We start from the raw sequence: 71644 nt of genomic DNA, 5'->3' as shown, positions 1-71644 counted from the left end.
CAATCCCCTGGGGTTTACTCCTCCTGGACTCCCCATTGCATGAACAAAATAAACCAATCAACAATAACCTTCTTCCTTCCATCCTTCCTTCTTTCCTTCATGCTTGTTTACTTACTTGTTCATTTGCTTGCTTGTTTAAGCTGGTTTGACGTGGATTTCTGTTTCTTGCAACCACAAATCTTGACTAATTCAGGACCTAGTGCATTCTGACCAGGAAGTGTGTTTGTGGCCCATCAGTTATATATTGGTGTAAGAGAGCAGGGAGGTGGAGAGAATCAAGTTAAGATAGGACAGGAGTGACCTTTTTCCATTCTTCACAATGTTATTTGTCTCCATGATTCCCAGGTCGATTCCAACTCTCTGAGGCATGAAGGAGGCATCTGCCTCTGGGAAGTTTTGAATTTTAATAGCATCATGGAGCACAGTTTTGTATCGACTGCTGCCTTTGCCTGCAGCTAGTGATGGCATTCATCAATTCAAAGTTAACCAATTTTTTTTCCCCTCCTCTTGTCACTCAAGGACATGGAGAACTCTGGTTTTAGGAGCATAAACTGGTGGTTCTATGAGTTCTAACCCTGCCTCAAGCAGTCTTTGGCTTGTGTGACCCTCCAAAGATTCAGCAGATCTAAGATCTCAGCATGCTGTTATTCCTCTGGAAGCTAGAAGACATCCTTGAAGTAATAGCTGTCCTTTATTAAGCACTTACTGTATTCTGGCCCTGTGCAGGTCATGTGCTACTCCATGTAACCCTCGCAGAATCCTGCAAAGTGAGTGTTAACCCACAAGGTCTCTGCAAGATCAATAGGGGAGCTCCAGAGCCCAGATGGCCCCTTAGAGTTCTTGTGCTGGTGGGAATAGCTGGGCCTTGTCTGCCAGCCTTGCTCAGTCATTGGCTGGGGTTGTCCTGAAAGGAATGTGCCCTTTGCTGGAAAGCTAAGGAAGACCCTAAAGAGCCTCATTCCTCCCAGCTGGGCAGCCAGTACTTTCTTGAAGGAGGTATTTGAGCAGCACTTTTCTAAGTCTACCACCTCACTCAGCCCATTGTACAAAAGGGTATTATTGCCTTAGACCATGAAAATCTCCCCTTGGACCAAACAAGGGCATACACTGAAATATTGGTTTGGCCAGTGTCAAGAAAGAGAGGTTGCTCTAGATCAGTATTTTTCAACCTTTTTAAAAAACTAAAATTGCCCATTCCCCCAACCCCAGGAGCATTTTTAGACATTTTTTCCTAATTGTTTTCCCACCATGAAAATTTAATATCAGAGTTATACTATTATCGACATAAGAAACATCCAAACCTGTAGAGAATTTTTATAAGCATTTATTTGAGCCAAACTGATGACATTGCCAGGAAGCAAGATCTCAAATGCTCTGGAGAATGACAGTTTTATGCATTTGAAATTAAGAAGGGAACGTAAGGAAGATTACATGATGGTGGGAGAGAACAAGGTGGGGATTGGATTATAGGATAGTTAAGATTATGTGCTCAAAAATATCTTGTCCCGGGGGAGAACCAAGATGGCGGCATAGGTTAACGCCGGAGTTTGCTGCTTTGAACAACTACTTCAAAAGTGAAACTAGCCGAAACCGGTTTGGCTCAGTGGATAGAGCGTCAGCCTGTGGACTGAAAGGTCCCAGGTTCGATTCCGGTCAAGGGCATGTGCCTGGGTTGCGGGCATATCCCCAGTAGGAGATGTGCAGGAGGCAGCTGATCGATGTTTCTCTCTCATCGATGTTTCTAACTCTCTATCTCTCTCCCTTCCTCTCTGTAAAAAATCAATAAAATATATTAAAAAAAAAAAAAAAAGTGAAACTAAAACACGGAACGGACATCACCCAGAACCGCAGGAACGCTGGCTGAGTGGAAGTCCTACAACTAGGAGGAAAGAGAAACGCATACGGACACTCAGAGGAGGCGCAGTGCTGAAGTCAAATTCTGAGGTGCGGAGTGCGCGGAGCGGGCTGGCGGCGGAGGGCGCGGTTGTTGTTTTCAATCGGGAGGGAGTCGCAGACTCTGAGCTCCAGATCCGGGCGAGTCTTTAGGGACCCAGACTCAAACGGGAGAAGCGGGACTGTCTGGCTTCGGTCAGAGCGAGTGCAGCTTTCTCTCCCAGCTTTGCAGCGGGTGCTGGGACTCAGAGAGGCAGAGCCCCTGGGGACAGGACTGAGAGCCACCATAACTGCTCTCTCCTGCCCACCCTGTCGATCCTGTGCGACCCGCCCTGCCCACGCCCTGCACAGAGGCATTTGCCGGATAGCCTCAGGCAAAGGCTAGATTAGCACCTCCCTAGAGGACAGAAGTTCTCTCACTGCTGACACAGCTGATTCTCATAGCCACTTGGCCTGGAGGTCAAACCCTCCCTGGAATTAGCTACAACAATCAAGATTTATCTATAAGACTGTGAACAAAGACCACTAGGGGGTGCACCAAGGAAGCATAACAAAATGCGGAGACAAAGAAACAGGACAAAATTGTCAATGGAAGATATAGAGTTCAGAACCACACTTTTAAGGTCTCTCAAGAACTGTTTAGAAGCTGCTGATAAACTTAATGAGATCTACACGAAAACTAATAAGACCCTCGATCTTATATTGGGGAACCAACTAGAAATTAAGCACACACGGACTGAAATAACGAATATTATACAGACGCCCGACAGCAGACCAGAGGAGCGCAAGAATCAAGTCAATGATTTGAAATGCGAGGAAGCAAAAAACATCCAACCGGAAAAGCAAAATGAAAAAAGAATCCAAAAATGCGAGGATAGTGTAAGGAGCCTCTGGGACAGCTTCAAGCGTACCAACATCAGAATTATAGGGGTGCCAGAAGATGAGAGAGAGCAAGATATTGAAGAAATAATGACAGAAAACTTCCCCCACCTGGTGAAAGAAATGGACTTACAGGTCCAAGAAGCGCGGAGAACCCCAAACAAAAGGAATCCAAAGAGGACCACACCAAGACACATCATAATTAAAATGCCAAGAGCAAAAGATAAAGAGAGAATCTTAAAAGCAGCAAGAGAAAGAAACTCAGTTACCTACAAGGGAATACCCATACGACTGTCAGCTGATTTCTCAACAGAAACTTTGCAGGCCAGAAGGGAGTGGCAAGAAATATTCAAAGTGATGAATACCAAGAACCTACAACCAAGATTACTTTATCCAGCAAAGCTATCATTCAGAATTGAAGGTCAGATAAAGAGCTTCACAGATAAGGAAAAGCTAAAGGAGTTCATCACCACCAAACCAGGATTATATGAAATGCTGAAAGGTATCCTTTAAGAAGAGGAAGAGGAAGAAAAAGGTAAAGATACAAATTATGAACAACAAATATGCATCTATCAACAAGTGAATCTAAGAATCAAGTGAATAAATAATCTGATGAAAAGAATGAACTGTTGATTATAATAGAATCAGGGACATAGAAAGGGAATGGACTGACTATTCTTGGGGGGGAAAGGGGTGTGGGAGATGTGGGAAGAGACTGGACAAAAATCGTGCACCTATGGATGAGGACAGTGGGTGGGGAGTGAGGGCGGAGGGTGGGGCGGGAACTGGGAGGAGGGGAGTTATGGGGGGAAAAAAAGGGAACAAATGTAATAATCTGAACAATAAAGATTTAATTAAAAAAAAAAAAAGATTATGTGCTCGCTTGAGGGTGGTTTCAGACCCAGGGGTCTGAAAAAGAGGCATTTTAAAGGTATATTAATCTAGATGCACAATAACAATGGACAGGGCTTGCTGAAGTAAAAGATAAACATTTTTCTCATCAAGTTATAGGCCTGGGCATAGCTATCTACCATGAACTGCCCAGTTAGGAATTTATGATCACATCAGCCTGTGAGGTCAATTTTGGTTAAATTTATTATAATAAATCTAACTGTGTGTATATGTTTATGTACTATATGGATATCTGTGCTTTGTGTATAAAAAAAAGTTAAATTTTTTTTCATTCCCCAAGAACCAATTTTTACTTCCTTGGAGACAATATCACCCTTCTTAAGAATGCATGTTCTAGATTCAAAGAGACTCAAAGGCTATAACAACCAAATATAATGTATGGCCCAGGGCTGGGTCCTGGGTTGGATAAACCAGCTAAAATGGGAATTTGGGGGATATGTGGGAACTTCTAATATGGACCAGATACTTTTGTTAGGTGTGACAGTAATAGTTTGGATGTGTAGGAAAACACTATTATCCTATATAATAAAAGGCTAATATGCAAATCAACGGGTCACTATGACTCACACTGACCATCAGGGGCTTCCCCCTGGTGGTCAGTGCACTCGCATAGGGAAACACCCCTCAGCCAGAAGCCAGGCTCACAGCTGGTGAGCGCAGCAGCGGTGGCAGGAGCCTCTCCTGCCTCTGCGGCAGGGCTAAGGATGTCCAACTGATGGCTTAGGCCTGCTCCCTGAGGGAAGCGGGCCTAAGCCATCAGTTGGACATCCCCCAAGTGCTCCCGGACTGCGAGAGGGTACAGGCTGGGCTGAGGGAAACCTCCTCCTAGAGTGCATAAATTTTGTGCACCAGGCCTCTAGTCTATATATATAAAAGGCTAATATGCTAATGTCCATCTGCCCAGTAGCTATGACACGCACTGACCATCGGGGCAGATGCTCAACACAGGAACTGCCAAGCTGCAGTGACTTGGCAGCGGTGGTTCTTGGATGATGCACCAGAGAGGAGGGAGCCCGATTCCTCGCGGGGCCATGTGATTCCACCTTCAGCCGTGGGTTTTATTGTTGCTAGGACACTGTTGACCCCGAATCTGGTTTACTGCACACTTGTGTTTACATTCCACACCCTGTATGACAGCAACTTTGCAAAGTGCCCTGTCACACTCAGGACCCCTCAGGAGATGTCAGAGGGCTGGTTTTGGCCCCATCCCCGCAGGCCAGGCCAAGGGACCCCACCTGCCAAAGGGACCCCGTGCACTCCACAGACACCCATTGAGCCACAGCACCATCCCAGGTGTGGTCGGCTGGGGAGGGACCGAGGGAGGTTGGCTCCAGGGCATTGTCTGGCCCATCTTTCCCAGTCCCACCCTGCCAGCCACCTTCTAATTAATTTCCTTTCAATGTGCACGAATCCGTGCACCGAGTCACTAGTTTTTTATAAATGCATATGGTAGTAAAAAACAAGAAAGAAATATTGGCTTTTTGAAGACACCTGTATTTGTTATTAATCAAGTTCCCTGACATTCATGGGACTTCCCTCCTTGCCGATCTTATACATATTTCTGTTACCGGCAAAGTTTGGCATCAGAAGTGGAATAATTGGCCGTTGTGGATTTGGAATAGCTGAGTATTGTAAGTTAGTGATGCTGGTTCTCTTAAAGTGAACTGAAATGTCTTGTAAGAAAAGCAATATTTTAGCAAAACACTGGAAAAAACTCGTTTATAAAACTTTTCCATGCTTTCTTTAAGATTTGGGTGTTTTAGGCATTAGCAAGTTAAAACCTATTTTATCAAATAGCGTCATCAAATATTTATCCCAATTATCATCCATCATCATCTTATGACGAAAACTTTTAGATGACAACATAACATATGTGAGGAGTTACAGAGGTTTAAAAAATTCTTTTGGGGGTTATGTAAGCAACATGCTTAAAGATTCCTGGGCTAAAATCATACATTTCCAGGAAAGGAGGCCCTCTCTTTTGCATCCTTCCAATCTCTTTCCTTCCCAGGAGCCAGTCGCTAGTTATAGACACACAACCCACCTGGTCAGGACTCCAGGCAAAATGGCAGCCCTTTGCTTTTGTCAGTGAGAACCATTTTTATTTCAATAACATTTCTCTTTCTTTTCTCTCAGTGGTTGATTTCCGTGGTGACACAGCTCTACTATGTAAGCACATCAGCAGAACTCAAGCAGCTCACCTAAGGCTGCGACTGCTTCCTGCAACTTTTCTCACTGTGGTTTGCAAACCTCACTCTCAGTGTTCACAGACCCCCTTCCCGTTTGCTGCTAAGAGTATGAAAAGTCATTCCAAATGGCAAAGAGATGACTCTTGTTCTTTTCAATCGGTGTTATGTTGAACAGTCAAATGTGAAGGGCTGTACATTTCCTCAGGCAGGATGAACCATGGGCATGCTGCTTTCTGAAGGGTGTCTAAATCATCTCACACGTTTAAACAAAAGCCCACCCGTGAGGCCTGAGCATCTGGTGGAATACACATTCTCCCAGATCTCCTGGGATTCAGATCTCCGTGACCCACCTTTCCGGGTTCCTCTCCTACTTAATTTGCTGGCGTGTCTCCCTGTCAGGTCTCGCATATAATTCTCCTCATTGCTGACTTTGATTGTCTAGTCTTGGCCTAAGCTTGGAAAATTCCAAAGAGGAATGCTCCACCAGTTTGCAGGCCAGAAGTAAAATTCTAACAAATTCTGTTTATTGCTCACAGAGCCTGAGATTCCTGGAAGATGATTACAATCAGCTGTTGGGGTTTAGACGGGCTACAACCCCCCCCCCCCCCCAACCCCCCAAATCTCAAGCCCTCACCCATCTCTTAACTCCAACTGTTTGCTGAGCATGGTCCTTGTGAAGACCCACTGTGATGTCAAACTCAAGCTGTCTGGGATAGAACTGCCATCCTTCCCTTTAATGCTTCCTGTCTGGTTGCCCTGTGAGACCAAGCTTCCTGTAATGCCGTTTTGATCTTGTCACCTCTTGTGCAGAAGCCTTCAGTGGTTCACACTGTCTGCAACATGAAATACAAATTCTTTTCCTCATATTCTAGGGCCTGTTACTCAGGTTAGACAGAGTCCAAACAAGCTTTCTATCTCCTGCTACAGATTTTTTGGTCAAATGTTCCCACATTCTGGAATGTTCTGTCTACTTTTTTCCATTTGTTTTTCCTACAAATATTTATATTGCGCTTCAAATTTAACCCAGATAGCTGCATGTGGCTTTCCCCTCATTTCCTGGAAGTCTGATCAAATGTCACATCTTGCCTCCACTCCCCCAACTTCCTATCCCCATTCCCTGCTTTATCACCACACATTATTTATTCATGTATTGTCCATAGGCCTCCCTGGGAGCAGGGATTTTGTTAATGTTGTTCATTGTTGTAACCTCACCAACTAGAAGGGGTCTGGCACAGAACAGGCAGACAATCAGTATTTATGAATTAAGTGAGTGGATGAAGGAACTCTGAGAATATTTAAGGGCATTTAGCATGTGGCTGGCATTCTCCTGGGTCCTATAGAGATGGATAGAAATGAAAATGGGGTTCTTCTATTTTATTTATTTGTTTGTTTATTTATTTATTTTTAAATATGTTTTTATTGATTTCAGAGAGAGCAAGGGACAGGGAGAGAGAGATAGAAACATCAGTGATGAAAGAGAATCATTGATCAGTTGCCTCTTGCACGCCCCCTACTGGGGATCAAGCCACAACCTGGACATGTGCCCTGACCGGGAATTGAACTGTGACTGCCTGGTTCATGGGTCAACTCTCAACCAATGAGCCACGCCAGTCGGGCTATTTTATTTTATTTTTAAAAAATGCTTGCCCAAGGATAGTTTTTTTTTTCCCCCCATTGACTTTTAGAGAGAGGAAGGGTAGGGGAGAGAGAGATATATGGATGTGAGAGAGAAACATTGATTGTTTGCTTCCCATATGTGCCTGCACCAGGGATCAAACCCACAACCTACATAGGTGCCCAGACGAGGAATTGAACCTACAACCTTTTTGTTGTACGGGATAACGCTCCAATCAACTGAGCCACTCAGCTGGGCCAAATGGAGTTCTTTTAGAAATCTACAATCTTGTGAGGGTAGGAAATGAGAATTGCAAAAAATGAAACTGAGGCAGGATAGTAAGAAGCCAGGAAAATTCCTTGACAAGTAGAATGGGGAAACTGAGACAGATAGCTGATTCAAACTCTGGCCTCATCCAGCTCCTTGACTCACCTGCCTCCTTCTCCCTTGTACAAACCACTCCTTTAAGCATTAAGCCCTCAGGACAACGAGGTCCTGATCAGCATCAAATAATTGTAGGAACAAAGTTTCGGGATTGTTGACCACAGAGACAGAGTTTTGGTCAAAATAGAGATAGCATCTAGGCCTCATTTGTGTTTCAGCTTCAGGCTCAGAAAAGCAGAAAAACCAGATGAAGCCACACCATCGCTGACATCAGGACCAGATGCACTGATCAGCTGCCCGGTAGCCTCATGCTGACCAATTAGTAGAGACCATGACCCTGATTCTATCCCCTTATTTTTATGAATCAACATATTAAAGAACACATACCTAGAAAGCTGATGAATATTTTATTGAGATCCTCCCTTGAGGGCTCCCCTAAAATCCCTGCCTTTAGAAAATGGATAAAAACTGTTAAGACAAAGGACCCAGTGCATCTCGGTCTCTAGAGCACACCCACAGCACCTTTGCTTTCTTTCTCCTAAGCTCAAAAGGTTCCCACAGGGTTTGCAACCAGGGGAGCAGTGGGCAGTGGCAGCTCATCCTGGGCTAACCCCCTAAACCTGTCTTCAAGCGGCCTTCTTTTGCTTCTGTAACTTGTTCCCCGAGTCCACACAACCCAGCTGGCTCACTTCTGCCTCTGTGACTTTCTTTCTAAAAGGCCAAGGCAGTTCTCTCAACAGCTCCCTCGAATCTTCTCTTTTGGTGAACTTTTGCTTTGCAAGCTAAATGAAGTTTCTTTGCGCTAGAGTTCTTGGCTCTGAATTCTTTCTTTGCCAAACTCAAGAACCAAAAGCCGAAATCACCAGTAACAAAACCAAGTTGAAGTGGAGCATGGTGTAGGAAAGAGAAAGGAATTAACATTATAGAACTCCTATGGGTAAGGTGCACGTATGTATCTGGTCTCATTTAAGCCTCACAGTGATGCAACCTGGTAGGTTTTATTATTTCCAATTCTGAAGATAAGAATACTGAAACTCAGGAGAGTTAAGTAATTTTTCCCAAAGTTTTATGCTAATAGGTGGTTAAAATATAATAAAAAGGGATTTACACCCAGGTCTTCTCATGCAAATATGAGTACACTTTGCATTATACTAGATTGCCTCTCAAGTCATTAGGGAGCAGATATATTTAGTTTAACCTGAGATGGCATCTGGAGTATCTGCTATTTGAGTGATTAATGAGAAGTGCATCAAAGCAGATAAGAGATGGCAAGATAGTCATAAACTTTCCACCTTACTACATCCCATGGGCCGTCCCCCTCTGACCTTTTATTCTCTTCTGTAATATTCATTCATTTAGTAAATATTTATTAAATACTTGCTATGTGCCAAGCAATGCTGTATACCCTGGTACTATAGTAGTGAATAAAACAAAGTCCCTATCTCCAAGGAGATTTCATTCTCTAAATATTTTATGTGACATTGGGAGAAAACAGAATATTTCAAATGTAGAGAGCTCAGATTAAAGTTATGGCTTCATCACAGTCTAGCTGAGAATTCTGGAGAAGGAGCACATTTAAACTTTCTGAACCTCAATTTCTATGTTTGGAATAGGAATAACTACCCATCTCACAAAATATGATATTGTGAGGCCCAAATAAGATGAAAATAGTTTGAACCATGAAGCACTAGATATTGTGTTTTATTAAATCTAACATGCCATTGATTTTAACACTATTATGTTCCATTGAGAAAAAATTCCACCATTATGATATGCCATTGATTATAAAGCCCATTCCAATTGCAGAATGCCAAAATGTGAAAAGAAATTATGCATCTTAGAATAGTTAAAATATGGTATAAGAGAGCTATTATTATCATTCTGTATGGTGCATGGCATATGGTACATGTTCAGAGAGGAATGGATTTAGCAAGATACATTAAAGTAGATCAATAAGACAAGTGATAGAATATTTCTTATAGATATGCAAGGGTCTATCTATCTTTGGATACAATTATTTTTTTCTAATGTTTCACTATAAGAATTTTTAAATATCTAGAAAAGGTGAAATACTTTAATAGTTAACACCCATATACCCACCATCTGGATTCCATAGTTAACCTTTTCCTGTACCTTCATTATTAGACAGTTATATCAATTATTCTTTTATATATTTCAAAGTAAATTACAAATATCTATACATTTTACCCCTATACATTTAGTATGCACATCATTAAAGTTCAATATTTTTGTTTGTTTTTTTGAGGTAAATTTTACATTCAACAAAGTGCATACAACTCACATGTACCATTCAATGGACAAATGGATACACTTGTGTAACACAAATCCTTATCAAGATACAGAATATTCCCATCAACCCAGCAAGTTCCTTCATGATTCTTATTCCTTCCCCACAACTTCAGAGGCAACTACTGTTCTGATTCTTTTTCACACCATAATTAGTTTTGCCTGTTTTAGCACTTCATATAAATGGAATCGCACATGTACTCTTATATAATCTTTTACTCAGCACAATGTTTTAAAGATTCATCCACACTCTTAGGTGTTTCAGAATTAGTTCTTTCTTGTGTCGGTAAGTATTCTATTTATGAATATACCTCAGTTTGTTGAGCAATCAGAGCTGCCATGGATGTTTTGTATAAGTTTCTTTGTGGTAATGCTCTCATAGCTCTTGGCTACATACCTAGGACTGGAATTTCTAGGCCAGAGGGTACGTGCATGTTTAGTTTTACTAGAAACTGTCAGACCTTTTCCCAAAGTGATAGTATCATCAACCACTGTGTATGAGAGTTTAGGCTGTTCTGTGTCCTCCAAACATTTAATGCCGTCAGTCTGTTTTAAAATTTAGCCACTCATGTGGGTAGCAGTATCTCATTGCTGCGTTAATTTGTAACTCTCTGATGAATGATATTGAGCATCTTTAAACAACTCTTCCTTTGTGAAATGTCTGTTCAAGTAAATCCAATTGAGGTGTTTTTCTAATTCTTGAGTTATGGGAGTTCTTTACATATTCTAGATACTAATTTCTTGTCAGATATATGTTTGTGAAATATTGTATATTGGTTTGTGGATTTCTGTATTTCATGAACATTGTCTTTTTATAAGCAAGAGATTTACATTTTGGTATAACCTAGTTATTCAATTTTGAAATGGTAATTGCTCCTTTTATCCTAAGAAGCTGTTGCTTACCCTAAATTGTGAAGATTCCCTCCCTTTTTCTTCCAGAAGATTTATGTTTTCATTTTTACATTTATGCCTGTGATCCCTCTTAAATTATCATGGGAAGTAGGGGGTCATGGTTCATAGTTTTGCCATTTGGGTACCCAGTTCTAGTACCTAATCTATTTATAAACGTATTATATACATTTTTGTAAGATCCCTCAAATGTTTTTTGGAACAAGCAGTAAATGGATTCTGCCCAACGGCCAGAGGATGGCCTCCTGAGTCCCGTTGAGCGCGGTGATGAGTAATATTCCCTCAGCATAGCCATGTCCAAATGTGCCCCCTCCCTCCCAGTAAAGAGTGCTCTGTGTTCCCTTTCGCCTTGGCCTTGCTAGTCTCAGAAGTGGGGAGAGGCTGCTGTGTACTCACTTGCCCGTGATGGTTAGCTTGTTCCTACCTGGTGTTTGGGGATGGAGATGAGGCAGGAAGAGGCATAGGATTGCCTGTGGGGTCTGGAGCAATCGCAGTGGGTGTCTATAGGCCAACAGGGCTCATCTTTTTGAAGGTAGAGATCCAGCGGTTCTCAACCTGTGGGTCGCGAACAATGAAAATACATCCTGCATATCAGATATTTACATGACGATTCATAACAGTAGCAGAATTACAGTTATGAAGTAGCAACAAAAATAATTTTATGGTTGGGGGTCACCACAACATGAGGAACTGTATTAAAGGGTCGCGGCATTAGGAAGGTTGAGAACCACAGGAAGGTTGAGAACCACTGTTAGACTCTGATGAGCTCTGGAGACAGAGCAAAGCTATGCTCGGCTCTTTTGGTAAATTTGGTTTCTCATTTCTGAATGGGTACCAGTGGCTAAGAGGAGCCTTTCCTTTATCCCCTTCTAAACTTTTTTTTTTTTCTATTTTTCTCTCCTTGCTCAGCAAAGAGCTTTGGAAATAGATGTTGTATATATGTATGTATGTATGTAGTATATATACTTACTTATATATTCTCATAAAAGTAGTATAAACTCATTGTTGAAAACCTTGCTAGTACAAATGATGTATAAAGAAGAAAGCGCAAATTAGCTATAATCTAACACCCCAAGGTAAGCCATGGTAATATTTTTTGTCAACTTGGATTTTGAATCTGCCCTCTGCCTCTTACCAGCCTGATACCTGTTTGAGTATCTTCCCCACCTGGGAAATTGGGAAGCCTCCTTCGTGGACAAGCTGAAAAAAATCAGAGAGGATAAATGTAAAAGATTTGGCAAATAATAGATCCTTAATATATATAAGTTCACTAAGTGATGCTATTCAAGGGTGTAGGAAGTGAGTGGGAGGTAGGAAAAAAATCTCAGTTCCTCCCTCTTCCCCATTTTAAGTTTTGTTATTAAATTAAATATCTTTTTTTAAAATTTCACATTGGTTTCTTGACCTTTTTATTTTATTTTAATTTATTTTTTAAATACATTTTATTGATTTTTTTACAGAGAGGAAGGGAGAGGGATAGAGAGTCAGAAACATTGATGAGAGAGAAGCATCGATCAGCTACCTCCTGCACACCCCCTACTGGTGATGTGCCCGCAGCCAAGGTACATGCCCTTGACTGGAATCGAACCCGCGACCCTTGAGTCCACAGGCCGACGCTCTGCACTGAGCCAAACCGGCCAGGGCTAAATTAAATATCTTTAAAGCAGGGAAAACTAGAGGAACAGGAAACAGAATAGTGGTTGCCAGGAGCTCAGGGTGAGGGAGAAATTGATTACCAAGGGGCCGGAGGGCACTTGGGGGATGATGACACTGTTGTATATCTTTGTTATGATAGCTACACAACTGGATGTGATGTTTGAAATGCATAGAGCTCTCCACTAAGAGGGTATGTTTTATTGTGGAAGTTATACTCCTGTAAACCAGACTTTAAAAAATACTCTTTAAAATAAAGTCTTAATTAAGATTGGTCTCTTCTCTCCTTTCAGGCTTCCTTCTCCAGTTCACCTCTTCTCTCTAGCCTCTTCCTGACGGTGGGCTGAAAGAGTGTTCAGCTCCCGTTAATTGTCATACTGGATTCTTTGTTCCTCGTCCTCCAACTCGGCTGCATATTTAATTTCCCTCTTTTGAATTGACACTCTGTTGAGCTGGGCTCAGCTGCGCTTAACAAACAAAATGTATGGCTGTTTCACTTGCTCTTTTTGTGCCAGTAGATGTGTGATCAGGGCAACGCATTAATTATACTGAGTGAGATAAGAGAAAAGCTGACCCAGGATCCTTGTGGCAGTGGTTGAACAGAAATCCTTTAAAATCCTCTAGATTGTTCTTTCTACTATGAGCAAAGGACTTGGAACAGCATTTATGCTGGAAAACCAGCATAACCCAAGGTCACAGTGGGACTTGTTATAGCTACTTGTCGTTGCTCCTTTAAAACAAGACACAGTTATTTTGAGGTATATGCTGATTATCTATCCTGAACTTTCCAGGTCGGTCTGGATTTCAAGTAGTTCATGCCGAGTCTCTCTAGGACACTCATATTCTGTAGAACAGACAACGTGTCTTGATTTTGGCTCATAAAATACAGTTGTCAGACTCAGAAGTTAGATACATTCATTCATTCTTTACTTTTCCTTTCTGTAAGTATTTAATGAGCACCTGCTGCTGAGTGCCAGGCTTTCAGGTAGGCTCTGGAGAAACAGATTGGTAAAATCATGCTTGAGAAGCTAGTGCTGTGCAGCCTGGAGGATGGACAGGCTAACAAGTGCATTCAGTTTCTCCAGAGAGCAACTCCTACAGGAAAAGACAGAGACAAGGCAGTTCACGTGCGATATAGCTTATTGAGACAAATTTTAACCTGTATTGTATATATCTTAATTGCATACGTTATATAGGCTTGTTTTCCAACACCAGTGTTAGCACGATTTCATTAGACAGCTGTCTATAAAAAATGTGTCCGCATGTATAACATTGCGCATACTTATATGTTTTTCGTAGGCGAGCTTGTGCTCCATGCCCAGTGTTTTCGCTGGTATGACTTTTGGTTAGAAATCTTCCTCTGATTGGCTCGACTACATTGCAGTTACTTCCAATAACAGCCGGTGTGTCCTGTGGTCTGCCAGGTAATTTGCACACATTCTTTCTTTTGCTCCTTCAACGCAGTGGAGGACGCATCACTCTCCCCATTTCACAGGCTGGATGGAAGTGGGTGCCAGAGAGGGTGAGTGGCCCCTGGGTGCGCCCGGCCGACAGGAGGTGGAGGGAGATGTGATCTGCCTTGCCTGACTGGGGCACAGTGTGCTCTCCTCCAAGCACACAGCCCTCCATTGTTGGAGCGCTTTTAACTGCCTATCGGGCGCATTTACTCAGATCTCCGTGGCTACCGGAAAGGAGGGTGAGAAAGGGGAAGTCATTCGGATGCAGCTCTGCAAAGCAGCCCAGGTAACCCAATATTCTCACTGCAGCCGGAGCAATCTGTGTAAAATGCCACCTGCACCATTTCTCTTCCCTCCTCAGAACCTTCTGGGGCTCCATTGGTTTCAGGTCTGCCAGCCTGTTCCTATCATTCCAGCCCCGACCTCCCCGGGAGCTGCCCCAGCCACGCCAGCCTCTTTTTATTTTTCTCCCCCTAAAGCTCTGCCTGTCCTGGGCCTTTGTCCTGCAGCTCCTTTTGCCTAGAAGAGTCCCCCTAGCCCTCCCGCTTCTCATCCACCAGTTAGTTAGCACTGCCTCTGCCTTCTCATCCACCAGTTAGCACTGCCTCTGGTCCTCAGTGCCCTGGGCCCCTTCTGACGCCTGTCCTACCTCCTGCATACGCCCTCATAGGCACCTGCACCACCCTTCCTGGAGGCCACCATCAGGTTGTCATTTACAGACCAATGCAGTCAGATTCTGTGACTCCGTCTCCCCCAGGAGACAGCTTCTGCTCATCGTTAGCTTAGTGGCAGCGCCTGTGGGCAAAGAATACCCCATAAATAACTGCTGGAAGAATGAATCCTTGCCTCTTTCCAGTCACCTCCACTAGTTTAGGACCCCTCTTCCTATACCCTTAGCAGGACCTGAGTTTTTCCTCGCTAGCCCAGTAACTCCAGACTTGGCTGATGACTGGATGATTTGTCTCTTCCCCTGAGGGCCCATGAAAGTAGGGTTGGTGCTTGTGAGCTTAGCAGCGCCCACATAGAGTATGCGCTCAATACTTGTACATTTTTGTACCGAGGACAAGCTTGGGGCCTATTTACTTAAAAAGGGGTGATTCCATGTCTGAGTGTTAAGATTGCACGAAGTGGCTCATTATCTACTAATTCAAACTTGTGTGCATTTAATAAATTACCTACTAGTGCTATGAGCAGCTCCCAAGCTGAATGAAACGTTGTGGCCCCAGGGAACCCTGCACACTGGCCCGGAGTCCCTTCCTCAGCTGGGACGGCTCTCTGGCCAGTGAAGTTCAAGTCCCTCTGTTCTAGGAAGAGGCAGATTTTCTGTGGGAGGCTTCCGCTTCAGGAGCCCTCACCTGTAACACCACCCAGGGCCCGGGAGAGGTCTAACAACTGTGCACAGGGTCATGGGTTCTAGTAAAATTAGCAATAGAGATTTAAAATCACAGTCAGTCAAGGCCCTGTCTCTCTCTCCTCTGACGTCCCTTCTGTCACCTGGTCAGGGGGACTAGAATGACCATGGTATCTTGGAGCTCTCTCTATGCGGACGTTGAGCTGGGGGCACACTGAGTTAAGCTTTAATGGGATGCATTCATGTGATTTTTCAGACACTTCTATGTCTAGTTATGGCTGGTAGTCCTCTTGTCAGAGTGGCTTCCGGGAATACCCCTCCTGCCCTCTGTGACAATTTACCCCATATAATGACACCAGGGGGTGGCTAGTATCAATGAAGCTCCTTCTGAGAATCTTTTGCTTTGGTGCTGAAGGTTGGGGGGTTACTGGCATGGTTTGCCTATACTTCCTGATTTCCTGCAAATGGCCTCTTGATCTTTGCTCTCCTGGTCTATCCATTGATTGTGTCAGCTTCGAACTCCCTGCCACAGCAACCTTTCAGGAATCCCCTGAAACACTAAGAGGGGCTCCCTTTTCCTGGCTCAACTCTGGGCAGGTTCTGCTGTGGCATCAGTGCAACCCTCTTGCAAAGCCCTCTCTTGGGCACCTTCCGTTCCTGTCTCTCTCGTCCTGATGTGCCCTGTGGAACCAAAAGCCAAGATGTACACTGCTCTCCCCAAGACTCAAGACCAACCCCCAGGACTGTGCCCTGGACAAACAGACCATTCATAAGAGTAAGGAAGGGCAGACAGAAGACTGAGCAGGAGGCAGAGAGAGAGGGAAAGGGGAAGAAGATCCAGAGCAGAGTGGTAGGAAGACATGATGACGGCTGTAGACGGATGGCTGAGAAAGTTGCAGGAAGAACTCAGCTGAGGTCTTCCCTGCCAGATCTTCCCTCTGTGTGGATTCGCTCCCAGAATTGGTTCATGTCAGGCACCACATTAAGGACATCCCATACTTCATCTCTCACCTGGCTCACTGCAATGACTTCCTAACTGGTTTCCTCCCTCGCCCTCCTAAGCCTGTCCTCAACCCAGCAGCCCAGTGATCCCATTCAAATGTGAGTCAGAGATGCCACTCCCTGGCTCTCACTCTCTGACCTCATTTCCCTCCACATGTCCCCACCCTCCCAGGCAGACGCTCTGTTCCTCAAACATACTTGATCTGCTCCTGCCTCAGGGTGTCCCTCTGTCTGGAAGGCTGCCCCCCTGCATGTCCACCTGCTGCTACATCACAATCACCTCTTCTGGTCAGTCCATCTAAAACAGAACCTGCCAACACTGCCCAGCCCCTTTCCTTTCTAACATAATATATAATCTACTTGTTCATGTTTGTTGTCTATCTTCCACTGGAATGTAGCTCTACGTAAGGACAGGAATCTTTGTTCGTTCACTGCTATATCTCTCTTTTCAATAATAGTGCCTGGCACTTGGTAGGAATATATCTGATGTTGGTTGAAAGAGTGACCTCTGTAGAATGACCACATTCTATAGAGGATAAAGCTTGGGCTTAGCAGTGTAAAGTAACTTGCCCAAGATCACGGGCCAAATGAAAGGCCACAGTCGAACCAGCCACGTCTATTTCAAAAGCCTGTCTGTGTTCCTCACCACTCCGCTGTCACATGGGCTTCCTCTTGCTGCGAGCTGCTGAAGCCAGTACAAGGAAATCGTTCCTCACGTCAGCCTTCCTTTACGGTTAACCAGACCCCCAGGCCTTCAGATGACCTTCCTGAGTTGCAAGGTGAGAGTATTGACAGAAAGAGATAAAGATCAGAATCGCAGTGCATGTGCTATGTGGGGAAGTGAAGGGATAGGTCTAAATCCACTTGGTTAAAAATAGGACCATGAACTTGTTGAGGACAGCCTCAGCTGGGTGTCTTGGTGGGGTGCAAAGGGGCTGCCCCCTCAGGGCAGGATCACCTGCAGGCCAGCCAACACATGTGTGGGGCACCCCCAATGCTAGGGGCACCCAAAGGATGAGAAAAACATTATGGGCTCTTTGATAGTTGCAAAAACATATAAAAGGAGGTGTGTGGGAAGAGACAAAACTTTGCTGGACTTCCTCAGAGGCATCTGAGGGCACAGCTTTCAACAATATACAGATGGTGTAGACTTGCACACCTGAAACCTATATGATTTTCTTAACCAATGTCATCCCAAAATATTCAATCAAAAACTACGCGTGGGGATCATCATCATCTTTTCCGTCTCTGAAGGTCAATCTGGCCCTGCTGATCCTGATGCATGGGGCCAGTGGATTCATTTTATCTGTCATTTTAAAAAATGTTAGGTATGTGTGGTTTCCATTGCACATGGAAGTAGGGTAAGTAGGGCAAGAATGGTTGCTTTGTAAATTGTTGAGGAATAACAGTGGTGTTTCAGGCAAGGTTGGTTAATGCTGCTGTTTTAAAATTGGAGTTGGAGCTCCTAGTCCTCCTCCTACACCTTCTCTAATGTCCCCCTTGTGCAGCCTTCTCTGTGCCCACATCTGAGCTGCGCTCCCCCAGCAATGACTCACTCCTCCTCCGTGCCACAGACCTCATTATATTTACCACGTTGCAGCATAATCATCTGGATTGCTCCTGATCCCCCGTGAGACTGAGATCTCCTGGAAGCCCAGGCTCATGCCTTAATGCATTATTCATCTTTGTGTCTAGCACATGCTGGAGGTTCCAGTTTTGCCAAAGGCCATTAAATCCAGACTCTGGAGGCTAGAGGAGCTCCTAAGGAAAAGGTGTCCTTTGGCGCATCCCTCTGTAAGACATGCCAGGCGCCCAAACACTACAAACCAGGTTGTGCGGAGCAGCTGCTTCTAGAGCCCCTCCGTTCTCGCCAGAGCTTCTCTGCAGGGCTGCTCAGTGCTCAACTGTCCTCCAAGCCTCCCCCGCCAGGCCCCAGGGAGCAAAAGATGTCAAGAAATGGGCTGCTGGGGCCTCCCCCATCACTTCTCTGCGTTTTGGTTCCTCATTTTGCAGAAGTCATGAGTTGAAACCTGAGTTCTGAGGTCTAAAATCTCTGACTCCTTGGCCATGACCCTGCCCCCTTCCCACTCTCCACTGAGCAGGCCTGGCCTGGCTGCCTTGGAACCAGACCTGCACCCACACCTGTCCTCTGAGCTACCACTGTGACCTGCCTTTCCTTCTGCCGGAAGTGCATTCTCCTGCACATACCTCTCTGCTGCTGCCCCCCTCTGTGCTCCGCTGCTGTACCCGATGCGGTGAATCAAGCTGCTCTCCGGGGCATTTTAGCTTGATTTCATCCCTGTAAAAATGATGTGATACATTTAGAACACTGCATACATCCTGATGCTATTTATGTATTTTATTTTAAACTGCACCTGCTGGGTTTTTGTCCGTTTGCTCTCAGATCTATTCTCTGCCACCCTCAATCTGGGCTGTGCATCCCTGGGAGCTGTTTTCCTAGATGCCCTTACAGAGCTGGCCCATGGTGGAACACTGAGATTGAGAGGAGGGGAGAAGCCAGGCTATTTCTCCCCTTCTCTGCTTCTGATGGTGTCAGGCAGCATCTTGTCTACGTCCCCAGCCCTGCTGTACAGCGTCAGCACTGGGGCTCCAGTAACACTGCCTTCTCCTTCGTCCCTTGAGCCTCAGGTTGATGGTGGGCTATCTCTGGCCTCTCACCTCGTCCATAACCCGTATTGAACTCCCTCTGCAACATCTATCTCTGCCTCTGCCTTCTGATTAGACTCTCACCAAAACACTCTGAATGTGTTACACCTTTTTAAAAATAGTTTGACTGTGGCATAATTTACATATATAAGACCATCACTTTCATATTTATGTGTATGTGTTGTTTGAATATTTTAGAGATCATGTACTCACTTATTGCTTATATAATATTAAAACAATATTTATAGCAGCCTTGCCCAGTGTTTCTCAGTGGTTTGGGCAGTGGCCTGTGCACCTAAGGGTCACGGGTTCAATTTCCAGTCAAGGGCATGTACCTGGGTTGCAGGTTCAATCGGCATGCAGGAGGCAACCAATCAATGTCCCTCTCTCACACTGATGTTTCCCTCTCTCTCTCTTCCTCCTCCTTTCCACTCTCTCTAAAAATCAGTGGAAAAAATATCCTCAGGTGAGGATTAAGAACAATAAAATATTTATTGCAGAAGTGGGACAAATGAGGTGAAACATCAAGTGCATTAGCTGAAGCCTTAGGCCATGCAGATGTCGTTAACATTCGTTCATGCAACAAATACTTTTTATTTACCACGTGCCAGGCACCAAGGGTCCACTGGTGAACAATATGGGCACGATCCTGGTCCGTATTACCTACAGTAGTTCAGTTCACAATTATTTCAATTTTAACTAATGGTACGTATGTGGAAGTAAAGAGGGCAACGAAAGGCTAGCCTAGTCAGGGAAGGCTTTCCTGAGGACGCCACTTACCAGCCGAGAGCCGGAGGATGAGAGAGAAAGCGTAGTTGCGAGAGGGAAGTGGACAAACAGTGTGGGATAGCAATGCTGTGGGATGGCAATGCTGGGCTGCCGCTGAGTGCTTCCCTGCTTCTGTTCTCAGGGAAGCTGCTCTCACAATAGAGAGTTGGCTGGAAGGTGTTTCTCATCGGAACCCACAGTGGGATGCCAGAGGGCTGGAGGGTTTTCCAGGGCTGTAGCCATGCCTTCTGACATGTGCGACCCATCGTCTGCACCCCAGGTGGCTCTTACTTGGAGGAGAGGAGCCATGTGTCCTGTGGGAGTTGACAGGACTGGCTTGGAAATGGCTCAAAAGCTAAGGACACCCTGGGCTCAGCAGTGGTGCCAAAGTACCCACGTCCATCCACCCCTCATCCTTGGACTGGTACTGACATTTTCTCAGGCTTAAGTAGAGTGGAAATGCCCAAGACAAGTCCTCCATTTATTTTCATCCATATTTCCACTCCCGAGTTCTTGGAAAAACATGCTGGGACTGTGGTAAAAAACTACCCATGAAGCAAGTTTCATTCTTCCCATGTTCTGTATTATTCTCTTTTTGCATAACTGGAGAAATCACCTACAGGTAGGCTGCACCTAGCTTTAACTACTCTAAATGTTTTCACTTGTGATGCTAATGGAAAGACACCTATGGAGCTACATTGGTGTCAGAATAAAAGGAACAGCCCAGAGACCACCTGGGGCATGGTAAAGTGAAGTATGGTAACAATTAATTCAGGTAAAAACTATAAGTTTCATATGTCTTAGAAGGCACATTTTTCCTTTACCTGGGAAGGACAGCACAGCTATCCCAAGTTCAGAGGGCTCCAGTTAGCATGTCAACTCAGTGTTCTGGAGACCCAAAACTGCCTAAGTGCCTAAGTTTAACCCAGGTCACTCAAGGGTTCTAGACCCAAAACTGTAATTTAGATAACATGCCTAAGTTTAACCTAGGTCACCAAGGACTCTAGATAATGTGTTCATCCAAAACTGTAATTTAGATAGTATACTGTCTCTGCTTCTGTAAATTTCTTCTTTTTTATTTGAAAACTAGGTTCCTCGTTCCAAACCTTGAGATAGCCAGTTTAGAAAATTAAGTTGTCTTTGACCTAGAACAAAGAATATTCTTATATGGTATTATTCTACAAGTTTCATTAATAATTTTTGATGCTTTACAACAGTATGTTGTGCATTTATCCCAAACAAACTTACAAATTAATTCTTTGACATGAAGGGATTTATTCCCTCCTGGGAAGACACTTAAGCATCCTGTATTGACCTCTCTTGACCTTTTTTTTTTTGCCAAAAGGATTCCAGTTGTCTACAGCTGTTATCTGAGCTCTCCGTTCAAGCTGAGATCATGAAAAGCTGGTACCATGGATCTGTCTCTTGCCCAATGGCGTAAGCTGGGCCCTCTCTGGAGAAGAAACCTGGGTTCCCTATGATCAATGCTGGGACCCCGCCAGCAGGCGAGGGGATCCAAAGGCAGTTGCTGGGCATGGAGGCCAGAGGGACATAGATTAACAAGGAGACAGAACTGAACCTCACATCACCCTACTTGGCCCAGAGATGGTTGGTAGTCAAAGACGAGTAAGACCCCACAGGGTGGGGCAACCTAAGACAGGCACAGCCGGGGGCCAGTAGGAGAAAACTTGGGGTTCAACAGAGGTGGGGCACAGATCCTCACCCCCCCAATGGTGCAGGGGCTTGAACACTCACCCCTTCTGAGGAAGGTCTCCTGTCCCCATGGCTGCTTCTTGCTTCCCATGCCCAGCCCAGATCAGGAACCAAATAACAGAAGAGACTTGGTTCAGCTGAAAATGGTACCCAGAAAAACAAAGGCTTAGTTTAACAGACTCTAAATTTAAATCTAGCCTAAAAACAGGAATGCTCAGGCCTCACCAAGCTTTTATTGATCTGGGATGCCCCCATAGCATAGCCCTTAGGCAGGTGACCCCCTAGTAACAAGCAGACTAGCCCATCAGCAAGGATTTACATAATAATAAATGGGGGAGTAGTTTCAGCTACCACTGTCTGGACAAACAGAGGTGGCGCCTAGCTCCGACCTTTGCTAGGGCTTCAAAGGCACCCAGCCTTCTGGGGTTCTCTGTCTATGCTTATCAGATAGTGAAGGCAATAAACAGTTTCCCACACATAACCTAATACAGATTCTTTGGCCTGTGTCTCAGTCTGGGCAATGGTAATACTCTCCTGTTTTATTGTAAGCCACCATTACTCTGTGGACTAGGTGACTTATACACTAGCCTATTAATTGCAGTTCAGCTACAGCATGTCCAGGTCTCCCGGACTCCGTGAATCAGGTCCCCTTTCCTTTGATGTCCAAATTATAGAGGTAACAACAGATCTCCGCTCGCTCGACCTCTGTGTCCTCTAGACACTTCTGGGTGTCCCCAACAGGATGTGTCACACACCCGCTGCTGTAACCTCGCAGATTTGCCTGCTTCTTTCTCCTGTTCTGGCTCCGCCAGGCCTGCTTCCTGCGGGGCCACGTGGACAACGGCAGGGCTGTTACTGCTGCGGGGGTCAGAGCAGCATGGCCAGGCAGGCGAGGGCCTCTTCCTGTGCTCTGGGCTCTGCTGTGTCCCCTGGGATCGGAAGCAGTGATGCTTAGGACTGAGAGTCAGGAAGATTTTGTGTGACGTTTCCCTACTTTCTGGGCCTCCCCCATCTAAGCACTGGGGCTTAACACCAAGTCCTAAAACCAGAGTCCTAGCACCATCCCTCATGCCTCCTTGGTTCTTAGCCATCCCAGCAACTATACTTGGGGCTACACTCCAAGTCACAAAAGGTCCCAACCGTATCCACAGAGGCAAACAGGTGTATCGTGTCTGGTCACGGTGCTGATACCTGAGGATGAGAAAGACGTGGCTGGTGGGATGTGTTTGGACTTCTTGGAATCATCCATTCTGGGGCTGGATGTTAGCTTCTTACAGGATTTCCCTGGCAGAGCGGCTGTCCAGCACCCGAGGTTCTTGGGTCCTATGGAAGGGAGACACGGGTCCCTTGCAAAGTTTGGGTGCAACACCCCTGGCGGGAGGGTGAGGAACCCGGGTCCCATCTGGGCTGTTGTCCAGAATGGTTTACCTACGTCAGTTTTGGACAGTTCTGACTGTGGGCCTATGAGTCTCCTTCACCTTTACACCACAGCACTGAGCACACAACCGGTATAGGATAAGTCTCTGAGCAGTGCTGCCAGTTTAATGAGCAAATGCACTTCTGTGCCCATTGAAACAGCTCACTTGTTCTTGCCAACAAAATGAGGGAGATTGGTAATAGATGCTGTTGTCCACATTTCTCGACCCCATGGAAGTGAGGTGCACGCTCTGCCTGGGCTCTAGAGGATCTGCCACTCCAGGACGGGGCTCAGGCTCCAGGATAGGACTCCCGGCTCCAGGACAGGGCTCCTGGCAGGACGGGGCTCAGGCTCCAGGACGGGGCTCAGGCTCCAGGATGGGGCTCAGGCTCCAGGACGGGGCTCCTGGCAGGACGGGGCTCAGGCTCCAGGATAGGACTCCCAGCTCCAGGACGGGGTTCAGGCTCCAGGACGGGGCTCAGGCTCCAGGATAGGACTCCCGGCTCCAGGATAGGACTCCCGGCTCCAGGACGGGGCTCCTGGCAGGACGGGGCTCAGGCTCCAGGATGAGGCTCAGGCTCCAGGATAGGACTCCCGGCTCCAGGATAGGACTCCCGGCTCCAGGACGGGGCTCCTGGCAGGACGGGGCTCAGGCTCCATGACAGCGCTCCCAGCTCCCAGCCCAGCAAGGTCTGCCTCTACTGGTTGCTACCATTCCCTGCAGCCCTGGCCAAGAGGCAAGGTCTCGGATCTGGGACACTCCGCAAGGAAGTCCCTGCAGACGCAGGGGCCTCGAACTTTCCAGGGCCTCTCCCGGGGCAGTCTTTTCAAGTCTCCAGTACTTCCATGAATTAGATGCGGAGTATAATGGGAGGATAGCCACTGTTTGTCAGTTTTTAATGAAAATAATTGGGAAAATTACACCCCTTAAACACTTCTCTAGCACAGTATGTTTTATTCTACTTCCCACTGAAAACCCCTTTTAAAAGGACTGTCCCCATAGAAGGTCTGTTTTGAAAGACTTTGTTTATAGGCAAACACATTTGTTCCATAATAACGAATTTATTTTCTTAAGAGGAAGCCAGAGTCAAGATTTTTTTTTTCTAACTAAGAGTCATCCTTGAGGTTTCATTTTGAGTAAACAATTACTTTTGCGCTTCCTGAAAAACTGAAAGTTGCTGCAGGAATTCTCCCAAACTGCTAGGCTTCTAGGTTGTAATCCCGGGTTCCAGAAGGCAATAGGCACACAGCACAAAATTCACAACAGCCTGCGCCTGCTGCCCCTCCTGCTGCCTGCCCACCTCCTCAGGTAATGCGTGCTCAAGTCTGGAGGAGCCCTTCCTGCCGCAAGTTCTCCCAGGCCAGGGGGCCCGCTGAGTGGCGGGGTTTGTATGTGCCAGGCCGGAGAGGCCAGACTTTAGCCCCAGCTTTTTGTTCACATGACATCGCACGGGACATGGTCAACAAGCGCGCTGGCACATTCCGCCCTCCCACCTAAGGAGCTGTCCCTTGGAGATTTAGAATAAGTCACCCGTCTTCCTAGAGGAACCTCTCTGCCATGGCTGTGCTGGACTGGTATGAAGCTGTTACTTTGGGATGGGGGAACTTTGCAAGCAAGAGCGGAACACAGCAGTAACACTTTTCTAAAAGAAAAAAAAGAGAGAGAGTTTTTATTGCCTTTGTACATCGCCATAAGCACTTTTGGGCGGAAATATCAGAATAAATCGGAGTTGGAAACCTGACCTTGGCTGTGTAAGAACAGCGAGAATCTGGTACGTTTTCATTTCCCATTCAGGTCCTCAGAATACCAGGAAGCAGTTTGCTCAAGTTTCTTTTCTGCATTTAGCTCTCCTGAATGCCCAGCCTCAGTGCCCAGGCCCTGCTGCCAAGGGTCCTGCTGGCGCATTCAGCTGCCGCTCCAGGACACAGCCCTCCAACCGCCTCGCCCCTGGAAGTCTGTCTTACAGCACAAAACAGGTGGAGGGACATTCCGCCTCTGGCGCCTGGCCCGCATGTCTTGCTACTTCTACTGCCCGGTGCCAAGAATGACAACAATCTTCTGTGTGTGCTTGGGGGTGGGAAAGCCCAGATATAACTGTGGATAGCAGTGAGCTTGCTCGTTGGACAAGATTCCCAGGGCAGCTGTTGTATCTCAGACACTTGGCTCTATTGCTAGGATGGATGAATAGAAACTTTGGACAAATCATTTATTTATTTATTTTATCATTCTTTTAAAAATTATTTTACTTTTTTAATTAGATAATTTTTTTTATTGCTTAAAGTATTACAAAGGGTATTACATATGTGTCCTTTTTTCCCCCCTGCCCTTGACAATCCCCTGGCCTCCCCTACCCCCCAGTGTCTTATGTCCATGGACAAATCATTTAAAAAATTATGCTCCCGTGATAACTGTTGAATATAACAGGGATCATTTTAAAGAGTGAATATTTGCTAATATCATAATAAGGAAGTTATTTGCTAACATCATAATGGACTTGGGTGTGTTTACACTTTCAATTCTATTCTAACTGTTGGCAAAAATTTGATCTGACACAAAATTTACAATCTATAGCTACAACTGAGACCCAGTTATCACTTTAAAAAATATGTCTTTATTAATTTCAGAGAATAGAAGGGAGAGATAGAAACACCGATGATGAGAGAGAATCATTTATTGGCTGCCTCCTGCACACCCCCTACTGAGGATCAAGCCCACCACCTAGGCATTGTGCCCTGACCAGGAATTGAACCATGACCTCCTGGTTCATAGGTTGACACTCAACCGCCAAGCCACACTGGCCTGGCAGGGTTATCTTTTTTAAAAAATTATTTATTTATGGATTTAAAGAGATAGAGGAAGGGAGAAAGAGTGAGAGAAACACTGACTTGTTGTTCCTCTTATTTATGCATTCATTGATTGATTCTTGTATGTGCCCTGACTAGGGGTGGATCCTGCAACCTTGGCATATCAGGATGATGCTCTAACCCACTGAGCTACCCGGCCAGGCTCAGGGTTATCTTTTTCATGTGCTGACATTCTTAGTTACACTAACAAGTTAGTTAACTTCACAACGGAATTACAAATTCTAACTTAAGGATTTGCCCATTGTTTGTTCTTAGCCAAAGACTTTAACCTATGTTTGATTCAGTCTTGATGCATAATCATCTTCTTTATTTTGTGTTTAAAGAACAAGATTATATTAGTATTCAATTGGCAGTTATTTCTACTAAATTAAATGTACACTTTAGTGGAAGATAAAAATGTGACTAACTGAAATGCTATTCCTGGAAAATGAAGTCTCAATGAAAAGTTCTGTGAATTTCAACACTGTCAGTTACATTTCCTCAAGATCCCCTAAACCGGATTAATGTGCATCAGTTTAAAAATATAGTGTTGAGTGGTCCCGCCTTCATCTTTTCCTTTTGGTTGAACCTAGCCAGACTAATAGTAACAGAGACAATTGCCCCACTTCAGAGTGGGTTTCGCATGGGCATTATTGATACAGCTACAGGTCCTGTATCACCAGCAAAGCATAGATTAAAATTGGCCTTGACTTAAATGGACTTAACATTTTGTTTTGATTTTTAATGTTTTTATTGATTTTAGAGAGGAAGGGAGAGGGAGAGAGAGATAGAAACACCAATGATGAGAGAGACTCATTGATCGGCTGCCTCCTGCACGCCCCACACTAGGGATCGAGCCCACAACCCTGGCATGTGCCCTGACTAGGGATCGAACCCTGACCTCCTGGTTCATAAGTCGATGCTCCACCACTGAGCTACACCCACCAGGCTGGACTTAACATTTATTTTGGTTCTTGGATTGCAGCCGGAAAGTTGGCTCCACAGCATCAGCCATCTGGCCTGCCCTGTCTCGCTTCACGCTGACCATTCACTGCCTTGGCTTGCTACTGCGTCTCTTCTACTCTCTCCTAACTCCTCCACCTGAGTCAAAGCCCAACACGACTTCAGCTCTAGTTCTGGCCAACCTGGTCCGTCCTGCTCAGCAGCTGACACTCACCTGTGCCAGCCTTCCTGTCATTCCTGGGGCCTGGTTCCGCCCAACAGTCTCTGCCAGTTTTGCTACTTACGAACCCACGCCTCAACCACTCCCATGGCGTCTCCTTCTGCCACCACCTTTTCTCCGACCCTCCTGCTGTCTGTCTGCCTGTGTTGGCCGCTCTCGGCTCAGCTGCTGGCACCTGCATGAGCCACACACTGATAGAGCCAAACACAAGGTCAACGTGGCCCCGCCAGGCTGACTTCGGTCCTTCCTCCGACCCCGTGGACGTAACACTGGCACATGATCTCCTTGGGATTCCAGTCTTGGTTTTCTGCTCTTTTCTGGAGTTCGTTTCCCCTTGGTGCCTCCGGGGAGCACCCTCCATGTTCCTTCTCCTCCGCCTCTGGCTGGTGTGCCCAGCAGGTCCCAGGCCCGGCCCAGATTCACTGGGATGCTCTGTCACCACCTGCTTATCTACCCTTCTTATCTTTTTGGACAGGCGGATAGTGTTGCCTCTGTTCACCTGCCCAGGGTTTAAGGCAAAATATGCCTATAGCCCAGCCAGCATGGCTTAGTGGTTGAGCATCAACCTGTGATTCCGGAGGTCACGGTTAGATTCCCAGTCAGGGCACATGCCCGGGTTGTGGGCTCTATCCCCAGTGTGGGGCATGCAGGAGGCAGCCTATCAATGATTCTCTCTCATCATTGATCTTTCTATCTCTCCTTCTCCCTTCCTCTCTGAAATCAATAAAAATATATTTTAAAAAATAAGCCTACAGATCAGGGCAGCTGCAACTAAATGTAAGTAGGAAAGATGACACTTATGGTGAGGAAAGAGTTATGGGGAAGGAGATGGGGTGAGAGCATCTGAGTGGAGGTCTGAGTAGGAGGAGGTAAGAATAAATATGAGGGAAATGAAAGACTGGGGTGGGGGGGGGGCAGGGAGGTGAGAAAGAGATTGTGAGTATTGCTGGGCCATGAGATCTACCGACTCAGAGCCCTGCTATTTGATTAGTAACATGCCTTTCACATGCAATGGATGAAGTTTAATGTCACAAAACAGACAACTTTAAAAATACAATGTTAAGTAAATAAAAAGCAAATCGCAGAAGGCTATATGCAGTATGTTGCTATTTTATAAAAGGTTAAAATATATATATATATATATATATATATATATATATATATATATATATTCCTAAACAATATATATATATATAGTTTAGGAATTCATGCCTTTGTTGTCAAACTATAAAAACATACACAGAATGATAAACGCCAGATTCACGCTGGTGGTTACTTACAGGGAAGGATAATGGGGACCGGGCTTGGGAGAGAGGGCACTGGGATTTCATCTGCACCTGAAATATTTTCATTGTTTTTTAAAAATTCAAAGCAAGGTGCTCAGGCAAATAAGGAAGATGTTACACTTTGAATTGGCTGATAGGTACCTGCAAGTTCACTATAGAATTCTTTATAGTTTTCTGTATTCTGGAAACACCTCATTATTAAAATTAAGAGGAAGGAAGAACAGTGGATTCAAGTTGCTGCAAGACGGGCCTGCATATTTGCACAGATACATTAATTATTTGGGAATATTTAAATACATTTTTAAAATCTTCTCACTGGAAGATATGTTTTTATTGATTTTTGGAGAGAAAGAGAAGGAGAGAGAGAGAGAGAGAGAGAGAGAGAGAGAGAGAGAGAGAGAGAGAGAGAGAGAGAGAGAAATATTGATGTGAGAGAAACAGCAACTGGTTTCCTCCAGTATGAGCCCCACCAGAGATCAAATCCGAAACCTAGGTATGTGCCCTGACTGGGAATTGAACCAGTTGCATGGGACAATGCTGGCCACACTGAGCAACACTGGCCGGGGCTTTAAGTATATTTTTAATCTAAATCTTTATCGACACAAGTCCATTTATGGACAAAGAGTATTTCAGATTCAGCCCTCTCTGAGACTCAAATATAACTCAAATGTAACCTAGATATAACCTAGTGTCCCGTGGGGCCCAGTCTCATTCAAAGACACATGTCTAAGCCCAGCAGCCTTGGGAGAGAGGGAAGCCTTGCGGTGGGGGTAGCTGCTGCCACTTGGATCCCACACTCTGGAAATACCCCTGTTTTTGACAGGAGAGAGAGCACTATTGACATATGGGACAGACAGAAAAGGGATCTGACCTACCTTAAGCATGGCTGTGACCTGCCTGGGCTTTTAGGGTTTTTGTAGATTTATCTTCTCTTGGTCTGATGATAGCTGAGATTAACCTCTTTCCCTGGTCAGCAATTATATTCTTTACTCCTCTCCCCCGCCTTCTGCAGAGAACTCTGTGAATTCCATGACATTAAATCATTCCCAACCCTGCGACTCAAGATCCCCCATTACTTCTTCTTCCTTACCTACTTCAATATATTTAATATGATGTATTCTCTAACTTACGACCATTTTTTTCCTGAGACGGTGAACGTGATATTTAAATTCTACTTTCTCACTCAGAGTTCTATCATCTACAGCAAGTTCTGATTTTAGTTCCTCTATTTATAGTTTGTAGAATCAAAAATATGATCTCTCTCCAATTTCACTGCTGTTTGAATTCAAATGTTTGTCATCCGATTCCACCATTCATTAGTTTCCCCAGGAAGATAAGTAAATCTGTTACACAGCTAATTTATTAAATGATAGTGATTCCTAGCTCAAGTATTGAATTGTATTCACATCCAGGGGCGCCTCAAATTCTGAACCATTTATGCTAGATTTCTGGAATTCCTTTCTTCTGATGGAATGATTCAGGGCTAAAATAGAATTTTTAAAATAATGACTCTCATTCAAAAATTATACATTCAACCTAGCAAATGAAAAGGGACGGCAAAAAAGAAAAAAATTAAAATGGGGCTAGGAGCCCAGCTGACGTGGCTCACTGGTTGAGCATTGACCTATGAACCAGGAGGTCACAGTTTGATTCCTGTTTGGGGCATATGCCTGGGTCGCCAGCTGGATCCCCAGTGTGGGGTGTGCAGGAGGCAGCCAGTCAATGATTCTCTCTCATCATCAATGTTTCTACCTCTCTCTCCCTCTCCTCTCCTCTCTAAAATCAATACAAAATATATTTTAAAAAATGGGGATAAGAGACTGCAAATGGAACAAAGAACACAGAAGAAAACGGTAGGTTTGGGGGAGAAATATTACACTAAAAGAAGGCAGGATGGAGAAAAAGTTTATCGTAAAGGCACAAAATGCTAGTGTCATGGCATACTGAAATATAAATGGAGGGCAAGTTTCTAAATAATGGCCAGACCCAAGGTGTAGATCTGTGACCTTAGGGAGAAGTAGCCTTAAAGATCCCTTACCCAGAGGCCAATTGCACATCTGTGGTGTGGGTTACGCTGCCTTTCTTCTATTCACTAGCCCCTACCAGAGCACATGACACCTGTACAGGGAGAGGCCAACACCAACACAGCTTTCCACCTTCCCAAAAGGAGAATTTATTCTATTCCTGTCTAGAGATAACTTTAAAAATTATTATTTTTAATCCTCACCTGAGGATATTTTTCCATTGATTTTTAGAGAGAATGGAAGAGAGAGGGAAAGACAGAGAAATATCGATGTTAGAGAAACACATTGATAGGTTGCCTCCTGCATGCATCCCGACCAGAGCCTGGGAGGAGCCTGCAACTGAGGTATCGAACCCAGTACCCTTGGGACTGCAGTCCAAGGCTCTATCCACTGAGCAAACTGGCTAGGGCTAATGGTAACGTTTTGTTGTTGTTTTCACTTGAGTTACTTTAGGACTCTGGAAATGACAGCTCTGAAGCTAGCCAAGATGTCACACAGGAAGAAATTTTGTTTCTGATGAAAACATTGGAATAGGAAATTATGCGATATTAAGGGACAAATAGAAGTTTCCCCCTCTTCTTGGCAAGTCAAACGCCCAGTTATCAAAGAGCGTAAGAAAATAATGCATACATGAGCAGAACTGCTTCTGAATAAAATATCTAGAATGTAAGTGCTGCATCATTTCCCAGTTAAGCATTCTGTAAATAAAGCCTTGCTCTTCCTCTGTGTTCCTGGAAACTTCCATGGGAGACAGAGAGTGGAGCGAAGCAGTGGAGCCACCCAGTGGCCAGTGGGTAACCACAGCAATCATGAGCTTCCTGGTGCATTTCGTCCGTTTCCGGTGTTACAAACTGTGTATATTTCCTCTTGAAAATATGACACTAAGCACTTCTAATAAGAAATTTAATAATGTAATAGTAAATAGGAGATCCATAACTTGAATATCACTCTCAGATTCTTCACATAAAAGTCTGAAGAATTTGCGAACAAGCAACTTTTAAAAATAGAAGCTTCCACAGATACAAAAATGGTGGGGAGCAAAGATCATCTCTCATTTGCACAGAGAAAAAGCACCCACTTATGCTGGGCTTTCTTTTCCTCCCTGAAGCTCCTTTACTTTCGTAGGTCCCTTGGCGTCCTCACAAATGTAGGTGTTTATAAGGGCGGAGCCCCATGATTTTCCCTTCCTGAAGTGCTACTCTATAAGCTGCAATTTGGGACAAGAGTGAATAAGAAATGGCTATGTTGACCAAAGAATGACTTTCATAGACAAAATAAAAAGCTATCTATACTAATAAAAGAGAAAAATGGTAATTGGCGTACGGCGATACCCTTTTCATTGGCTAATCAGGGCTATATGCAAATTAACTGCCAACTAAGATTGGCAGTTAACTGCCAACAAGATGGCGGTTAATTTGCATATGTAGGCACAATGCAGGGAGGCGAAAGGGAAAGCAGGAAGAAGCCCCCTGCCACTGACAGTGATCAGAAACCCAGGGGGGAGCTAAGAGCTGGGGGGCAGGGCAAAGGCGGCCCTGTGGCCGCCTTTGCCCTGCCCCCCAGCCATGATCGGAGAATCAGGTGCCTTTTCTGCCCTGGCCAGTGATAGCAGGAAGTAGGGGTGGAGCCAGCAATGGGAGCTGGGCACAGTCGAAGCTGGCAGTCCCAGGAGCTAGGGGTCCCTTGCCTGGGCCTAAAGCGGAGCCCACGATCGCGGGGCCGCTGCAGCTGCGGGTCCCCGCTGCCCGGGCCAGACGCCTCAGCCAGAGGCATCCTGCAGGGGCGGGGTGGAGCCCGCACGATCGTGGCACCCACCGCTGCCACTGTAGGTCCCCGCTGCCCGGGCCGGATGCCAGAGGCCGATCCTGCGATTGGAGGGTGATGGGGGTCAATGCCTGAGGGCTCCCAGTATGTGAGAGGGGGCAGGCTGGGCTGAGGGACACTCCCCCCCCCCCCCCACACACACACCCAGTGCACGAATTTCGTGCACCAGGCCCCTAGTAAGCAAATAATTATAGGAGATTCCAGTCATTTGTGCAATAATAAATAATAGATTAAAATACCGAGTTTGGCTGAAGAGTTAGCAGGAAAATGCCTGCAATATGGCCAGTTATTAAATGACAGAGAAAATGTATTAGAGATAAGAATCAGGCACAATGCTGAGATTCCTGTGGTTGTTCTTCTGGGTGGATAACCAGCAAGTTAATTGGGGGATGCTGCTTTTAGCTACCTGGGATTCCTAGCAGATGTCTGAAGAATGATGCCCCTCCCCAACAGTTTTTGCTAACCCCGGGATACAGCTCCTCAGTGTGGCCAGATTTCCATCTGGGAGTTCTCCCAGATACTCCGCTGTCTATTATGGCACCATGAAAGAGGACATAGATGGTAACACCAAAATCCTACAGAAACGGAAGCTAGAAGCAGTGTTAAATAGAAACAAACAGAAATGCCATCAATTTTGTGGGCTTTTGTATCAACAGCTCTATCGATTATTGTTACCTTGGGCATATTACTTAACTTCGCTAAAGCTCATTTCCCTTCTCTGTAAAATGAGTATTATCATCTAGTCAATAATATTTATTGTTATTATACAGCAGAAATTGTTCTGGGCAGCAGTGATGAAAATAGGGTTAAGGGGAGCTCATAGTCTGGTGAGAGAGACGGACTTACAGAAAGACAATTACCACATAGTAAATGCAGTAGATGTCACTCGGAAGCATTGAGAAAACAGCTAAGGATGGGGCAGGGTGAGTTTGAAAGTGGGGGCTTAGGGTTTATCTTGAAGGGATTCAAAGAGCTCACTAGATAAAAGCACCTAGCACCTCCCACATTGGTAATAAGGCACCCTGCTAATGTTAAGTTGCGTTGCCTTCCTTCTGGAGTGATCTTAGGTGCAGCTTCTTGGGACAGAACTGAGCATATTGCACTGGGCAACGTCAAAGTTGTGAAACATAATCCCCTTAGGGGAGATAAAATCCTGCATTCTTTACCAATGAGTATTACAGAGACTATGCTCAAGAAGCTGTCCCATGACTCCCTAAAGCCTGGAATTTAACAAGTTTTCTTGGTCAAAGCCAGCTTGCTATTTCAAAGACTCAACCTAGTTTCAAACCCTAGGGAGTCATGAGGAGTAATACACAAAGAAAGAAATTAAGAAGGGGAAAGAAATGTGAAGTCAGCCAAGATTTTTCTTAAGAACTTTGGCCTTTTCTCTTGACCACTTATGCAACTATTTAAAAATTGTTAGGCATAAAGTTTGGAAATATTTTTCAATAAAACATTAAAAGCATAAAATCTTTGGAGTGCAAAATGCTTTGAATGAATGAATGAATGAGTGAAATGGGTTTCTAGTGTGCAGTATTTAAAGTACTTGACTTAGCTGTCATTCCTCTTCCCTCTTCCTTGTCAATCAAACCAATCCATTATTCTCATGATCCAAGATCTGGCCTCGGAGTCTTAACACAATTAATAAGGAAGGCACTACTAACATAAAGAAATGGTTGCCCTGGCTGGTGTGTACAATGGTTAGAGCGTTGCCCTTGCATCCAAAGGTTTCGGGTTCAATTCCAAGCCAAAGGCATGTACCTGGGGTGCAGGTTTAATCCCCAGCCCCTGTTGGGGCGCGTGCGGGGGGTAACCAATCGATTGTATCTCTCTCACATCGATGTTTCTCTCTATATATATACCCTCCTCCCTCCCTCCCACTCTCTCTAAAAATCAATGGGAAAAAAATATCCTCGGGGAAGGTTTACAACAACAACAAAATTGTAGTTACTGGAAGTGAACCTGGCAGGATGGTGGAAAGTGGGTGAGGGTGAGGCTCTTTAAGAATGGCGCAGTGAGCCCTAGCTGGTTTGGCTCAGTGGATAGAGCGTCGGCCTGAGGACGGAAGGGTCACATGCCCGGGTTGCAGGCTTGATCCCCAGTAGGGGGCATGCAGGAGGCAGCCCATCAATGATTCTTTCTCATCATTGATGTTTCTATCTCTCCATTTCTCTCCCTTCCTCTCTGAAATCAATTAAAAAAAAAAAAAAAAGAATGGCGCAGTGAAAGGCAGGCCTTGAGAAGGCACACATGTCAGCCTGGTAGTGTGGGGCCTGTCTTATCTCCTCGGCGCAGCTGGAGGCTGAACTGAGCATCCCAGCTGGGCCGGGGAAGGGCAGGGGTGCGGTTTTGATGAACAGAAACTCCGGGGGAAGTGTAAGGAAAGGTTGGAAGAGGCCAAGGAAAGCAAGAATCATGTAAATTACTGTTTGCCTTTTGCACATCGCCCAGCCCACTTTGACATGGCAGATGACACACTTCCCCTCACTTTCCTCCTCTGCTTTTGGCTGAGATGAGCTGGGTCGCAGAAACGCCTGGGGCACCTCCCTTACTCCCTTGTCTCTTACAGTCACTTACATGCTTATTTTTTCCCAACTAAATTGCAAACTCCTGGAAGGCAGCTACATCTTACTACTCTTTGAAAGTGTAATAGTGAACAGCACAGCTATTCTTAACGCCAGTGGTGGACAGAAGTGTTTTTGCAGTTGGGCTAACGACCCACATGCCTCTCTGCACGTAATGGTCTCTGACTGAAAGCACACACGGCGCCCTATAAAACAGACCCCACCCTTTCCGGCTGTGTCTCCCAACTGGCACTTCAACTGGGGAGTTCATCCCAGTGGCAGCATCCCCTTTGGCCATACCAGGCCTGCCACTGAGAGCAACCCCAGAGCTCCATAAGGACGGGGTACCCCCCTCACTAACATATTTTCCGGGTCTTCTCATGGAATGTTGGCGGGGTAGAGTGGATGTACAGGTAACACACATGGTTCGGTTTAACATGCCTATCTGCCTGGCCCCGGGATTCCTTCATCTACATTGTGTGAGGAAAACTCTGGTATCGCAGTTATATTACAGGTAGGCCATGGGTCCCAGACTTAGTCAACCAATCAATCAGTCAGTCAGTCAGTCAATCAATTCTGAGTTACCTTTAGCTTCATGAACTAACACATTAAATCTGGAATCTCTAGTAAGTGTATTCGTATCAGTTAATTGTCCCAATCTAGTGTCATATGTCACCCTCCTCGATCTCACATTCAGAGTACATTCCCACGCAGGTCCCTGATTTCTGCTGAGACATATTAGCAGAGTTTACCATTATTTTCTGTGTAAGCTATTTCTTCCTGGGTCACACACAGTGTGCACTTGCCCCTGAGCATGCTGAAATTTAAGTCAGGTTATAGGGCTGGTGGGTCGGGAGGAGAATAAAGATCCTCTTTTAAGAAACTGCCCCCAAGTGAGGTTATCACAGAGTTTTCCAACAAAGGGCTGGCTACATCCACTGACAGAGGAGGCTGAGAGTGACGTAGTTTCCAGATTGTCAGTGTCATCTGGGTCCAAGCAGATGTCCCCACTCCAATGATCAGGATCCCAGTCTTCCCTGTGTAATACCCTAACTGTCACAAAAATGTGATGGGTCTATGCATTCAATTATTGCTGTAATTCGGCAACCCTTAAGTTAAAATTTGTGCTTGATTTTCAACAATATTACTGCTGTGCCCGAGAGAACTAAATGGTTCCTTATAGCTGTCAGGGACTGTCAGGGAAGCATTCTGGTCTCTGACTGTGACTTGAGCTGAGAGTTGAAAGACACGAGCTCGTCACTTTCTTCCTATGAGGGCTAAGGTGTTCTCAGAAGAATTGATCTCCTACCCCTGTCCTTATAGACACCTTAACTGCCATGATGGTCCAGTGCGGCCACCGCTTGGGCAATCCCTGGCTTCAGCTGGCTCATCATCGCTGTCAACCACAGATGAGAGTTGGATGAACTGCCTCATTTCCCACTGGGGAGGAGCGCGGCCAAAGGGCACGGCCACAGCAATCCTCCAAGTGCCTGTGTGTCTGTCTCCTAGGATCACTACTGATGCAATTCTGTGTCAGTCAGGGGCCAGTTAGGAGGCAGAAACAATATGCTGAATATGGAAGGTTAAGTACAAAGATTCCTACCCATAACAGGGAATTGGAAAGATAGGGAGATGGCAGGTAAGGAGCAAAGAGAATGCTGAGGAATGTAAGAAAATCAGATAGAGGGACCAGCTATTGCCTGAGGGCTGAGACAGACCGTCCTGGAAGAGGTCTGGTGACTGTGACTCATCTCACATCAGGGAAGTTCCCTGAGGGTGGTGAAGGAAAGCTGTTCATGGAGGGAGTTGTACTGATGGTCCTCACTGAGGTGCGCCTGGAGGGGTTGTGGGGGAAGCTGTTTATGGAAGGACCTGCGCACTGCTGGCCACTGGGCATGGCCGGAAGGGGCCACAGCAGCAGCCATGGCTGGGAGAGCTGCCTAAGACAGCGGTTCTCAACCTGTGGGTCGCGACCCCTTTGGCGGTCGAACGACCCTTTCATAGGGGTCGCCTAAGACCATCCTGCATATCAGATATTTACATGCCGATTCATAACAAGTAGCAACATTACAGTTATGAAGTAGCAATGAAAATAATTTTATGGTTGGGTCACAACATGAGGAACTGTATTTAAAGGGCCAGAAGGTTGAGAACCACTGGCCTAAGAGGACACTGCATGCTCAGGCCGGGGATCTCTCCCTCCTCGGGGTCCCTCCTCTTCCCTCCACTGTCAGAGCTTATTTCAGCACAACTTGAAAAGGAGAACTATTTAAAGAATTTATCCCTATTATCACAAAGCAGGCAGTGAACTATTTGGGGACTCCTTTAGGCAATAATGTAATAATCAGCTCAATAAATCTATGTCCTTTAACTGGGAAAACCTTACAGGGAAGACTGGATTTTATTGGGGCTTTGGCAGTTGTTACGAATGGTCCCTTGAGGAGCTGATAAAAGCCATGGACTCTCCCTCTGGATAACTGCACAAGTGTGCATACGTACAGTCTCATAGGCAGTCCAGAGTAACTGTCTGAACCCAGATTAAGAACCCCTGGTTAGGCCAATGGCTGTTGCCCATGTTCAAATCAGTGACTTATTTATTTGCACCTAGAGTAGCAAATTTAATATCCCAAACTCAACTATGTTTGCTTTCAGCACAAAGGTAAACATTTGAGAAACATAGCCAATAGTGCTAGATAGTTCTATTTTGGGGGGAGGAACTTGATGAAATTTATCTGGAAGAGAGAGGCTGAATACCAGAGGAAAGGCAAGCATTGTGAAACAATTGCAAGACCACCAGTGGGATTTGGACTTGGGTAGCTGCCTGTAGACGGAACGGGGTATCTATCCTGACCTGCTCTGCTTTGGGAAGGTACGTTATGGCAGCTGGCCTCCGCACGACACGGATGGTCCTTACCTCCTGGTGTTCAAGCTCATGTGTTCTCTCCTCCCACACCGACGCGGAGCTGGTATTTGTGACCAAGAGCACCGTGTAGGTGACCGGATGATTTCCGAGACTAAGTCAGGAATGCCATTTCTGCTTTTGCCTCGGTCCACTGGATCTCTTTCTGGGGGAATCCAGCCACCATGTTGTGAGAAACTCAAGCAGTGCTGTGGAGAGATCCACAGGGAGAGGTGCTGAGACTTCGCACCAAGGACCAGCTGCCTTGCCAGCCTAATGGAGAGCCACCTTGGAAGTAGATCCTCCAGTCCCACTGGGCCTGCAGATAACTGAATGCCATCCTGACTGCAGTGTCATGAGACATCGGACCAGAACCATCAGCTAAGCTGCTCCCAATGTTGTGACCCACAGTTTTGGGGTAATTTGTTTTGCAGGAATAGACAACTAATGTATATATTTAGGTCAAAATGCTCTAAATGGTGAAAAATATAAAGGATTGGGCCTTCCCCCGCCCCCAGGTCTCTCTGGTCACCTGAAGGAGAAGTCAATATAGCTATTTAGCTACGTTTTTTTCAAGCATTATCATAAATAAGTCACTCGGTAGAATCATCAGAGAAATAACAGACTTCTCTGTTAGCCAAATGGTCACTCTAAGTCAGGGGTGGGGAAGCCTTTTTCTGCCAAGGGCCATTTGGATATTGGTAACATAATTCGCGGGCCATACAAATCTATCAACTTAAAAATCAGCCTGCCAAATTTGGTCAAACGTTTAATTAGCTCATCCTAATGCCTTGGCAGGGCCAGACCCAATGATTTTACAGGCCTTATGCGGCCCGAGGGCCAGACATTCCCCACCCCTGCCTAAGTACTGACTGGACATGTAGTTTCTGAAAAGCAGGAAATCCAATTGCTAAACCAGCTTATGAAGATTTCTATTGATGCAGAAATTTATAGAAATAACAGATGTCTCCTTATAAAGATTGTTCTAAAATCACAGTGTGTCTAAATGCTCCTTAGGGCTGCCATAATTGATGAAGGTATACGAAAATAGTGTGTGCCCAGGTGAGTGAGTATTCTGAACCGGCCGGGAACTGTGCTGGAGGATGGTTGAAGGATCTGGAGCTCTTTAATTTGGAGAAGGAGAGAGAGAGAGAGAGAGAGAGAGAGAGAGAGAGAGAGAGAGAGAGAGAGAGGGGCATTTAACAGGTATACATTTGAAGGGCTGGCATGTGGAATAAGAGTTATATTTTGGGTTGGTCAAGAGGAGAAAAGTGGCTTAATGAGAAATCATAGGAATGATTATGAAGTTTCTACTTCACTTAGAACCATAGCTGTTGAGCAACGGGTCATGCTGTAGTGAAAACGAGGGCATCTCCTCTCCTTGGATGGGTTTAATCCAAAATTGGCCGATGGCCCTTCAGAGATGTGGTAAGAGCGATCCCGGCAGTACTTGGGAAACTGAGCTAGGGGACCTGAAGTTGTTGTGCCTGAAAGCCTCTCCCTCCTAAACATGTCTTCTTACGCATGAGCATCTCTAAATAAGAAGGCAGGGTGGTGGGAAGTGTGTGCGTTACAGAGGAATCGGGACTCTATTGGGAAGCTACTAGCTGTGTGACTGTGGGCAAGACAGTTAGCATTTCCAAGCTTCACTGTCCTTACTACCTTTGAGGATTGTTCTGAGGTTTCATCAAATCACTCACGTGCCTTTTGATGCATATGTGGATTTCTTTCTTCCATTTTCAATGGTATGGTTCATAATCAAACATCTGGGACCCATTAAGATTTTGAGAGTGCAATGTTGAAATGAGCTAATTCGCCTAGGCTGTAGCTGTAGGATTTCATTTGTTTTTCAAATAATAAACTTGATTAATATTTGATTAGATGCTTTGTGGCACAGCATCTTTTTTTTTTTTTAAGGGAAAAGACAAGTTTGTTGTGTGTATTAATAGAAGGAATCAGAAGCCAGATGGCCAACATCATCATTGAAATTTGCAACTGTAAGATCATCACTTGACTAAAGTCTTTCCTCCCAAGAGTTTATTAAAAAAAAAAAAAAAAAAAAAATTCACACCAAAAACAAAAGCCAAAATACCAAAAACTAGATTATTCAATATCAATAAAGTATTTTACCTTCCTGAAAGGTATTCCAAATTTCAGCAACAAACAAACAAACAAACCCCAGTAACAAGGCCTTTATTTTCTTTAAAATAGTAAAAGAAATTGGAATATAGCAGACTGAGTCAGTATAGGCTTTTCTAGCTGCCCTTCCCACCCCAAAGATTACAATAATTGGAAGTAAATAAACACCTCACAAATACTGGAGTCAGTTTTTATTATTTACAAATGATTTTTTAAATCTTTGGGGTTTTTTTATGTTTTTTTGTGTTTTTTTAAAAATATTTTATTGATTTTTTTACAGAGAGGAAGGGAGAGAGATAGAGAGTTAGAAACATCGATGAGAGAGAAACATCGATCAGCTGCCTCCTGCACATCTCCCACTGGGGGTGTGCCCACAACCCAGGTACATGCCCTTGACCGGAATCAAACCTGGGACCTTTCAGTCCGCAGGCCGACGCTCTATCCACTGAGCCAAACTGGTTTCGGCTGTTTTTATTTGTTAACAAAGAAAGCTACTGTAATGGCAGATCAACCCAAATTCTTGAACTAGCCACTAAGATGACGTGTACTGAATTAGTTAATAGTCTTAAAAGTAGATTTAGTCTTAACGATCACAAATTCTTTGTTATCTATTAGCATCCTATTCTTAAGCACTCTCACTACAGGCTGTCCTTAAGTAACAAATGGAAGCTGAGCTATGCAATCCTTCTTTCACATTTCCTTTTCTTTGTCTTTATACATTTTTTTTTTTTTTTTTTTTTTACTGATTTCAGAGAGGAAGGGAGAGGGAGAGAGATAGAAATATCAATGATAAGAATCATTGATTGGCTGCCTCCTGCATGACCCATACTGGGGATGGAGCCCTCAACCTGGGCATGTGCCCTGACAGGGAATCAAATGCTGACTTCTTGTTTCAAGGGTCGATGCTCAACCACTGAGCCATGCCGGTCCGGCTGCACTTCCTTTTCTTTTTTTTTTTTTAAATATATTTTTATTGATTTTTTACAGAGAGGAAGGGAGAGAGATAGAGAGTTAGAAACATAGATCAGTTGCCTCCTGTACATCTCCCACTGGGGATATGCCCGCAACCCAGGTACATGCCCTTGACCGGAATCGAACTTGGGACCTTTCAGTCCGCAGGCTGACGCTCTATCCACTGAGCCAAACCGGTTTCGGCTGCACTTCCTTTTCTTATCTGTGACACACACAATGACTGAACTAGGCACCCAAGGCCCACAGCAGCCTCTGAGTGACTGCTGAATTGCATCCCCTCAATGCTATCTATTTTTCCTACTGGAGGTTCCAAGTTAAACACTGTCAGTATTCTGGGGACCACTTTCATACATGGTTCTACATACATACATAATTTAACAAAAATGGGATATTTACGTACAGTTTGTATTGTGACCAGGTTCAACAGCATCAAAAGCATTTTTAGGTACTTAATTCAGGTGGCTATAAAGTAAAAAAAAAAAAAAATCACTTTTCAGACCCTATATATATCATTTTTATATCCATGTATTTCAATCTCTTGAATGTTCATTACACTTTAGAGTATTTTTGTCCATGCTAGTGAACCTTTGATGGGTTCTGCTTTAAAGAGTGCTCATCAGCCCTGGCTAAAGCATTGGCCCGTGCACCGAAGGGTCTTGGGTTCAATTCCCAGTCAAGTACACGTACCTACCTGTGTGCGGGAGGCAATCAATTGATGTGTCTCTTCACATCGATGTTTCTATCTAAAAACAATGGGAAAATACCCTCTGGTGAGAATTAACAGCCAAAAAAGAATAGTGCTTATCATAGTGAGGTGTACATTCTCTTTTAATATTTTTATTAATTTAAATCTCATTAATAATGTACATTTCACAGTGCCAAATGAGAGGACCCCATTACTCTAAAGCAGTGGTTCTCAACCTTCCTAATGCTGCGACCCTTTAATACAGTTCCTCATGTTGTGGTGACCCCCAGCCATAAAATTATTTTCGTTGCTACTTCATAACTGTAATGTTGCTACTGTTATGAATCGTGTTGTAAATATCTGATATGCAGGATGTATTTTCATTGTTACAAATTGAACATAATTAAAGCATAGTGATTAATCACAAAAACAATATGTAATGATATATGTGTTTTCCGATGGTCTTAGGCGACCCCCAAAGGGGTCGCGACCCACAGGTTGAGAACCGCTGCTCTAAAGGAGTCCTGAAGTCTGAGTCACAAGCATAAGTGACAAGATCTGCAGGTTTTCGTGGTTGTGGAGATTTCCTGACTTAAATAGGAATTAGACCAAAAAAATAAAGAAGCCATAGAGGTGACAGTTTGGGGCTTATATGGGGGCACGATGGTGCCATAAAGGATCCAGCGTCTTTTAACTGTTCTGCTCTGTTTGTTGCTTTGTGACTAAACTGTGGTTGCTGCACCTCCACTCCTCCAGGAAGAGAGACAGGTGTAGGGCAAGGATGAGCCCGATCTGCACATGTCCATCCTCCCCAGAAGCCCCAGCAGCAGCTTCAACTTTCATCTTATTGGCCAAGTTGTGTTAAATGGCTGCCCTTAGATATATGGGAGTCTAACAAGGTATTTTTTCAGCTAGAAAAAAAGGGTTCCATTAGGCACTCGTCAGAAAAAGACCAGAGACTTCTACAGAAAACCGGAGCAAGCTGTCCTTATCCCACGACAAGAAAGAGGACTTCCTCTCGTTTCAGCAGAGCGCTGAAGGGAATGGGTGATGGGGTAGGCGTCCTACCGCAAAGGGCCAGGTAGAGGAGGAGAGGCGTGAGGGACCCATCCTGCTGCGGGCGCGGCTGGGCGGGAGAACTTGCCCTTGGTCGCGGGAGAACTTGCCCTTGGTCACGAACACAGTGGTAGCGAACCGCCGCTAACCCTCCTGAAACAGGAAAAGGAGACCCGCTCCCCAGAGCCCCCTACGTCATCTGCTCGCACCCTCTGAAGCGCACTCCTGGAGCCGTGAAAACGCTCGTCTAACCAGCCTGAACTTACTGCACCGGCTCTCAAACTCGTGCGGAGAACGGAGAGTGAGTGAGTCAGCTTGGGGCACCGCACCTAGCCTTTGCGTTCCCATGTTTAAGCCATAAAACAGAAAGATAACACGGTGCTGGACACACAGTAGGTGCTCAGGACACACTTGTCAACTTTTGCGAAGGACCAAGAGGAAGGAAATGGACATGAACATGTGTTTGGGAGACTGCCACTCGCTAGGCCTGTACCGGACGGTTTCCATACATCGCTCATGGACTCATCAGCACGCAGTCAGGTAGGCATCACGGGCTCCATTCAGGAGTAAACTGAGGCTCAGGAAGGTTAACCAGTCACACTTGGAGGTAGACACAGGGTGATCAGACAGCCTCTGCGCCTTATGCAATGTGCCCCACGGTCTCTCCGCCAAAGCTGCGGAAACCCTGCTTTGCAGACAGTCGACACTAGCCATTTTGAGAAGTCGGATTTAACATCAGACTTTTCCAGAGACAACTCTTAGGATGGAGGAACCCGCCCCAAATCTTCGGGGTCTGGTCCAAGCAGGACATGCTAACACCCGCTAAGCTAGCGGTGAGGCCTGCGTGAGGCCCCGCGGGCGCCCGCGGCTCAGGGGTGGCCGGGAACTGCGCCCGGGCTGGCCTGGGGGAACCCGGCGCGGGTGGTCGGCGGGTCCGGCGGGCGGGGCGTCGGTAGGGCCGCGCGTGACGCACTTCCGGCCTGCGGCTTCCGGCTTAAAGGGCCCAGACCTGGCTCCCAACAACAACAAAACGGGTGCGCGGGCAGCAGCGCCTCGGCTCCAGTCCCCGCCCTCCTGCCACCTGCCACCTGCCGCCGCCCGGCCGCGCCTGGCCCTCGCCGGCCGCCCCGCCGGCTCCCCGCCCCCGCCCTGCCCCGCGGAGCCGCGGACCCCGGCCGCGCCCTTCGGCCAACTCCTCCCGCCGCGCCCGCGCCGCCTCGCGAGACCCGCTGGCCGCGGCCGCGCAGAGCAGCAGGAAGGGAGCGGTCGTGGCGGAGGACGCCCGGCCCGACTGTGCGGCCGGCGGCCCTGCCTGGGCGCGGAGGGCGGCGGTGGCGGGCCCCGCGACCGTCTCAGGTATCTGCCCGGCGGCCGCCCAGAGCCCGGCCTTTCTCCTGCCCGCGAGGCGGGGCCGTGGCGTAGGGGCCTTGTTGCGTTTCAGCTCTGGGGTCGCGGCGGGGACGGCGCGGCGGCTCGGGTCGGAGCGCCCCCACCCCTCCCTTCCTCCCTCCTCACAGCTCTCTCTCTCTCCCCCCCGGCCCCCTCCGCAGTCCGGAGTCCGGCGGAGCCAAGCGGAGCCCGGACCTGGCGGGGAACGCCGCACCCGAGGCCGGGCCCCCAGACCCCGCCGCCGCCACCGCCCGCCATCCTTGGTCCCGGCAATGGCCTTTGCATCGCCCGGTGCACTTGTGACTGACTTGGACCCGGAATATTAAGACCCACTAGCTTCGTCCCCATCCCGGCCGCACCGGCTCCTTCGGGCTCTTACCTGCTGCCCCTCTGCACTCTGCCGCCTTGGGGGCACCATGGACCAGAGCGGGATGGAGGTTCCTGTGACCCTCGTCATTAAGGCACCGAATCAGAAATACAGTGACCAGACCATTAGCTGCTTCTTGAACTGGACCGTGGGGAAACTAAAAACGCACCTCTCTAACGTGTACCCTAGCAAACCAGTAAGTGTCTGACAGCTGGGCCCGCCGCCCGGCGCAGCCGCGTGCCCTGGGCTCACCCCCACCCACCCCCCCCCGGCCCCCCCCCGGCCCCCCATCAGGCTGGTAGACTGGGAGGTCTTGTGCGTTCTGAGGTTGTGTGCGTCTCTTGAGTGTCCGAACCACCTTCAGTATCTTCCTGATGAGGTTCAGGTAATTAGTAAGAGTTTACAGAAATATCAAGGGCCATAGGAATTGCAGGCAGTCATAAAAAAAGACCATTTTCCTTGGACTAAAAGTCATCAACCTAATATGGGATGACAGATGCATTCTTTAAAAAAAAAAAAAAGCACTACGATTCATGTTAAAGCTGCTATTGCTTATTAGACTAAAATTCCTCTTTACTTTCAACACAGGCCCAGGAAGTTGCTCACCAATGTTGAAGAGCAAATGTTTCTTTTCTTGGAAATAAGTATGTACCCCTGTAAAAGTTAGATGTTCAAGACTAGTATATATCTTCGAAGAAGCAAAGAAGTATGAGTTTTAGACTCACATTCCTCTGCCCCTCCCTACCTTCCTCATTTTTCTGCTGTACCAGGACACAGACATTTCACTGATTGGGAAGAGAACAATCCTTCCACCCCCTCCACCATTTGGTGCATTTTTTTATTCCCTTCATATGGCCACTTGTAAATCAGTGTGGCAGTGTTTTCCATTCTGAATCATATCTGGATATTGCAAAGATAATAAATAACAGAGTACAGCTCCATCTGTCCCCAAAGGTAGCTTTGAAAGGACATAGTTGGTAGTTAGGTCTTGATAAGTAAAGAAGGCATGTGATCCACATCCAGATGTTGATGAATTAGGACTGTTTTGGCGTTACTGTATCAAGTGTAGTTTTAGATTTCTGAAAGAATTACAGAAATCCTGCGGTTATTGCAAGAATAGGAGGTTTAGAAAAACATTTCTCAGTTGGCATTCGCTGTGTTTGTCAGCACCTTGTGATACACATATTTTTAGTACAGGAAATAAAAACCCAGAGGTATTTAAGGACTTGGAACAGACTAGCTGGAACTCTCATTTATTCAAATCTTTTGTTTTAAAGTTGAAGTTTACACAAGGGGTAACAATTTGTTTTAAAAACTTAGGCTTTACGAAAGATTTCCTATTGCCTGTGATTCGTTTTTGCACAATTTCGAAGTAGAAAATAGCTTTTCACAACAGTCAGAATTTAAAGTCATAGATTTCCATAGTACTGTTCATAACATAGTCTGAATACCGTTCCTAAGTAATACACGTCCCAGTACCTACTCTCAAGTATGTACTCAAGTGAGGTTCTTTATATTACATGATTAAACGAAGTCAAAAGGAACTCGGTTTGCGCTCTGAAAGACCAAGAGTTCTTGCTTTTCTAAAACTTTCTCTTTTGTGAAGACTCTAAGTGAGGAATGTGAAGCCGGTCTGCCTTACCTGCGCCCTCCCAGCACTCACCTGTGCAGGCTGCCAGCGCTCACCTGGGTGGGTCAGCTGCTGGAGACAGGGCAGTTACACACTTCTTCACACCCGCCCTCCTTATCTGCCTGGAGACTCTCGCAGGCTGTAGCATGATATGCAACCTAGTAATTGCCTGACTACCTAGTTTTGTGGCAAGCCTGACATTTTTCCTCCTCCAGCAAGTCTTCTCCAACTGAATTGCATTATCTGAAGGTTATTTCTGGGTTAATGAGAGTGGGTGGGCCTTGGGGGAGTCGCATGTGTTTATTTTCATAGAACTTCACTGAAAACTTTGTATGGTGATTGGACTTGACAGGCTTACAGTCTAACTTAGTTATCACATGAGAATTTGAAGTTTCACCGTTGTTAAACAGACCAACTGTTAAATAATACCCCAACGCCATAGATAGTCCTCAGTCTAGCGAAGTGGAGTTCCAAAAGTTTTCTTTGTCAGGCTGTTATTTAGAACAGAGAACATTTTGCAACATAAACAATGTTACATAACAACTTGATACATTACACAGGAAGTTTAGGTTCTTAGGACCACCCACAGTGATTACTTAACATTGATTCTGTGTGTAAGTGTCTCAAGTTCGCTTTGGTGTTTAACAGAGGTCATTTTTATGCCTGGTTCTGTGCACATCTGCCTGCTGAGGTGGGTGGGCTTGGCGGCAGAGTGGGGTTCCAGTGCCTTGTAGAAGCACTTGTCCCCCAGTAAGAGGTAGAAGAGTTGACGGCTCTGGTCAACGCTGCTCTTTGCTGGGTGTGATGGTTCACCGGTAGGTGGAAGGCCTTGGTCCCTGTGGGCCGGTGGCCTATAGGAAAATAAATGGAAGCTGATGGAGGGAGAAGAATGGATACTTGAAGTTGTGCCTCTTAGGATCTCTACAGAGATAGGTCATGTGTCTACACACTATTAATGGCATTCAGCAACAGTGTGTAAAATCTTAAAATTCTAGTTTTAACAGATATTGGCTTGACTTAATCATAGATAATCTCCATATGGATATTTTATCTTTTTTTAAAATATATTTTATTGATTTTTTACAGAGAAGAAGGGAGAGGGATCGAGAGTTAGAAACATTGATGAGAGAGATCGATCAGCTGCCTCCTGCATGCCCCCTCCTGGGGATGTGCCCGCAACCAAGGTACATGCCCTTGACCGGAATCGAACCTGGGACCCTTCAGTCTGAAGGCCGACGCTCTATCCACTGAGCCAAACTGGTTTGGCAGCCACATGGATATTTTAAATTCAATAAACTCGAAACAGATAAACTACCCCCACCAAGCCCACTTTCTTGGGCTTCATTTATTGACTTTAATTTGGATTTTATTGATGTGGCATTTGAATGTCTGTATGCCAAGCATGAAAGGCATGGTAAGAATCCCTTGCTCTTATGACGCTGAGGTCTAGTGGGGGAATACAGAGATGAAAGAAAATAACTAATATTATGGAAATGGTGTTACAGAAAGGGGTGTACTGAGTGTGGCAGAAGCACAGGGAAGGAACAGTCAACTCGGGTCCAGGGTCCAGGTATAGCTGTTTTAAGAAGAGGTTCTTTCACAGGGACATTTTTCTTAGGGTTGGTAACAGTTTTAAGCATACAAGATGAAAGCTTTTTATTTTTTATTTTTCTTTTTTTAAAAAAATATATTTTATTGATTTTTTACAGAGAGGAAGGGAGAGGGATAGAGAGTTAGAAACATCGATGAAAGAGAAACATCAATCAGTTGCCTCCTACATGTCCCCTACTGGAGATGTGCCCGCAACCAAGATACATGCCCTTGACAGGAATCGAACCTGGGACCCTTGAGTCCGCAGGCTGACTCTCTATCCACTGAGCCAAACCGGTTAGGGCAAGATGAAAGCTTTTTAAAAGCCTGTTCTCTCAGAGCTCATGTTGCACTGATTCTAAGTACTTTATATACTTTACTGGAGGCCCAGTATATAACATTCATGCACTTCAGTGGGTCCCCCTCAGCCTGGCCTGCACCCTTTAGCAGTCCGGGAGCCCTCGAGGGATGTCCCACTGACATCCTAAGCCACAGTTGGACATCCTTAGCGCTGCCCCAGAGGCGGGAGAGGCTCCCACCACCATCGCTGTGCTTGCCAGCTGTCAGCCTGTCTTGTGGCTGAGCAGCGCTCCCCCCTGTGGGAGCGCACTGACCACCAGGGGGCGGGGCAGCTCCTGCATTAAGCGTCTGCCCCCTGGTGGTCAGTGCGTGTCATAGGGACCTGTCATTCTGCTGTTCGGTTGATTTGCATATTACCCTTTTATTATATAGGATTACTTAGTGTGATGGTACTATGTAAAAAAGATTATGGATCCATAATGGGCTACACAGGGGAAGGTGTTTTCCTGGTAGGAAGTAAGGCAGTTGCCATATTTATGCAAACATTACAAAGTCATTATTAACAACCTCAGATACAGAATTGAGCTCTTTGGAGTTTTGCTTAACTTTGAATGGTGTTGATTATTGGTTTAGAACTGGGAAGTGTACCAATTCATGTTGATAGTGTATGTAGATATTATTCTAATAAGACATTTGTCATCGCTTCAGGACTTTAGATTTTGAGATCCTGAAATTGTGGTAATTGCTCCTAAGGGGTGAAGCTGCCTGTGACGAAGGCCCCTTTTACATGAGTAGTTTCAGACTTTGATGTAGCTTACAGATGTAAATATCAAAATGGTTGAACTCCACATTATCCAGTAGAATGCACTCTCCTGGAGAAAACTTGAAAAATAAGAATCTCTAAATCCATTAGGCACCTTTCTCGTTATCTCTCTCATTCTTTTACTCTTCTCATACGTACATAATTACTAAGATGGACCTGACTCACAGTGAATTCAGTTTTGAATGCAAACCTTCCTGGAGCTTGTATGCCTGGCTTTCCACTTTTCAGGGGTGAGGCCGAATGCCTGCCGAACATGCCCCTCAGTACAGGGTAGATTTCCTGTGTCTTGGTGCTTCAGACTGTTAAAGCAGTCAATTTCTTACTTAGACCTTCCAGCTCTCCTGCTTAGCTAGGGAGGTTTGTGCTGTTTTTCAAATTGTTCCTTCACTTTGAGACTCTGTTAGAAATAAAGAAAACAGGAATAAAACCAGCTGTGTAACTTCTATTTCAGAACCAAATTACCTACAATTGAGATGAACATCTGACTTTCATTATCAGTGAAAATAGCTTGTGTAATATAATTTGAAGTTATGTCTCTTAATTTTGTAATTCCCCATTATCTTATTTAGGCAGGTCATTTAAAAATCTTATCTGCTTAACCACCTCTGAACTGATTCAAAGGGGCTGTAATCCATGCACACTTTTAAAAAAATTATAAGACAATTATCATAAAACTTTAGTACATAGGTTTAAGAGGGTTTCATGTCACATAGTATAGTTCACATTTTTAAAACTTTATTAAATTGAGTGTGAAGGCTGATGAAAAGTTAAAAGTTTTGAATGAATGTGGGTTAAAATTTGTTTTATGTAATTCCTTTGTAGCCTTTTCCTAATGTCTTTATGGGAAAATAACAGTACAAGTTCGTTTAATCATGAATCAGTGCTTTTTAAAATAGGATTTTTCCAGAACTTCAGTTTATGTTTCTCTCCTTTACATAATAAATGCATACTAATTTTTAAAAGGTTTTATTTTAAATTTTTTTTTTTATTGATTTTTAGAGAGAGAGGAAGGGAAGGGAAAGAGAGAAACGTTCAGTGTGAGAGCGGAGCAGTGCTTGGCTGCCTCCTGCGAGCCCCTACTGGGGATCAGGTCCATAAGCTGGGCACGCGCCCTGCCTGCAATCGAACTGCAGCATTTTGGGGCAGGGGACAACGCCCAAGCAACTAAGCTACACCGGCCAGGGCAGTACATACTCATTTGATGGCCTCAAATGCTTTTATTTAACTATTATAGTTGTATCCTCCTATCTAATAAAAGAGAAAAATGGTAATTGGCGTACGACGATACCCTTTTCATTGGCTAATCAGGGCTATATGCAAATTAACTGCCAACTATGATTGGCAGTTAACTGCCAACAAGATGGTGGTTAATTTGCATATGTAGGCACAATGCAGGGAGGCGAAAGGGAAAGCAGGAAGAAGCCCCCTGCCACTGACAGTGATTGGAAACCCAGGGGGGAGCTAAGAGCTGGGGGGCAGGGCAAAGGCGGCCCTGGGGCCGCCTTTGCCCTGCCCCCCAGCCATGATCAGAGAATCAGGCGCCTTTTCTGCCCTGGCCAGTGATAGCAGGAAGTAGGGGTGGAGCCAGTGATGGGAGCTGGGCACGGTCGAAGCTGGCAGTCCCGAGAGCTAGGGTTCCCTTGCCTGGGCCTAAAGCGGAGCCCACGATCGCGGGGCCGCTGCAGCTGCGGGTCCCCGCTGCCCGAGCTGGATGCCTCAGCCAGAGGCGTTAGGCCTGGGCAGGGGCGGAGCCTGCAACCGCGGGGAGCTGGGGGTCCCCTGCCCAGGCCTGACACCTCTCCCGGAGGCCTCAGGCCTGGTCAAGGGGCCGATCCGGTGATTGGTGATCGGAGGGTGATGAGGGTCAACTCCTCTGGCCGAGGCATCAGGCCTGGGTGGGGGGCAGAGCCGGGGATTGGGGTGATATGATGGTCCCCTTGCCCAGGCCTGAAGCCTGGGTCAGAGGCATCAGGCTTGGGTGGGGGGTGGAGCAAGCGATCAGAGGGAGATGGGGGTCCCCTGCCCAGGCATGATTCCTGGGCCAGAGGCCTCAGGCCTGGGCGGGGGCAGAGCCAGTGATCAGGGGGAGATGGGGGTCCCCTGTCCAAGCCTGACACCTCTGGCGGAGGCATCAGGCCTGGGCAAGGGGCCGATCAGGCGATCGGAGGGTGATGGGGGTCTACGCCTGAGGGCTCCCAGTATGTGAAAGGGGGCAGGCTGGGCTGAGGGACACTCCCCTCCCCCCACACACCCAGTGCACGAATTTCGTGCACCGGGCCCCTAGTAACTAAATAATAGTTAACTACTATTTAACTACATTAACTGCCATTTACTAAGTGGTTACCGTGTGTACCAGACATTCTGCTGAGCACTTTATCTGTTTTATCACATTTATGCCTTAGAGATACCTTATGATGTTAAGTTTTATTATTAGCTCTTTTTTTTTTTTTTTTTTTTTGCCCAAGTTAATAGAATTCTATGTAGTAGAATTTGAATTTTAGGGACTTGGCCATCTCAGTTGTATGCTTGCAAATTAAAAGAACTATAAAAAGAGGTGTATGTGTTTAGATGGTTTGTCATTTAATGGCTACAGGTGAATGGGTTGCATAACCTTAATACTGTTCTAATGCATCTCAACTTAGTGTATGGTTACTTCTGCTGATTTTGATAAATGATGGGGTAAATGGGGGATATACTCTCTTAAGACCTCAAAGCACATTGCTTTGCCCTATCTTCTCACATTCCTGCATGTTTGTGTGAACCGTAGCAGGCATGTACTTTGGCAATCCCTGCTGTATCTATACCTGATTTGTGCATGGCCTGTGAGTGGAAACGGTTAGGCAGGAAATGTCCCTGTGGAGTTCTAGAGGAAATTCTTCTGTAAGCTCTGTGTGCTGGTGTTGCTTACAGTTGTTGCAAGGAGATAAGGTTTAGAGACAGTTTGGGTAAACTATGCTTCCATTTATAGTGTTTGTGAATTTCCTGGGGCTTTAGGTGGGCTGAATCTAGTGGGAGTGGGAGATATGTTCCAGTACAGATCCGCAGCACTCATTTCCCACAGAAATGATGTTTTGTGCATGTCTCGAGAACCAGCTCTTCAAAGCTATTTGACCCTTGTGACAGCTGTATGCAAGTAGTACTGAAATGTTAACAGTTACTACTCTCAGAGGGCTCTGGTTATCGTTCTTTGAACTAACATATAAGTTGTAGATTGCTTTTACTGAGCTATTTGATTATTTTGAAGTTGGATATACTAAGGACATGCTTTCTTAAAGCCATGCATAATTATGAGAGACTCATTTGGTTCTTCACATAAAAAATTTAAACTTTTGATACCAACTAGGTGACTTCTAGAAATGTAAAGTATTGCTGACTTTGTAAAAGTCAACTACCAAACTCTTGTGAATATTTAAAATCCATTAGGGATGCATATAGTATTTTATCTGTTTTTGATGTCTGATTAAATGTTGAGAAGTCAGACACTTTAGATAATAATATGTAACTCTTTTAGAAAGAGAAAGGTCTTTCCCCAATTTAGGATTTATCTTTGCATTTTTGACTAGCCGGTGAGCTTTCCTCACCTTGGTTTGTTAGCAGTGTCTGCTTAGTGGGTGGCAGAGTTTTGGGGTCAGCTGGTTAAGCAGCTGTGTATTAGGGTGGTGTAGTTCTCTCTCTGCCTGTTCGGATCACCATCAGGATGTTTCCAGCTTGGTAATTTAGATGGCCATGCAAGCGCTGGGGAAGGATATGCAGGTAGGGTGTCTGAGTCAGGAAAGGAGCTTAGCTTATTGGAGAGCTAAGTGAACGCCAGTTTGGCTAGTGAGTGAGGAGGAAAGAATACCATCAGAGGAGGTTGGAGAGAGACAGAAACCAGATCTGCTGGGACTGTCTGGCGATGGTAAGGCATTAGAATTACACCCAGTGTGGTGGGAATCCAGCCGAGTGACAGGGTTGATTTACACTTTTAAAAGATGTTTCTAACTGTACTCCTCTCCTTTTCTCTCATATCCATCCCAAATAAGTTTTTACCCTATTGTCCACCAAGATTGCTTTTATTAAGACCACTAGGGATCTCCATGTTGCAGGGAGTACAGAAATAAATAGAATAGTATGAATGAATTACACTGTGAGTAATAACAAAAGCCTGGAACTACTCAAATACCTATTAGTAAATGGTAGCATCTCTATGTAATGGAGCATTGCGAACTGTCAAGACGAATGGGGAAGACATCATAATAGTGCTGAGGCATAATCTCCAGGTTATACTAAGTGGGAGGACAAGGCACAAAATATTAGGTAGAGTGTACTAGCTTTTATGTGAGAAAAGAAGGGAGATACTTGTTTATATTCAGATTTGTTGTGTTGTTAAAAAGAAATGGTGGAAGGGAAACTCAAAATCGATGTTTCTATCTCTCTCCCCTTTTCCCTTCCTCTCTCTGAAGTAAATAAAAGCATACTTTAAAAAATTAGGTAGAGAGGGAACAGGGACATAAACTAAACCTCTCTGAACATATCTCATTCTATAATTTTTACTCTGTTGCCATATAATTTTAAAAATTCAGTAGAAAAAAGTAATCCTTAAATGGCAACACAATAATTTAGTAACTTCATGTCAGAATGGTGACATAACTGCAAGAGGAATTATCCCAAGTAATTTTGAAACAATATTTCAACTATGTATTTCTAGTGGGCTATATGTAAGGACAGAAGAAAGCCACAAGACCTGGTAAACTTCATCCAATATTGTTATTCTTATTTTGAGATTGTATATAGTAGGATAAAGCATATACATAAGTTTGCTGATGGCAAATTTTGTTTGTTAATGTCATTTGGAAATTTGGTAATTATCTGTATTATATCTATAATAAATATGCTACCATTTGCTGGGCTATTAATGTCTTAAGTGGAATTTGGAAAAACAAAATTCTTAAAATATGTCAGTTTTCTGCTTATTTATGCCTAAAAGGAGTTTACTTTGCCCATATTTAGGCATGTTATTCCCAACCTTTATTTTGTATAATTAGAAAAGTTGAATTATTTTCTTTGTCCCATTTCTTAGTTGACGAAGGATCAGAGATTGGTGTATTCGGGCAGACTGCTTCCCGATCATCTGCAGCTGAAAGACATTCTCAGAAAAGTAAGCAGATTTCTACCACTACTCGATACCAGTCACAGTCAGAGTGTGAGCGGAGAGTTGTTCTGAAATTTTATCAATATCCAACCAGTTCAGTTTTCAGATACTTAAAATCAACCCTTTGGGTAGCATAACATGTAAACATGAGCTAGAAAGTAAAAAACATACTGATAGATTCCAGTTAGTTTAGGCAGCAGTTTTGTATATCTATCTGATAGCTAACTAAGATTACATATTGTGTTCAGGTGATTGGCATTTTGTGTAGGAAAGCTCTATCAACGTACCAGTAGTGCAGGAGTGGAGAGTTCAAGGAGTGGTGCGGGATTTTCACTGAGGACAGTCTCCTCTCCTATATCCCCTTTGACCAAACTGTATGACATTTTAATACAAGTTGCTTGGGTTAGGAGTTTAATTTCAGAGCAAGAAATAGAAGGAAGCCCAATTGGTCCATCAGTTAGCAACCTTGAAGGCTGGTGCTTAGAGCTAAAATATATTTCAGTGTAGCTTTTTTGATAATCAGCTGGAATACTTTTTTTTGTTTTTTGTTTTTAACGGAAACTTTTAACTCATGATTATTTGTGGATTTATACTTTTATAACTTTTCTGCATTTGTGATGCTACATTTTGGTTGTGAATATATAGCTTTGGTATTTTGCCTTAGATCTTTGACTTAACTCTTAATGTTGTCTGGACCGATTTAGGAAATCTGCATCCTCTCCTTTTGTTTGTGATCATCAGGGAAACTAAGACATCTTATACCAGCATATTCCTCCTGTTCAGATAGATGACGTTTTCACTCTGCCAGTGTGACTTCTTGCTGTCATTTTCATTTTAACTATGTAGTTTCAGTTTGCCAAGGTGGTTTAATAACTTCTTTCTTTCTCGAAAATAGTGGAATTTGCAGCAGGTTTTCTCTCTCTCTTTTTAATTGACTATTTTTAAAGACAGTTTTAGGTTCATAGCAAAATTGAGTGGAAAGTAAAGAGATTTCACTTTTACTCCCCCCCCCCCCCCCCCATGCACAGGCTCCCCCACAACAACATTCCATATTAGAGTGGAACATTGGTTACAGTTGATGAACCTACATTATTGACACATTATTATCACCCAAAGCCTGTGGTTTACATTAGGGTTCCCTCTTGGTGTACATTCTGTGGGTTTGGACAAATGTATAATGACATGTATTCACTATTACAGTCTTGTACAGAATAGTGTCACTGCCCTAAAAATCCTCAGTGCCACACCTGTTCATTTTCTCCATGTTTTTATGCTTAAAAACATTGCTGCTGTATTCTCTTCAAAGTAGATATTTATTTTATTATTTTAACCCAAAGATAGCTAGTTTGCACTGGACTGTTTTTTAAAAAAGTTCTTGCTGCCAGAAATGGTTTCTGACCAGAAGACTTAAAATAAAATGTTTCAGTTGAAGGACTGTTGGCCTCTTATATAAAACATTTTGAATAATATGTTTACATTATGAATAGATCTTTGAACTGTTTTTGTTAAAGTCAGTGAACCACTTCTTTTTTTCAATTAAATGCTGCCGTTAGCTTTACCTGCTTAGTTATAAAATGTTTTACAGGAACATTCCCAAAAGGTGAACAAATGCTATAGTTAATTTGATTAGTATGACCTTTGAAACTTGGTTTCTAAGGGTAAATATCTTATACTTGATGCTTTTTAATGCTCTGTGTTCTGAAGCTACGGGTGATTTTGTAAATCAGGAGTGCCTTCTGTCTACCTTACTGGGCACATCTCATGTCAGACTATCTCTGCAAGTTCCTCCTCTTAGCATTCTACTAACAACCCCCATTAACTTCTTTCTTTAAACTCCTAGAGCTGGTAGTTTGTGCTCCTCCATCTGTGCAGAAGACTGTTTCGTATAGTTCTCTAATTGTGCTCTAATGCGCGCGTCTGGTCTTTTAACAGTGTCATGAGCCTCTTTAGGGGAGGGGCTGACTCTTACCTTTCTGGGCTTCACCTCAGAATTCGGCACAATTCTAGATTTATGGTTGGCAATGGGTAAATTCTTAGTTTCCAGTAGCTTTGTTTCTCTTTCTCACAACTGGGCATCTTCCTTGTCTTCCTGCCCCTTTCCTTTATCATACTTCATTTTTTCTTTTCTTTTTATGAGTTGCTGAGCTATCCTGTGTGCTTCTCTGCCCTTCTTTATTCTCTTTCCTTTCTCTGTCTTATTTGCTTGCTTCATGCCTAAGTATAAATCTACTCATGTAATTGCTAAGCTAAAATGTCATTCCTAATCATTTCTAGAATTTTTTTCTTCATAGTTACAGTTTTATGGAAACACATGAAATATTTATAGAATCTAGTTCAAACATATGCTTTTACTTAAATATAAGTATTATAGATAAAACCAGTTTTTGACTTAAAAAAACAACAACACACCTATACATCACCTTGCTAAAATTAAGGCAAATGAGATTATGGTGAAATTATTTGAGTTTCTTTATTATAGTTGCAAAGTCTAAGTAATAAAAATATTTTTGCTTCTCAAAGTTTGCAGGGCTAAGCTTCAGCGACTATTGCCGTTCTGATATTAAGGTGCTAGATGTTTTTATATTGAAATAATAGGTTGCATGACACAGCTTTACAGCAATGTTTGCTTCAAGACTCCTCTGTATACAAAGTAATCTTTTTTCATATAGCAATTACTGAGTGTTTAGACCAGCCGTGGGCAAACTACAGCCTGCGGTTTGAAATGAATAAAACTAAAAAAAAAAAAAAGACCGTACCCTTTTATGTAATGATGTTTACTTTGAATTTATATTAGTTCACACAAACACTCCATCCATGCTTTTGTTCCGGCCCTCCCGTCCAGTTTAAGAACCCATTGTGGTCCTGGAGTCAAAAAGTTTGCCCACCCCTGGTTTAGACCATTTTCCAGGCATGGAGAAAAAGTAGAATTCAGAAGGGCTCCAAATTCTAAAATGGTAAATTTACTTTCAAATGACAACAATTTCTTACTAATAAATGGCTATGCCAGAAAGGAACTTAAGTTTTGAGTCAAGTATTTCAGCTTAGTTGCTTTTGACATTTTGACTGTACATTTCCATACTCCCCTTTCAATGTAACCTTCTTTACTTTTAGCAAGATGAGTATCACATGGTCCATCTAGTGTGTACTTCCCGGACTCCTCCCAGTTCTCCAAAGCCCAGCAGCAGCAGAGAAGGTCGCGAAGTGTTGGCATCCAGCAGCAGTTCTGTGAGTTGTTTGGGAAGAGTAAATGATGATTTCTCATTATATTCCTTTTGCCTCTAAAAATTAATGGAAAAAACAAAAAACAGATCAGTTGGAGCTTGTGGGTTGTGAGATGGTGTTTTGAGTTAGGGATTTAAACTTTGTTTTTAGAAGTCCATTATACAGTGTTTTCCCTTGAAGGCTGTTCCCCTGTATGGAGGTCAGTAATAGTCAGGAGTTTAATTACTAAAATACCAAGAAAACAGAATTATCATATGTTATATAACATAAACTCCAAGGCCAGTAAAACTTCAGAAATAAGGTATTGAATATAGTATATTTTATTCAAGGTGGATTACATTATTTCAGTTTTAAATATGCTAAATCCTCTTGAAGTAGATTGCTTGGTCAAGAATTTTATTTCATTTTTAAAGAGTTTTATTGATTTTTAGAGAAAGAGGAAGCGGGGAGAGAGAGGGAGAGAAAGAGAAAGAAACATCTATGTGAGAACAAAACATTGACCAATTATCTCCTGCACACCCCCTACTGGGGGTCAAGCTGCAACCCGGGCATGTGCCCTGATGGGGAATTGAACCAGCAATTTTTTGGTGCAAAGGATTATGCCCAACCTACTGTCTGGGACAAGAATTTTACTTTTTAAAAAATGACTAGATTTGGGCATACATTCCAACTGCAGGAGGAAAAATTACTTAACCTACTCAGCTCTTTCAGACTTGGGTATTCATTTCTCCTACCTTAGTTTTTCATTTACCTAAAATTGTTCAGGAAATTTTTCTTAAACTTTTCAACTTAGGCATTCTCTACAAGTACGAAAGACACTGTCCCAAATCCTTTTACCTTTAATTATTTTTGGTTTCTCATAAAAGCTTTGAAGGTGAGAGGAAAGGATTGGATGAGTGGAAGCTTGCTTTAAACTTCCTGGGCAGAGACTATTATACTCTAAGTCAGGCGTCCTCAAACTACGGCCCGCGGGCCACATGCGGCCCGCCGAAAACATTTATCTGGCCCGCCGGGTGTTTTTGCCGCCGCTGCCTGTCCTGCTTAGCAGCCGACTCGTCCTGGGCCTGCAGTGTGCATGTGTGGAATGTCTGAGGGACAGTGAACTGGCCCCCTGTTTAAAAAGTTTGAGGGCCTCTGCTCTAAGTATACTTTCCTTCTTGTCAAGAATTGAGCCGAAACTCTAAGGAAGGGGATGAGTGGCAGATGATAACTAGATGAAAGATCTTCCAGTAGATGCTAGTAAAATGCTTAAGATCTAGATCCTCTAGTTGCTGTATTTAATTATATGTCCTCAATGGTAAGTATTCTGTAGTATCAGTTGTGGGAATTTAGCTTATATTAAACTGAAATATGTTTTGTCAACCTAAGGGCCTGGATCTGTTTCCCACCTTGGACCAGAAGGGACAGTCATTGGCAGTGGCATGAAGTTTATGTAGTCTTTGGGCACAGTTGTGTTGGTTTAGTTTTTGTTTAGTTTAGTTTTAGAATCCTTTGAATTGTCAGTGGTTCCTCAGCCATGATTTCCTGTCATTAGTATATATATGTTCAGTTTTCAAGGTGTAGTATGAAAATCTGAAATGTGTCAAAGGAAAATTAAGTTGAATTCCCCTTAATGTTTTATGACTAAGAAATTTCAGTAGGATTTGAAAATGTCTTAAAAATCTAATCATGAGAGAGTTATCTAATAAGGTCAGAAATCCTGAGTTCTAAAGAAATAAGGATGGGCTGCCAAATGGCTAGGCCTTTCTCCTATTAACTTTTAATTAACCACCTTGTTATGCTTCATTTAATGAGAAATCTTGTCAAAAAAGAAGCCTTTCCGAGTAATGTCCCTAAGAATCAGAGTCCCTAGTGAGTTATTTGGTATCTATTTTGTGTGGAATAACATCTTAAAGAAAGCTTGTATTAGTTTTGCAAAAGACCAGTGTTCTTGGGACCTTTTACACGGCAGGACGTAGGACGGGTACAGACGCTAAAAAGACATCCTGTCAATAGGAAGGCAGTGCAGCTAAAATACAGCGTTAGCAAACCTGGAAGGATGTTCAGATTATATTGTACCCAGGTATTTTAAATGGAAGAGCTATCATTTATATAAAATATAATTGCGTTTCACATTTACATAGGACATGATAAATTATTTTCAAATACTAACAAATTGGCGGTCTTCAAGGCGTTATATTGTTTAAGGCTGTTGAGTCTAGTGAGTTACTGACATTGAAACATGAGAATTTTAAAATCCTGATTGATACCTTGTTCATATTTTTAAAAACACTATTTTTGGTATCTTTAAACTAACAGAAGTTTAGAACTGAAAGGAATCTTGAAAATGTAGCTCAATCTTATTTTTTTGTAGGGAAGCTGAGACTCAGAGGTTAAGTGAAATTTTAAGGTCATGTTCCTTGCTAATGTCAGAGATAATACCAGATTCTAGATCTTCTGATTTCTAGCATGTTCCTCATAATTTTAAAACAGTGTGTTACTAAGAGCACATTATACAGTACCTGGCGCATAGGAAATGGCACAGTAATTGGTACCATTATTGAGCACTTTCTATGTTTTATGGCATCATGAAAAGAACTTTTCATGTAACTTAACCCTCACAATTTTGTATGCTCTTTTTGTATACAATTACTTCACTACTTAGCCTTTTCTAGTTGATAATTGAACTGTTGTGTAATTAAGAAACTTTGATTTTTCTGAACTCTTTAGTCTCATCAGAATTAAAGTATCTTCTTACTATGCTGGGCACAAGATTCAAATGAGTAAATTCCTAAAATTCACTGTTTGCAGAGAGATTTCATCAATACGTTTTTAGCACTGTGTCTATAACCTCATGATTGCAATGAATTAAATCTTCCTGAAAAAATAGTTACATTTCTGTTTGTAGAGTTCAGATCAGTCAGGATCAAGAACTCCATCATCCAGTCAAGAGACCTTGCCGTTAGCTGTCAGTTCTTCCTCAGAAGGACTGAGGCAGCGTTCCCTTCCCCAAGCACAGACCGACCCCGCACAGAGTCATCAGTTCCCATACGTAATGCAAGGGTGAGTGAACTCCTGGCAGCTGTGGGCCTCTTCGAAATCTCTTTCTCCTGACTTCCATGGTAGCCCTCTGCAGTGATCAGAGTGCATTTGAAGTTTATTCAATTACCTGAGTGCATATTTTGAGAATTAGAAGGTGAAATAGAGCAGTGATGTTGAAAGCTGCTCATGTATCAGAATCATCTAGGGCTGTATTTTTTAGTTTTTAATGTTTGTGCTAATCACCTGGGGATCTTGTGTAGATGCAGGTTCTGATTCAGTAGGATGACTTGTAGTTCAGAAATGAAAATTTAGAGAAATGCTTTCAATTCCAGAGCATTCAAAGACATTTCTTTAACTCTTTATGGCAGAAATGTAGACAACCAGCTTCCCGGACAAGCTGTTCCAGCCGGATTCCCAGTGTACCCCGCGTTCAGCCCATTGCAGGTGCTGTGGTGGCAGCAGATGTATGCTCATCAGTATTATATGCAATAGTAAGTGAATTTCAGTATCTTAACTCACTGTGTTATTTACTTTATTTTCTGCTTTTATCCTAAGTAACTTGAGTTGGGATTACATTTACTGATGTATTACATTAACTTTTAAAAATTATTATAAGGAGTTCACAAACATCTCAGCAGATACTTATTAAAAAAATCAAATGGCTATATCCCTGATGAACATAGATGCTAAAATCCAAGAAAATATTAGCAAACCAAATCCAGCAACACATTAAAAATAATGATCAAGTTGGATTTATTCTACTAGAACTGATAAATGAATTCAGTAAAATAGGATACAAAATAAATATCCAGAAATCAGTTGCATTTTAATTAATTTTATTTTTATTACTATTATTTTTAAAAATATATTTTATTGATTTTAGAGAGGGAGAGAGAGATAGAAACATCAATGATGAGAGAGAATCATTGATTGGCTGCCTCCTTCATGCCCCCTACTGGGGATCAAGCCCGCAACCCAGGCATGTGCCCTTGGCCAGAATCAACCTGGGACCCTTCAGTCTGCAGGCTGACACTCTATCCATTGAGCTAAACCAGCTAGGGCTCAGTTGCATTTTTATACACCAATAGTGAACTATCAGTAAGGGAAACTAAGGAAATAGTCCCATTCACAATTGCTTCAAAAAGGAATAAAATACCTAGGAATAAATTTAACCAAGGATGTAAAAGACCTGAACTCAGAAAATTACAAGACACTGAAGAAAGAAATTAAAGAAAATACAAGCAAGTGGAAGCCTCTATAAATATAAAAGCCCAGTGACCAAACAGCAGAACGACCAGTTGACCAGATGCTATGACATGCACTAACCACTGGGGGCAGACGCTCAACACAGGATCTGTCCCCTGGTGGTCAGTGTGCTCCCACAGTGGAAGTGCCATTCAGCTGATCGGGATGAGCGCCGCCCCCACAGCAGGCCGATCCCTGCAGGCCATGCCCCCCACCAGTGCACGAATCCATGCACTGGGCATCTAGTATACCATGTTCATGGATAGGAAGAATTGACATCATTTAAATGTCCATGATACCCAAAGCAATCTAAAGATTCAATGCAGTTTCTATCAAGATACCAATGGCGTATTTCATAGAACTAGAGCAAATATTCCAAAAATCTATATGGAACCACAAAAGACCCCAAATAGTCTAAGCAATCTGGAGAAAGAACAAAATTATACTAGAAGATCATAGTAACCAAACAGCATGGTACTGGCATAAAAACAGATATACAGATCAATGGAACAGAATAGAGAAATAAACCCATGCCTTTATAGTCAAGTAATATTTGACAAAGGAGGCAAAAACACAGTGGGATAAAGATAGTCTATTCAATCAATGGTGTTGGGAAAATTGGACAGATACGCGCAAAAAAAATAAAACTAGATCATCCTATACCACACACAAGAATAAATTAAAAAATGGATTAAGAACTTAAATGTTAGTCTTAAAACCATAAAAATCCTAGAATAAAACAGGCAGTAAAATCTCAGACATTTCTCATAATAATATATTTTTCTGATGTATCTCCTTGGGCAAGGGAAACAAAATAAAAAATAAACAAATGGGATTACATCACAATAAAAAGTTTTTGCACAGCAAAGGAAACCATCAACAAATTGAAAAGATAGCCCACTGAATGGGAGAACCTATTTGCTGGTACATTTGACAAAGTGTTAATACCCAAAATTTATAAAGAACTTATAAAACTCAACACCAAAAAACCCAAACAAATTAAAAAATGGGCAAAGGACCTGAATAGACACTTCTTCAAAGAGGACATACAGATGGCCAGTAGACATGAAAAGATGCTCAACTTCTGAATCAATATGAGGTGTAGTAAGTGTTTTGGAACCAAAAACCTGTATAGATGCAAGATCTTAGAATACAGGCTTAAATAGGCTTTTGTAGCCTAGGAAACTTCTATTTTTTATTTTGCTATCTTGATTTTTAAACTTTTGATTGTAGAAGAATTTCAACATATAGAAAGATAGAATATAAAATGAACACTGTGTTCATCACCCAATTTCAGCATTTATCAATTCATGACCATCTTCTATAACTTTCCCCCTAGGCTGGATAATTTAAATTCTATATATATTATTTTACTAGGAGCATATTATAGAAAAATTTTCCTGATTTTCCAGCAATTAAATTATAAGCAAACTTTAGAACCACAATTCTTTGCAAGTTAATAAAGGACCTCTATCAGTGGTCCCCAGATAGAGTTCCCAGAAGTCAGGATTGGGGTTGAAGGGTTAATATCTTAAAATGCTAATACAAATCATTTATCACTGACAGTGGACACAGGGTCATGACTAATGTACATTTTTTAGACAAATCCTTCAAAACCTGGGTCTGGGGGGAGGGGGTGGGTACTGTGTAGAGTGACAAAAGGGGCCATTAGTGAAGAGATTGGAAAGAGGTTTGGTTGTTACCTTATAAAGTATTTAGTGCAAAGGAGGAAAGAGTGATTCACGTGGCTGTTCTTATCTTCCCTCCATCCCCCCAAACCAGGCTGAGAGCCTCCTTCTCTGAGCTACTCCTGCCACAATCTTGGTCCCACTTTCCCCTGAAATTTGTGCTTACCTAAAAAATGGGGGGCAGGGGTAGTGATAGTCCATATCAGGTTTATGAAAAACACATATGGCTTATCCAGGACGCTTTGAAAAAATACATAGTGTGATCAAGCTCTTCCCTTTTTAATGTTTACTTTGGTGACTCTTCCAGTCAAGCTGCCGTTTCAGCTCAGGCCACATCAGATGCCACCCCTGCCCAGCCTGCGCCTTCACAGCCTCTAAATTTGGCACGTCTTCCTGGAGAAGAACCTCCACCAGCTCCCAACTTAGTGGCCCGAGAAAATCGACCCATGAATGAGAATGTTCAGATGAATGCCCAGGGAGGCCCGGTGCTAAACGAAGAAGACTTCAATCGAGACTGGCTAGACTGGATGTATACGTTCTCACGAGCCGCCATCCTCCTCAGCATCGTGTACTTCTATTCCTCTTTCAGTCGCTTTGTCATGGTCATGGGAGCCATTCTACTGGTTTATTTGTGAGTGATGTTCATTACCTTTCTGTGGTTCCTTTTAATGACTTTTTCAAACTGGTCAGCACAGAATCTGGCATATGGTCGTCTGTCGTGAATGTCAGATGAGGAAATAAGAATGTTGGGTTTCGTAGGTCTGGCATCAGAAGCAGACCAGGTTATGTTGAGTGAGAACATTTATCAGAATTGTCTAGAAGCAAATTTTTCCTTTATTGTCAATTATAAAAACTATTAATTCAGCTATTAACAATATTTACAACTGGTGGAAGTATATGATTCATTCTTGTACAAGTATGTTCTTTTTAATTATAGTTACTAATAGTAAGTGCTTTAGGTACAGGTCAGATTTTTTTCTTCCTAAGTAGACTAACTTTGCCTTGCCACAAGAGGCAAGCAAATTATCTAGTTGAATTTCATTTTAAAAAATAACAAAAAGGTTTTATAACTCCGGACATGTCTTAATATCTAGCATAGAGGCAATTAAGCCCATGATAGACTTTTTGCCTTAAATTGGTTTCTGTTTTGCTGTTATTGCTTTGAGAGGGGTAGTTCTCAGCCTAAAGTAGGTAATATGGTCCTTTCATGTAATATAGTTCTAATCATTTTTCTCTTGTAGGACACTAATGCTTCATAGTTTTATAAAGAAAAACAGTTGTGACTTATTTTCTTTTTCTTTATTTTACCAAACAGACACCAAGCTGGATGGTTTCCTTTTAGGCAAGAAGGAGGTCAGCAGCAGGCTCCCAACAATAATGCTGAAGTTAATCATGGGCAGAATGCAGACAACCTAGAACTTGAAGAAATGGTATGCTAATGAGGTTTTGTATGTTTTCAGTGTGGATGTGTCCTCAGCGTTGTATGAGGCAACATGATAAAACAGTCTTGGGTGTTCCGTAAGTATTCCAGGAATAGCACATGAAGAAAAGTTAACATATAAGCTGTGTGGTTTCATCTGGAAGAACTTAGTCATATTAGAATTAAGTGGGAAGAACTAATATTTTTCTTCCTTAAAATAGCCTAGAAAGAAAATTATGCACATGTTGAGAACTTATTGTATTAAATTGGCAGTTATCCCTTTGAACTCAAACACCAAGGAATTTATCAATTTTGGATTTAACAAAGATTTCTAATGACCAGCTCTGTACCATTTTCTTACTCTCACGTTCCTTCCTTCTCAAGGGAAGTACTTAACTCTCCTTTTTGGCACACGTGCGTGCTAGCTGCTTACTCACTTAGGAGTACATTTCTTGTTTTGTTTGAAAGGAGCGTCTCATGGATGATGGGCTTGAAGATGAGCATGGAGAAGAGGCGGGTGAAGACGGCAGTGCACTCCACAGGCCTGGACTCATGGCGTCTGCTTGGGCTTTCATCACCAGCTTCTTCACTTCACTCATACCAGAGGGGCCTCCCCAGGTCGCCAATTAGATCTGAAAACTCTGCCAGCTGCAAAGGAAGGTCTGGCTTTAGGAACGTGACTTAAATAACAGTGCAATTTCAAAAAAATTTATTACTTCCTTTTCATCATCATGTACAGAGGTGTTTTTTTCTTTAAGCTTCTCATGCATATGAATAGTTTAAGCACAAATGAACTACTAAATGTGTGATTAAAAAAAGAAATCCTAACAGAACATAGTGCAACAACATTGATCTTCCAGGTTTTATTAATTTTAATTATGTGTTTTAAATCAGACAGGCCTATATGTGCATCTTATTTCTTTAAAGAGCTGCTTCACATACAAGTGTTAAAATAGCCCAGCCCCAGTGTATAATTTGAATAAATATCTATTTTCTGTGAGTTACCCTAAAAGTTTTAAACAGAATGACCTCATAGTTTCTAAAAAGATTATTATTTACCTAAAATGTGCTAGTAGCATCTTGCCCAGCCATAAAGCAATAAACTTCTCAATGATCTTAATTTTGACATTTGAATAAATAATGGAAACTTTTCTATTTTAAGGGTAAGTGTCCCATCAATTGGAATTAGTACCTTAAAAAAAAAGGCAGCTCTTCAGTGGAGTTAATAGTGATAAAAAATGTTTGATATAAGCAGTACTTTTATAAAATAAGATATGCTGGAAATCATTCCCTGTAATTTTTTAAAATAAAAGGTCAACTATGTTAAACTGTGTTAGGGGATATTTGTTTAAACTCTTCAGTAATGTACACGGTAGATGCAAAACTTGATATAAACGTAAGTAGTTGTTGGGAAGGGTTGCTGAAGTCTTCAAGGACATTTTTGCCTGTTCCATTTCAGATGGATATCTAGTTCTCAGATAGCTCTGAAAAAAAAAAAAAACAAAACCCTGTGTGAGCCCATTCAGTATTTCAGATGAAAGGAGTAAGTTTCTTACGGGAAGCTAATTAAAATTGAACAAATGAGGATAGGACGACTTTCCATGGGCAAACTTACTCTTAGGAAATGTATTACACAGTTAATGGTAGAACAAAATGGAAGGTTAAGAAACATCTATGAATTATTCTCTAGGTTGTTTACTCATAATGATAACGGTGACATTTCAAGGGATAACTGGTTTACTTTTTGAAAAGTAAAATTAGGTTTCTGTTCATATGTCAATCAAGACATCACGATTGAATATGAGCAGCTGAACCATCCTATCTAATAAAAGAGAAACATGGTAATTAGCATACAACCGCTATCCTTCCCATTGGCTAATCAGGGTGATATGCAAATTAACTGCCAGCCAAGATGGCGGCCGGCAGCCAGGCAGCTTGAAACTAACATGAGGCTTGCTTGCTTCAGTGGCGGAGGAAACCAACGTTCCCTGCCTGCCTTGCCGGCCTCTGAGCCTGCAGTTTGAAACATTGTAACAAATATAGAAGCTAAACAAAACCCCAGAAACCTGCTTTCAGTGAGCTGGGATCTCAGAGCTGGAGTTATACATTGTTTCGATTATAGAACCGAAACAAACCAGATACCTGCTTTCAGTAGCAGAGGCCTCAGAGCTGGAGCCAGAGCTAAAGCTGGCCCAGAATAAAAAGAAAAAAAAGAAAAAAAGGAGCAGTTGGGAGCTTCAGTCACCCGCCAGCCTGAAAACAGCCCTCAGCCCCTCACCCAGACTGTCCAGGCACCCCAGTGGGGACCCCCACCCTGAAGGGTGTGTGACCAGCTGCAAACAGCCATCATCCCCTCACCCAGGCTGGCCAGGCACCCCAGTGGGGACCCCCACCCTGATCCAGGACACCCTTCAGGGCAAACCAGCCGGCCCCCACACGTGCACCAGGCCTCTATCCTATATAGTAAGAGGGTAATATGCCTCCCAGCACCGGGATCAGCGGAGCCGCGAGGCCTCCCGGCACCGGGATCAGCATGACGGGGCAGCACCCAAACCCCCTGATTGCCCTGTGGCTCTGTGTGTGACAGGGTGCGGGGCCACAACCTCCCTATCCGAACTGCTCTGTTCGTGACAGGGGAAGGCGCCCCAACCCCCTGATCAGCCCTGCTCTGTGCCTGATGGGGGGAGCTCCCCACCCCCCTGATCGCCCTGCAGCTGTGTGTGTGACAGGGTGCGGCGCCCCAACTCCCCCTCCCCCACAGGCCCTGCTCTGTGTGTGACGGGGTAGAGCCATAACCTCCCCATTGGCCCTGCCCTGAGTGTGACAGGGTGCGGCACCCCAACCCCCTGATCCGCCCGGCTCTGTGTGTGACAGGGGGCAGTGCCCCAATTCCCCTATTGGCCCTACTCTGTGAGTGACGGGGGAGCTCCCCAACCCCCTGATGGGCCCTGCTCTGTGCATGACAGGGGGGAGCTCCCCAACCCCCTGATCGACCCTGCTCTGTGTGTGACGGTACGGAGCCCCAACCCCCTTGATGGGCCCTGCTCTGTGTGTGACAGGGGGCAGCGCCCCAACCCCCTGATTGGCCCTGCTCTGTGCGTGACGGGGTGGTGCCGCAACCTCCCCATCTACCCTGGCTTGAGTGTGACAGGGGGCGGTGCCCCAACCCCCCAATCAGCCCTACCCTGAACGTGACTGAGGGTAGCATCGCAACCTCCCGATCTGCCCTGCTCTGTGCATGACGGGCGGCACCCCAGCTCCCCAATTGGCCCTGCGCTGAGCCCGACCAGGGGCTGCACCTAGGGATTGGGCCTGCCCTCTGCCACCCGGGAGCAGGCCTAAGCCAGCAGGTCGTTATCTCCCAAGGGGTCCCAGACTGCGAGAGGGCACAGGCCGGGCTGAGGGACCCCCCTTTCCCCCCGAGTGCACAAATTTTTGTGCACCGGGCCTCTAGTAAAAATATAAATAGGAAATATAGATGATACCTATATAATATTGGGGTGAGAAAATAACTTTATCCATAAAAAAAAAGGTTGCTATGTATGTAATGTTTTGACATAATTAAAAGCCAAACAATTAGGAAAAGAAGATTAAAGAAAAGGTAATAGATAATTCATTAAATTAAAAAATAAGTAATTCAGTAAGAAAAAACTTTTTTAAAAAGGATAGTACTCTGGTAAGAAATGGACAAGCATACTTTCTTAGGCAGTTTAGGCTGCTGTAACAATTTATCATAGACTGGGCAGCTTAAACATTTATTTCTCACTAGAGGCCTGGTGCACAAAATTGTGCACTCGGGAGGGTCTCTCAGCCCAGCCTGTGCCCTCTCGCAGTCTAGGAGCCCTTGGGGGATATCCAACTGAAGGGTTAGGCCACTGGGAGCAGGCCTAAGCCTTTAGTCCGACATCCTTAGTGCTGCCGTGGAGGTGGGAGAGGCTCTCATCACCGCCAGCCATAAGCCTGGCTTCTGGCTGAGTGGCACTCTCCACTGTGGGAGCACACTGACCGCCAGGGGGCAGCTCCTGCATTGAGTGCCTGCCCCCTGGTGGTCACTGTGCATCATAGAGACCAGTTGTTCCACTGTTTGGTCAATTTGCATATTAGCCTTTTATTAAATAGGATAGGATAGTAATTCTTGAGGCTGGGAAGTCCAAGATCATGGTGCGGACGGATTCTCTTTGGTGAAGGTCCTCTTCCTGGCTTGCAGAGCTGAAGCAAGGTCTTTCCTGTCTCTCATGAGGGCTCCACCTCCTGCCTCACCTCCCGAAGACCTCACCTCCTAATGCTGTCACATTGGGGGTTGGATGTGGGGGCGTCACAGACACTAAGTACATAACAGATGTCAGCATGGGCAATAACCCCAGGAAAACAGTAATGTACAAGTTAAAACATTGTAAGGTAATAGTGCTGGGGAAGCTACAGGGCCTATCGCTTCACCAGCACGTAATCCAGGACGTATCAGGTTTTAAAGTTGCAGAGTCATTCAGTGTCATCCATTGTTCCTAGAGTCAAGATCAGGCAGGGCCCCTGCCCCCTTTCTGTCTGTGCTCCCCTTAACCTACCTGTTGCAGCGAGGCTGGTCTCCCGGCCCCAGCACTCCTTCCAGCCCCAGGACTTCACACTAGCTGTGGTTTTTGCTTGGCACTCCTTCACACTTACTTAGTCATTTATCAGCCCTCAGCTCATGGCCAGTCCCTTAGGGAAGCCCCCCCGCCTCCCCAAGCACTACTGTTTGCATTTAACATTGGTGCAGTTTAAGTTTATTTCCTTATTTGTCTCTTCCTGCAAGATAGCAGGGTTGTGAGGTTGGGGTGTGTGTTTATGCTCCTTATTGTATTTTCAGACTTAGAGGTAGTTCAAGACTGAAAGAGTGATTAAATGTACTCTCTTTGGATCAGCAAACATCTGAAGGGGTAGAGATTTAGCTTTTAGGACATTCATTGTATTGCTTATAATAGGAAAACATTCAAACTGACTGATAGTCAGCATGATGAGCTCTGCACAAACCTTTGTTCCCATTTGGGTCCATGGTTAGGGATGGCTTGTTTCCAGGCTGGTGCAGTCATCACAGCCAGAGGGAGGGTCTGGGCTTTAACCCGGGAGCTAAGTGCACTGTCAGAGCTAGAAGAAATCCTGTGTAGGTCGGATCCAAAGCAGAGCCGTGGGCAGAATAGGAAGGCAAAGATAATCACCAGATTAGTCTGGGAGTCGGAGTGGCAGAATCGGAGCCACAGAATTCATAGTGGGGAGCAGCGCTTGGGGCACACCGTCCGGAGGAGCAGGTATCTGGTTGGAGCTGCAGGCTGGGCCTAAGGAGAGGAAAATACTAGTTGTGGCTGGTGCGGCTGGTTCTAAGGACACGAATGACTGCATTACTCAATTTTTTAAAAATATTTTTATTGATTTCAGAAAGGAAGGGAGAGGGAAAGAGAAATAGAAACATCAATGATGAGAGAGAATCATATCAATGCCTCCTGCATGGTCCATACTGGGGATTGAGTCCGCAACCTGGGCATGTGCCTTTGACCGGCATTGAACCCAGGACTCTTCAGTCCACAGGTTGATGCTCTATCCACTGAGCCAAACCGGCTAGGGTGCATTACCCGATTTTAAATTGTTTTCCGTACATTGCTAATTCCCTCATATTAGTCTCACTTGTGGTAATTTTTTTTTTTTTTGTCAAAAATAAAGGAGGCCCAGCTGGTGTGGCTCAGGGGTTGAGCATTCACCTATGAACCAGGAGGTCACGGTTCGATTCTCGGTCAGGGCACATGCCTGTGTTGCAGGCTCGATCCCCAGTAAGGATCGTGCAGGAGGTAGCCAATCGATTCCCTCTCATCATCGATGTTTCTCTTTCCCTCTCTGAAATCAATAAAAATATATTTAAAAAAATGATAATTAAAGGAGTTGTGTCCATACTGGGGCCAGATGGTGCCTGGAGAGTGGGGGCGGCTGGGAGGGCGGGGCCGCCTGGATATGGTTTCCAAGTGGCAGAAGGTGCATCACAGAAGCCCAGACACGGGCTCTGGGCCAAATAGCAATTGGCAACACCGGGAGGGGTTCATGGGCTAGAAGCACTTCCCAGGCCTGCTCGCCTTACAATCAGGAGAGATGAGGCTTCCTGCATCGCGCAGTACTGGTGAGAGCCAGATCGGAGGTGGGTGAAAGGAGAGGGGGAGCCCGAGGGCTGGAGAAGGGAGACAGCTCACCACAGTGCAGTGGCCTGGTTCAGTGCCATCACTCGTCATGGTCCTGGCTAATTCCTCTGGCTCTGACTCCTGCATCCTATGGAAATCTGGCTTTTCAAATTAGAGGGAAAGGCCTCATTTGGAGCCTCATTTTTGCTGTCGCTTCACTGAAGACGAAGGTGTGCTGATTGAAGACCAATTTCTCTAAGTCTGGGCAAGTCAGACCCGGGGGCCTGTTGTATTTGGAACTTGTTGCTGCTTTTGCAAAACTGCACTGGGCCCCGGAATGTGCTGTTCTCAAGTCCGAGAGTCCTGGGAGCCCAGGTGGCTGGTGTGTGGGATCTGGTGTGGGGTCTGCGGGTGTGGGGTCTGCAGTGTGGGGTCTGCGGGGTGGGGTCTGCGGGTGGGATCTGCTGTGTAGGGTCTGTGGGTGTGGGTCTGCGGGTGGGATCTGCTGTGTAGGGTCTGTGGGTGTGGGATCTGCGGTGTGGGGTCTGCGGTGTGGGGTCTGCGGGTGTGGGGGTCTGCAGGTGTGGGGGTCTGTGGGTGTGGGGTCTGCGGTGTGAGGTCTGTAGGTGTGGGATCTGCGGGTGTGGGGTCTGTAGATGTGGGGTCTGCGGTGTGGGGTCTGCGGTGTGGGGTCTGCAGTGTGGGGTCTGCGGTGTGGGGTCTACGGTGTGGGGTCTGCGGTGTGGGGTCTGCAGTGTGGGGTCTGCGGGTGTGGGATCTGCGGTGTGGGGTCTGCGGTGTGGGGTCTGTGGGTGTGGGGTCTGCGGGTGTGGGGTCTGTAGGTGTGGGGTCTGCGGGTGTGGGGTCTGCGGGTGTAGGGTCTGTGGGTGTGGGATCTGCGGGTGTGGGGTCTGTAGATGTGGGGTCTGCGGGTGTGGGGTCTGCGGGTGTGGGGTCTGCGGGTGTGGGGTCTGCAGTGTGGGGTCTGCGGGTGTGGGGTCTGTAGGTGTGGGGTCTGTGGTGTGGGGTCTGCGGGTGTGGGACCTAGGACAGGAAGGCCGAGGGCAGAGCGATGCAGGAAGGTTGAAC

The 71644-nt window shown here is 44.5% G+C and overlaps 1 protein-coding gene and 1 long non-coding RNA gene across 4 annotated transcripts; one reads left to right on the top strand and one right to left on the bottom strand.

Moving 5' to 3' along the window:
* Nucleotides 1-23773: 23773 nt before the first annotated feature.
* LOC132211178 (uncharacterized) lies at nt 23774-42049 on the bottom strand. Of its 2 annotated transcripts, XR_009447428.1 has the most exons (5): nt 41543-42049; nt 37756-37949; nt 29305-29447; nt 24860-25184; nt 23774-24759 (listed from the first exon to the last, which is right to left on the bottom strand). It is a non-coding gene; the product is annotated as an uncharacterized LOC132211178 (long non-coding RNA). The 2 variants fall into 2 exon arrangements; XR_009447429.1 differs by lacking the exon at nt 24860-25184.
* A 2248-nt stretch (nt 42050-44297) lies between these two features.
* Nucleotides 44298-65750, top strand: HERPUD2 (HERPUD family member 2). Of its 2 annotated transcripts, XM_059655842.1 has the most exons (8): nt 44298-44544; nt 53751-53828; nt 56934-57047; nt 59932-60086; nt 60434-60556; nt 63306-63629; nt 64314-64428; nt 64887-65750. In XM_059655842.1, the coding sequence occupies exons 1-8, from the start codon at nt 44398-44400 to the stop codon at nt 65046-65048; spliced, it is 1218 nt and encodes a 405-aa protein (XP_059511825.1). In that variant the 5' UTR covers nt 44298-44397; the 3' UTR covers nt 65049-65750. The 2 variants fall into 2 exon arrangements, with proteins under 2 accessions (XP_059511825.1, XP_059511826.1); XM_059655843.1 differs by lacking the exon at nt 53751-53828.
* The last annotated feature ends 5894 nt before the right edge of the window (nt 65751-71644 follow it).

Source organism: Myotis daubentonii, chromosome 10 (assembly GCF_963259705.1).
Source record: "Myotis daubentonii chromosome 10, mMyoDau2.1, whole genome shotgun sequence".
Taxonomy (NCBI): domain Eukaryota; kingdom Metazoa; phylum Chordata; class Mammalia; order Chiroptera; family Vespertilionidae; genus Myotis; species Myotis daubentonii.
Note: the sequence above shows the minus strand (reverse complement) of the source record. Positions and strands in the feature narration are given on the sequence as shown.

Excerpts from the sequence above, each read along its gene's own strand:
- HERPUD2 (XM_059655842.1), top strand. The coding sequence starts at position 44,398 with ATGGACCAGAGCGGGATGGAGGTTCCTGTGACCCTCGTCATTAAGGCA. Across the intron at positions 57,048-59,931 it reads TGGCATCCAGCAGCAGTTCT|AGTTCAGATCAGTCAGGATC; the intron begins GTGAGTTGTTTG and ends TTCTGTTTGTAG. Across the intron at positions 63,630-64,313 it reads GCCATTCTACTGGTTTATTT|ACACCAAGCTGGATGGTTTC; the intron begins GTGAGTGATGTT and ends TTTACCAAACAG.